Source organism: Gossypium hirsutum, chromosome A13 (assembly GCF_007990345.1).
Source record: "Gossypium hirsutum isolate 1008001.06 chromosome A13, Gossypium_hirsutum_v2.1, whole genome shotgun sequence".
Taxonomy (NCBI): domain Eukaryota; kingdom Viridiplantae; phylum Streptophyta; class Magnoliopsida; order Malvales; family Malvaceae; genus Gossypium; species Gossypium hirsutum.
Genome location: NC_053436.1, coordinates 67,320,301 through 67,392,389, shown reverse-complemented (window position 1 = coordinate 67,392,389; position 72,089 = coordinate 67,320,301). Strand labels below are relative to the sequence as shown.

General features: G+C 35.2%; 1 protein-coding gene, 1 long non-coding RNA gene and 2 other non-coding genes across 7 annotated transcripts; 2 read left to right on the top strand and 2 right to left on the bottom strand.

Moving 5' to 3' along the window:
• The first annotated feature begins 530 nt into the window (after nt 1-530).
• LOC121213281 (small nucleolar RNA R71) lies at nt 531-637 on the top strand. Its single transcript, XR_005908664.1, has one exon. It is a non-coding gene; the product is annotated as a small nucleolar RNA R71 (small nucleolar RNA).
• A 26,471-nt stretch (nt 638-27,108) lies between these two features.
• Nucleotides 27,109-27,215, top strand: LOC121213160 (small nucleolar RNA R71). Its single transcript, XR_005908530.1, has one exon. It is a non-coding gene; the product is annotated as a small nucleolar RNA R71 (small nucleolar RNA).
• Nucleotides 27,216-43,835: 16,620 nt separating this feature from the next.
• On the bottom strand, nt 43,836-53,126 carry LOC107893845 (uncharacterized). Of its 4 annotated transcripts, none has more exons than XR_001683024.2 (3): nt 50,621-53,082; nt 50,489-50,533; nt 43,836-44,582 (listed from the first exon to the last, which is right to left on the bottom strand). XR_001683024.2 is itself a non-coding variant. In XM_016818948.2 (3 exons), the coding sequence occupies exons 1-3, from the start codon at nt 52,659-52,661 to the stop codon at nt 48,801-48,803; spliced, it is 303 nt and encodes a 100-aa protein (XP_016674437.1). In that variant the 5' UTR covers nt 52,662-53,077; the 3' UTR covers nt 48,303-48,800. The 4 variants fall into 4 exon arrangements, 1 of the variants encoding a protein (XP_016674437.1); XR_001683022.2 differs by lacking the exon at nt 43,836-44,582 and adding an exon at nt 48,303-48,885; XM_016818948.2 differs by lacking the exon at nt 43,836-44,582 and adding an exon at nt 48,303-48,885 and having other exon boundaries at nt 52,489-53,077.
• Nucleotides 53,127-58,877: 5,751 nt separating this feature from the next.
• On the bottom strand, nt 58,878-59,547 carry LOC107894884 (uncharacterized). The gene is made up of 2 exons (XR_001683303.2): nt 59,237-59,547; nt 58,878-59,102 (listed from the first exon to the last, which is right to left on the bottom strand). It is a non-coding gene; the product is annotated as an uncharacterized lncRNA (long non-coding RNA).
• Between the last annotated feature and the right edge of the window lie 12,542 nt (nt 59,548-72,089).

Sequence of the window (72,089 nt, the reverse complement as noted above, 5' to 3'; positions counted from 1 at the left end):
TCTTTTCCTATTGATAGGGTGGTTGTTGAAAACCTGGAGGATGTTGTGGTCTTTGATTTCTTTGACCGCCCCACGAGAAATTAGGGTGGTTCCTCCAACCTGCATTGTAAGTGTTACTATATGGGTTATTTTGGGATCGAGAGTTATTGTTACCCATATATTGGACTTGTTCCTCCTCGATGCTAGGGTTGAAGGGTTGATACTCTGTGCTTGATCCTCCTCCATTCGTCTCACACCTTATTACTGGATGTACCTGAGAAGAACCAAGTAAACCATCAATCTTTTTATTTAGAAGTTCTACTTGGTTTGACAGCATAGTAACCGAATCGACGTTATAAACGCCTGCGGTTTTAGTTGGCTTAGTCCTCATGACTTGCCACTGATAGTTATTCAGTGAAATCTCGTCTATAAACTCATAGGCATCTTCAGGTGTTTTATTATTGATGGTTCCGCCAGCAGCTGCGTCAACCATTTGTCGAGTCGAAGGATTCAGGCCATTATTGAACGTTTGAACCTGTAGCCAAAGCAGTAACCCATGGTGAGGGCACCTTCTCAGTAAGTCTTTGTATCTCTCCCATGCATCATAAAGAGTTTCTAAGTCCATCTGCACAAACGAAGAGATATCATTACGTAATTTAGCCGTTTTAGTCGGCAGAAAATATTTCGGTCATTTGTTCCCAAGTAGTGATTGACCCTCGTGGTAATGAGTTCAACCACTGTTTAGCTTTGTTTCTCAATGAAAAAGGGAATAACTGAATACGAATGGAATCATCAGAAACACCATTAATTTTAAATGTATCGCATAGTTCTAAGAAGTTTGCTAAGTGAGCGTTGGGATCCTCATCCTGCAAATCATAAAACTGAACAAATTGCTATATCATTTGAATAGTGTTAGGTTTTAGTTCAAAAGTATTTGCAGCTACAGCAGGTCTAACTATGGTCGATTCAGTTCCTGTTAAAGAAGGTTTAGCAAAATCATACATAGTGCGTTGAGTAGGGTTTTGATTAATCGCCATTATAGGAGGTAGCTGATTGTCTTGGTTTTTAGCCATCTCTTCGGTTGGGGGTTGAGTATCGTTCTCTTGCTCATTCTCTATGTATCTTAAGCTCCGCCTTATTTCTCTTTGATGTCTGCAAACTGTACGATCAATTTCTTCGTCAAAAAGTATTAGTCCTAACGGGTTTCTTCTAGTCATAAACTATAAAAACCTGTCAAGAGAAAGAAAAATAGTAAATTAATAAATAATAATAAATTAAATTAAATTAAATTTCAACAAAAATAAATGGCTAAAGTAATAAAAATTGAGCGTTCCTAATATCTTTGTTCCCCGACAACGGCGCCAAAAACTTGATCCCGTGATTTCGCGATAGGTTTTAAATATTTATAATTAATCATTCTTGAAACTAACTATTATCGATATGTAGGCAAGTGTACCTATCGAACAGTAGTATAATTTTAGCAAGATTGGATTGTCGAACCCAAAGAAACTAAAAGTACTAGTAATGACTGTCTTTTTATTATCTAGCCTAAGAATAAAGAGGTTTTGTTTGAACTAAGTAATTATCTAAACTAAGAACTCACAGAGAATGGAATTGGGGAATTTCTTTTGGGAAAATCGATTGAATTAAGACAATACCTAAGGAAAAATCCTCTTAGACTGTACTTGTTATTCTGGCTCCGAATCGGACGATTTATTCATTTAAGTTGTTCCGTAGAGATCCCTAAGTTATGTTATTATCCCTATTCAAGACTAATAACTTCTAATCTCTAGATTGAATAATTGAGACCTTTCTCTAATTAACACCCTAGGGTTGCATTAACTCGATCTATAGATCCCCTTATTAGGTTTCACCCTAATCTGGGAAAATCTTGTCACCCTATGTCTAGGCGCGCAAATAACTCCGCTTAATTATGACAAATGTACTCTTAGACAGGGTCTATTCCTCCTTTAAATAAGAGCTTATCCTGAATCAGTATCCTGGGATATCAAAACAAGAATTAAGAATAGATAATTAAGAACAAGTTAAATATTTATCATACAATTCAGAAAATAATAACAAGATTCGTCTTAGGTTTCATTCCCCTTAGGTATTTAGGGGTTTTAGTTCATAACTAAATAAGAAAACATATTAGAATAATAAAGAATAAAAAACATAAGGAAAATCTAAAACTCCTGAAGGGGAAATTGAGGAGAGATCTTCAATCTTGATGATGAATCTGGCTTCTGAGATGGATCAATGGGCTTCCTCGGAGTAATTTCTTACTCCTCCCTATGTGTCCCATTTTCTTCCTCCTCTAGGGAGTATTTATAGGATTTGGAATGCCTAAGAGCCCTCAAAGTTAGCCTTTTTCGAATTGGTCTCAACTTGGGCTCGGTAAGGACATGCCCGTGTGCGATTACTTCAGGCCGTGCTCGAGCCTGCCAAATTGACACGGCCGTATGGTCTACCAATGTGAGGAGGTCCAGGCCATGTTGATTTCGTACTTTGGCCCATTTTCTCTGTTTTTGGCCCGTTTCTTGTTCCTTTCGCTCTCCTATGCTCTCCTAAGTATAAAACATGAAATTAAAGTATTAAGAGCATCGAATTCACCAATTCTAATGGTAAATCATCCATAAAATGCGTTAAAAATATGGTAAAATATGTATAAATTACGGTTTATCAGTATAGTTGGTTTTATTATTTTGAATATGACATGTATAGGGCTTAGACTTTTGAGTTTTGTGTCAATGTTATTTTGGCAAATGTGTTGGCTTGGGATAAATCCCTTTATTTTGTATAAGGCCTTGGATAATGGCTAATGTTCATTATTGATATATGCAAATGATGATGTTTTCATGGATAAGTAAATTGCATGAATGACATAATGCCTTGTGTGGCTGATTAGACCTTGTATTTTTGTGTAGATTTGTCATGTTAGAGGTTACGTAGGTTAGTGCAAGTAAGGGTGGCAAAAAGGCTTGGTAAATAGCCTTATTTTGTCCACACGGGTAGACACACGAGCATGTGTCTAGGCCATGTGTGACACACGGTCAGCCCCATGGGCCTGTTGTCCGGCCGTGTGTACCCTGCACGTTAAATTGATAAGTCAGTATGCATGGTAGTAAAGACACGGGCAGAGACACAGCCGTATGTCTCAACCGTGTGAAGGGCACCGCCTAGCACACGGGCATATGCCTTGGCCGTGTGACCCTTAAGGATTGCTGACGTCAGAAACATAATGTCAATGTTTTCGAACACGGGCGTGTGCCAAGCTGTGTGAAAAGCCCTATAAGTTTTGAATTTAGAATTTAATTCACACGGGTATGGGACATGAGCGTGTCCCTAGATGCTTAGGCCGTGTGCTTCACACGGGCCATCAGTATGGCTATGTTATAACGACCACATGGGTGTATTGCCCTTCCACACGGGTGTGTGCCCTGTTTCAAGAGTTATTTTTCTAAAGCTAGTAAATGGACCTGGGTTGGTCCCAAATGATTTCCAATGGATGTTTGGGTCCTCGTAGGCCTATATTAGAGGGTTTAGACAAAGTTTGAAAATTTTTTTAATTTGATCGAGTCTTAATAACATCAAAATGATTGTATGCATGTGATTAAGTATGGTAACGGCTCGTATCCCATCCAGCGTAGGGCTCGGGTGTGTGTTGTTACATTTAGTGGTATCAGAGCCAGGTTTAGTCTATTCTTGGACTAACCTAGCATGAGTATGAGTCTAGCTATACATGCCATAATTGTATATTGATAGTGTGACGGCTTTTGATGAGATAAATTATGTTTTTATTTATATAGTAAATAGATCTTGACGTAGCTATGTCGGATGATGTGGAGAGTAATGCGTCGGCTCCCGCTGAAGGGATCACGCCAGTAGATAGTGGGCCCGTGACAATGAGTTAGGGTGGAGGAGCTAGAGAAGCTTACCTCCATATGATGGACGTTTGGTACATGGAGTTTGTTCATGCGAATCCGAACACTCCACCTCCTCCACCTGCTCCGATTCCTCAGCATGCCCCTGTAGCTCCTCAAGGAGTAGACATGGTTAGGAGAGAGAAACCTCCGGTAGATTTGATTCGTAAATAAGGGGCCGAGAAATTCTAGGCGAATATTGATGATTACCCCGAGAGAGCAGAGTTTTGGCTAGAAAATACCATTAGGGTATTTGATAAGCTATTGTGCACGCCTGAGGAGTGTGTGAAGTGTGCAGTGTCACTCCTATGAGACTCGGCCTACCAATGGTGGAATACTCTCGTGTCTATTGTACTGAGAGAGAGGATAACTTTGGAATTATTCCAGGAAGAGTTCCTAAAGAAGTACATTAGCCAGAGGTTTATAGACCAGAAAAGGAAAGAATTTTTAGAGCTGAAGCAAGGCCATAGAACGGTGATGGAGTACGAGCGTGAGTTTGTAAGACTTAGAAAGTACGCTTGGGAGTGCGTATCTACCGAGGCCATAATGTGTAAGAGGTTTGAGGATGGCTTGAATGAAGATATCCAAGTATTTTTCGACATCCTAGAGCTAAGGGAATTTGTAGTACTGGTTGAGAGGGCTTGCAGAGTAGAAGAGTTAGTTAAAGAGAAGAGAAAGACGGTTATTGAGTCATGTGATTCGAAGAAGAGACAGATTGGGAAGTTACATCAGTCCTCTTCTAAGAGATCAAGGGAATTCACTACCCGATTGAATTCTTCAGGGGGATTCTCGAGTAAAAAAAAGAACAAGCAGTACATGGCGTCTAAAGGCCAAACCATTTCTATCGCAAGTGTTGTTAGTGCTTGGCCAAATAGGCTAGAGTGTTCACAATGTGGCAAACGTCATTTTGGCGAGTGCCGAAGGAACGAGAGGGGTTGTTTCAAATGTGGATCACTAGACCACTCCATCCAGAACTGCTTGGAATTGGATGACAAAGAGAAAAAAGCAAGATATGAGGGCGAATAGTGCTCTTTTGAGGGGTAGACCACAAAATAACCCTAGTAGTACGGTTAGCAATAGAGGTGCTCCTAGAGATTTAGCTGTGAGGTCCAAGGGTCGAGTGCCTGCAAGAACTTATGCCATTCGCGGTCTACTCATTCACTAGATGTGATTACTTTTTCTCTTCACGATATTTCTGTTATTGCTTTGATTGATTCGAGGTCTACTCATTCCTATGTATTCATGAAATTAGTACCCAGTATGAATATGTCTATTGAGTCTATCGAATTTGTGATAAAAGTATCAAACCCGTTAGGCAGGCATGTGATAGTTGATAAAGTGTGTAGAGAATGTCCTTTGATGATTAGAGGTCATTGTTTTCCGGCTAACCTCATGCTATTACCGTTTGATAAATTTGATCTAATTCTTGGAATGGATTGGCTGACTGCTCATGATGTGATAGTGAATTGTGGTAGCAAGTTCATTGAAATGAAACGTGAAAATGGGGATATTATTCGGATTGAATCAGGTAAATCAGATAACTCACCGGTACTGATCTCATCTTTGACTGCCAAGAAATATTTGAGAAAAGGGTATGAGTCCTACCTAGCATTTGTGTTGAACACCAAAGAGTCTGAAGTGAAAATTCAGACAGTGCCTGTGGTATGCGAGTACTCGGATGTATTTCCGGAAGAGTTGCCCGGGTTGCCTCCAACCATAGAAGTTGAGTTTGGTATCGAGTTAGTCTCTAGTACGGAACCTATCTCGATTGCTCGTTATAGAATGGCTCCAATAGAGTTAAAGGATTCGAAGACTCAATTACAAGAGTTAACGGATTAAGGTTTTGCAAGATCAAGCTATTCACTGTGGAGGTGCTCCGTGACTTTTTGTGAGAAAGAAAGACGGGTCGATGAGATTGTACATAGACTACCGACAACTCAACAAGGTGACCGTGAAGAACAAGTATCCCTTGCCAAGAATCAATGATCTGTTCGATTAGTTGAAGGGAGCCACCATGTTTTCTAAGATAGATTTAAGGTTAGGCTACTACCAGTTAAGGGTTAAGGAGCAAGACGTACCGAAAACTACTTTTTGGACGAGGTACGATCATTATGAGTTCCTCGTCATGCCCTTTGGTTTAACGAATGCCCTTGCGGTATTTATAGACTTAATGAATCACATTTTTTAACCATATTTGGATAGGTTCGTCGTCTTTTTTATCGATGACATATTGATTTATTCGCATGATGAGAGCGAGCATGCGGAGCATTTGAGAACGGTTCTACAAACCTTGAGAGATAAGCAATTATACGTCAAGTTCAATAACAGTGAATTTCGGCTACGAGAGGTCAGATTCTTGGGACACATTGTGTTGGGTGATGGGATTAGAGTTTACCCGAGTAAGATCTCTACAATTGTTGAGTGGAAACCGCCGAGGAATGTGATAGAAGTTTGAAGCTTTCTAGGTTTGGCTGGATACTACAGAAAATTTGTGAATGGATTCTCTATGATAGCCGCTCCAATGACAAGGTTGTTACAAAAGGATGTCAAGTTTGAATGGACAGAGAAGTGCCAATAGAGTTTTGAGAAATTAAAGGCTTTGTTGACCAAAGCTCCAGTTTTAGTGCAAACCAGAATCAGGCAAGGAATTTGTGGTGTATAGCGACGCCTCTTTGAAAGGATTAGGGTGCATGCTCATGCAAGAAGGCAAAGTGATAGTATATGCCTTGAGATAACTAAAGCAGCACGAGAAAAATTACCCAACCCACGATTTAGAGCTAGCGGCCATAGTGTTCGCATTAAAGATTTGGAGGCACCATTTGTATGGCGAGAGATGCCGAATATTTACTGACCATAAGAGTCTAAAGTATTTGATGACTCAAAAGGAGTTGAATTTACGGCAACGGTGGTGGTTAGAGTTGATAAAGGATTATGAGTTGAAAGTAATGAATGCCTAATTGGCCTTGTCAGAGGATGGTTCGGTTCTAGAAGAGTTAAAGGCTAGATCGACATTTCTCCAAGAAGTTTGTGAAGCTAAGAATAATGACGATGAATTGCAAGCCAAGAGAACTCAGTGTGAGTCGGGTGTTGAATCATATTTTTGGATTAGTACCAATGGATGCTTGATGTACCGAGACAAAATTTGTGTACCCAAGGATAATGAGCTCATTCAGAAGATTTTACGAGAGGCACGTAGTGGTTGTTTGTCTATCCACCCAGGTAGTGTAGAAATGTATGTATAACGACTTGAAGAAAATGTACTGGTGGTCGAGAATGAAAAGAGAAATTTTTGAGTTTGTTTCTCAGTGTCTAGTTTGTCAACAAGTGAAGGCCGAACACCAAGTACCCTTAGGTTTACTTCAACCTGTGATGGTTCCTGAGTGGAAGTCGGCACATTTTATACCAGTGCGTACTAACTATTCTCTTGAGAAATTACTGATCTATATGTTTCTAAGATCGTGAGACTTTATGGAGTGCCCTTGTCGATTATTTTAGATAGACATCCGAGGTTTACCTCGTGGTTTTAAAGGAACTTGCAAGAGGCATTGGGAACGAAACTGAATTTTAGCACGACTTTTCACCCCCAAATCGAAGGTTAGTCAGAAGGGGTGATTCAAACCTTAGAAGACATGTTGCCGTGTTGTGTTCTTGAGTTCCAAGGCAGTTGGGAAAAGCATTTACCGTTAGTCGAATTCACCTACAACAACAGTTATCAGTCAAGTCTGAAAATGGTGCCTTATAAGGCTTCGTATGGGCGTAGGTGTCGAACACCCTTGTATTGGACCAAACTAAGAGAGAATCAAATACATAGGGTCGACTTAGTTAAAGAGACCGAGGAGAAAGTTAAGGTGATTCGCGACTGTTTGAAGGCCGATTCAGATAGACAAAAATCCTATACAGACTTGAAATGGAAAGAGATCGAGTTTCAAGTCGGGGATAAATTTTTTTGAAAGTATCCCCATGGAAGAAGGTTCTTCGATTCAGAAGGAAAGGCAAATTAAGTCCATGGTTTATTGGACCTTATGAGGTGACTGAGAGAATTGGACCGGTAGCATATCGATTAGCATTGCCATCAGAGTTAGAAAAGATACACAATGAATTTCATGTGTCCATGTTACATCGATATAGATCAGATCCTTCACATGTGATTGCGCCGACTGAAATTGAGATTCAGCCAGATATGACTTATGGCGAAGAGCCGGTTAAGATTTTGGTTCGAGAGATCAAGTAATTGAGGAATAAGAGCATAGAATTTGTTGAAGCATTATGGCATAGACATGTGGTCGAAGAAGCCACATGGGAACCCGAGGAGACCATGAGAGACCAATACCCAAATATATTAATTGGTAAGATTTTCGAGGACGAAAATCCCTAAGGAGGAGAATTGTAACAGCCAGATTTTGGGCCCAGTCGAAACAATGGTTTCTGGACCACTAATTCAAGGATGGAGAAATTATTTTTAATATTATTTTATGTGTTGTGGCATGATTATATGAGAGTATGAAAATTTTGGTGAATTAATTTTAGCGATTTCATACTTAATTGTGAAAAAAGGACTAAACGCATAAAGAGAAAAAGTCTTATTCCATTAGCTAAGGGTGTTAAATAGCTAGATAACTAAAATTTTGGGTCCTTAAAGAGAAATTAGACCCCTAATACATAAGCTGGCCTGCCATAGAGACAAGAATGGTTAAAAAGTCAAAGATTAGGTAGATTTGGTGACTAAATTGGCTTTGAATAAAATAAAACAAAGAGAGAAGTATATCATATTTTCTCTCATCTTTTTCCCACAAAAAATATCAGCCATAAGAGATTTTTGAAGCTTGAAAAATTTCAGCAACTTAATATCTCTACAAGCAAGTGATTTTGATAGTTTTTCTTAATGATTTTTGTACTTTTAGAATCCTTATAGCATAAGCTTTCAAATGAGGGGACTATTTTGCAAAATGGTTGAAAGTCTAGGGTTTTAAAATGAGAGTTTTCATGTTTTTTTCTAAAATTTTATGGAAGAAAATGAATCATTGTTGTGAAATAAACAACTTTTGTGAAGTAGTTTTCATGGAAACCTTAACTAAGGACCATTTTGCATAAGTTATAAAATAGTTGATAAATGTGGGAAATAATGAGAATTGTGGGTTGCTCCTAGTTTATAAAGTATTTGGCTAGGCTTGATTAATGAGAAAATGTGATAAAATTTAATTTTTGGGTCTATGGGTAAAATGGTCATTTTGTGAAAGTCTAAGGGCAAAATGGTCATTTTGCCCAATTATGAATTGTTGAGTACCTAGATCAATAAAATGATTAAATTTGTGAATTTTTATCATTATAGATCAAGAATTACAAAATCTGGGCCTAGACCGGGGAAAAGCAAAACAAGTGGACTAAGCCAAACTAGTCGTCTACATTTTGTAATTCGAGGTAAGTTGTATTATATGTGTTTGAATTGATATAGCATAAATTACTTGTTTGTGTAAATTATTATGTATGATGAATATTGAGATGGTAGAACTCCCTTTTGAACCTTAGGAAATAAAGCAGATATTCATGCCATGACATTCAGGTTATTTTTGTGCTAGTGTAAGACATGTCTGGGACATGCATCAGCCATATTATGAGATCCAGTGTAAGACCATGTCTGGGACATGTATCGACTACGAGATATGTCAGTGTAAGACCATGTCTGGGACATGCATCGACACGTATAGAGGTGTCAGTGTAAGACCATGTCTGAGACATGGCATCGGCACGGATATGTGAGAGCTAGTGTAAGACCATGTTTGGGACATGGCGTTGGCCTCAGTTTCGATAGTTAGTGTAAGACCATGTCTGGGACATGGCATCGGCATTATACCCTATGTTTAAGGCTTAGTGAACATCTGATAGCATTCCAAATGGTTCAATGGTAAGAGTTACAGTTTAAGTTAAACAAGAAAAGTATAACCATGTTGTGAGTGGTACAGGTACCTATTTGAAATGTATGAGATGTGAGCTCAATATATACTATGTGAATTGTATTGGATAGTGATGAGTAAGTTGTGCTTATGCCTACTTTTGTACTATGAGCATGATGATGAATGGTAAAGTTGTTGTTATATTTATTTGCATGCAACTTACTAAGCTTTATGCTTACTCCCTTTCCTTTCCATTTTCTTATAGTGCCGTCTAATTAGCTCGAGGATTATCGGATGTCGGAGGCATCGATCACACTATCAACAGAAGCACTCGGTATAGTTGGTTTTATTATTTTGAATCTGGCATGTATAGGGCTTAGACTTTTGAGTTTTGTGTCAATGTTATTTTGGCAAATGTGTTGGCTTGGGATGAATCCCTTCATTTTGTATAAGGCCTTGGGTAATGGCTAATGTTCATTATTGATATATGCAAATGATGATATTTTCATGGATGGGTAAATTGCATGAATGACATAATGCCTTGTGTGGCTGATTAGACCTTGTATTGTTGTGTAGATTTGTCATGTTAAAGGTTACGTAGGTTAGTGCAAGTAAGGGTGGCAAAAAGGCTTGGTAAATAGCCTTATTTTGTCCACACGGGTAAACACACGGGCATGTGTCTAGGCCGTCTGTGACACATGATCAACCCTATGGGCGTGTTATCCGGCCGTATATCCCCTGCACGTTAAATTGATAAGTCAGTATGCATGGTAGTAAACACATGGGCAGAGACACAGCCGTATGTCTTAGTTGTGTAAAGGGCACCGCCTAGCACACGGGCGTGTGCCTTGGCCGTGTGACCCTTAAGGATTGCCGACGTCAGAAACAGAATGTCAAGGTTTTCGAACACGGGCGTGTGCCAGGCTGTGTGAAAACCCCTATAAGGTTCAAATTTAGAATTTAATTCACATGGGCATGGGACATGAGCGTGTCCCTAGATGCTTAGGCCGTGTGCGTCACACGGGCCATCAGCATGGCTATGTTATAACGACCACACAGGCGTGTTGCCCTTCCACATAGGCGTGTACCCTGTTTCAAGAGTTATTTTTCTAAAGCTAGTCAATAGACATGGGTTGGTCCCAAATGATTTCCAATGGATGTTTGGGTCCTCGTAGGCCCATATTAAAGGGTTTAGACAAAGTTTGAATTTTTTTTAATTTGATCGAGTCTTAATAACATCAAAATGATTGTATTCATGTGATTAAGTGTGGTAACGGCTCGTATCCCATCCAACATAGGGCTCGGGTGTGAGATCTTACATTTAGTGGTATCAAAGCCAGGTTTAGTCTGTTCTAGAACTAACCTAGCATGAGTACGAGTCTAGCTATACATGCCATAATTGTATATTGATAGTGTGACGGCTCTTGACGAGATAAATTATGTTTTTATTTATATAGTAAATGGATCCTGACGTAGCTATGGTGGATGATGTGGAGAGTAATGCGTCGGCTCCCGCTGAAAGGACCGCGCCAGTAGATAGTAGGCCCGTGGCAATGAGTCAAGGTGGAGGAGCTAGAGAAGCTTACCTCCATTTGATGGACATTTGGTACATGGAGTTTGTTCAGGCAAATCTGACCACTCCACCTCCCCCACCTACTCCGATTCCTCGTCATGCCCCTATAGCTCCTCAAGGAGTAAACATGGTTAGGAGGGAGAAACCTCTAGTAGATTTGATTCGTAAACTAGTCGTCTACATTTTGTAATCTGAGGTAAGTTTTATTGTAGTGTTTGAATTGATATATCATAAATTGCTTGTTTTTGGAAATGATTATGTATGATGAATATTGATATGGTAGAACTCCCGTTTGAACCTTAGGAAATAAATCGGATAGTCATGCCATGACATTCGGGTTACTTGTGTGCTAGTGTAAGATATGTTTGGGACATGCATCGGCCACATTATTAGAGCCAGTGTAAGACCATGTCTGGGACATGGAATCGGAATCGAGATGAGAGCTAGTGTAAGACATGTCTGCGACATGCATTGGCCTCAAGATGTAAGCCAGTGTAAGACATGTCTGGGACATGCATCAGCTACGAGATGTGTCAGTGTAAGACCATGTCTGGGACATGGCATCGACACGGATATGTGAGAGCTAGTGTTAGACCATGTCTAGGACATGGCACTGGCCTCGGTTTCGATTGTCAGTGTAAGACCATGTCTGGGACATGGCATCAGCATTATACCCTATGTTTGAGGCTTAGTGAATATGCGATAGCATTCCAAATGGTTCAACGGTGAGAGTTACAGTTTAAGTTAAACGAGAAAAGTATAACCATGTTGTGAGTGGTACAAGTACCTATTTGAAATGTCTGAGATGTGAGCTCAATATATGCTATGTGAATTGTATTGGATAGTGATGAGTAAGTTGTGTTTATGCCTAATTTTGTACTATGAGCATGATAATGAATGGCAAAGTTGTTATATTTATTTGTATGCAACTTACTAAGCTTTATGCTTACTCCTTCTCCTTTCCATTTTCTTATAGTGCCGCCTAATTAGCTCGAGGATCATCAGACGTCGGAGGCATCGATCACACTATCAATAGAAGCACTTGGTATAGTTTATTTTATAATTTCGAATATGGCATGTATAGGGCTTAGACTTTTGAGTTTTGTGTCAATGTTATTTTGGCCAAATGTGTTGGCTTGGGATGAATCCCTTTATTTCGTATAAGGTCTTGGATAATGGCTAATGTTTATTATTGATATATGCAAATGATGATATTTTCATGGATGAGTAAATTGCATGAATAAGATAATGCCTTGTGTGGCTGATTAGACCTTGTATTGTTGTGTGGATTTGTCATGCTAGAGGTTACGTAGGTTAGTGCAAGTAAGGGTGGAAAAAAGGCTTGGTAAATAGCCTTATTTTGTCTACACGGGTAGACACACGGGTGTGTGTCTAGGCCACGGTCAGCCCCATGGGCGCGTTATCTGGCCGTGTGTCCCCTGCACATTAAATTGATAAGTCGGTATGCATGGTAGTAAACACACGTGTAGAGACACGGCCGTGTGTCTCAGCTATGTGAAGGGCACGGCCTAGCACATGGGCGTGTGCCTTGGCCGTGTGACCCTTAAGGATTGCTGACGTCAGAAACAAAATGTCAAGGTTTTCGAACACGAGCTGAGACACGGACGTGTCCATGGCCGTGGCCGTGTGAGGGACACGGCCATGGACATAGGTATCTTCCAGGTTGTGTGGAAACCCCTGTAAGTTTCGAATATATAATTTAATTTACACGGGCATGGGACACAAGCGTGTCCCTAGATGCTTAGGCCGTGTGTGTCACACGGGCCATCAGTACGACCATGTTATAACGACCACATGGGCGTGTTGCCCTTCCATACGGGCGTGTGCCCTGTTTCAAGAGTTATTTTTCTAAAGCTAGTTAAAGGACTTGGGTTGGTCCCAAATGATTTCCAATGGATGTTTGGGGCCTCGTTGGCCTATATTAAGGGGTTTAGACAAAGTTCAAAATTTTTTTACTTTGACCGAGTCTTAATGACATCGAAATGATTGTATGCATATGATTAAGTGTGGTAACGCCTCGTATCCCATCCCGGCATAGGGCTCGGGTGTGGGGTGTTACATTACAGTTCAATACACCTCCTATGTACTACCCGCGTATCTAACAATATTCTAAATGGTTCAACGGGCATAGTTTTGTTACGAGTTTATATGATTTCGATACGAACTAGTACATGTTTACGTGAATTACGTGGAAATGGTTTATATATGATATATGGATACATGGTATAGATGTTACATGTATATGGAATTTAAATGGTTGTTGAACTCATACATGATTCTCAGTTTTTATATGAATTACATGGCTAACTTGGTTGATGAATATGTGTTATGCTTTTGGCCAAATTAAGTTGTGATATGCTTTGGTTTACTTACCTAAATTGTTGTTAAATGGTAAGTTAAATTCTGTGTTTTATGAACTTACTAAGCTTAAATGCTTACTCTGTTTTATTTTCCGTATTTTATAGTGATTCAGAAGCTCGTTCGGGTTAGAAGCTTGTCAGAGCTATATCACACTGTCTATCAGCTCTTTTGGAACTTTTGGTTATCTAATTTTGGTTATAATGGTATGTATAGGTTATTTTGGCTAATGATAGCCTACAATTTTTATCATGTTTTTAGCCATTTGGCTTGGCTTGTGTTTTTATATACTTTGCTATGTATATATAAATGGCTTTATAATGTTTGATGTGTGGTTTAGTATGGTTAACAAGTGAATGATTTATTTTGTGAATTTGTATTTTGGGTACCAAATGGTTCAGCTTGATAAGTGACCTTCTTGTTAAGTGTATTTGGTCATTTAGGTAAGTCTGGATACATAGTTGACATGTTTTTAAGTTGTCATTTGAAGTGCCTACGAGCATATTGGTTGTATGTGATAATATTACATGTTTTAAGATTGAGTTTGGTTTGCTTTGGATGTCTATTTATAACTTGGTTATATGCAAATTGTTGTGTTTAGGTTGGTACCAATTTGGGTGAGAAATATCGCTTGGAAAATGGCCTATTTTCGTCCACACGGGTAGGGACACAAGCGTGTGTCTCAGCCGTGTTTGACACACGGTTAGGTGACACAATCGTGTGTCCCCCTGTATCTTTTAAAATAGCTAATCAGTATGCTCACACGGCCTAGCACACAGGTATGTGGCTTGGCAATGTGGCACAAGTCAGAGAGTTACACGAGCACGGACACAGGTTGGGACATGGCTGTGTGTCCCTATTTTGAATGCCCATACGGCCTGAGACATGGGCGTGTCTCTTGGCCTTGTGAGTCACATAGCCCCTGCAGTTTTGAAAACTATATAAGTTTCTGAAAAATTCTCTGAACTTTCAATTTAGTCTCGATTTGTTTCTAAGGTATACTTTGGACCTCAAAGGCTCGTATTAGGGACCATATGTATGATTTCTATTGGTTTTTGACATGAATGCTAAATTACATAAAATGTTTGAGATTTTTGTCTGTCTGATCTGTAAGTATGGTAATGCTCAGTAACCTTGTTCTGACCATGAATATGGGTTAGGGGTGTTATAGGGACACTTTGGTCTTCAAGCATCAAGGTGAAATGTGAAACATGTCTTTCAGGACAACACTATAGCAGTGGTCAGCAAGCTCTATGGGCGACACCGCGACGGTGAAAAGGTCTTATGGGGTGACACCTCAAACATGAATAGTCTCCTAGGATAGTAAACACTGGTAGTCTACTAAGACAATAAACATAGGGTAGTCTGCTAAGATAGTAAAACATGGGAAACAATTTGTAAGACCATAGCTTGGCCATGAAAACATAGGTAATTCATCGGGACACTAAACATGAGGCAGTCTGCCAAGACATAAAACAAGAGTTAGAAATGGGAAGTCCTCATATCAGTGGACCAGTGGAGATGTCATGGCATAAAGTAGGGTTCATGTTGTAACTGGTGCGGTAAGCCACGAGAAAGAATGAGCTTGGTGTGGCCAGGGAAAATAGACCATCGAGATAATAAGAGAATTGGCCAAAGGCCGTAATAAATAAGGCCAAGGGGATGTTTCAACCCAGATAGGGTGAAAGAGGAAACGACTCCTTAGATAAGGAGGTATATGTATTATACGTAATTCGAGTCTGCTAATGAGTGTATGGATTCCACACTATTTGAGTGGACACGGAATTTGGCTAAAACAGTACATAGACTTCAAAAGTAGAACAACCAAGATTTAGTTGCAAGTTTGGGAGAACCTACTAAAGTCTTCTAAACTTAGACAATCAATGAGCTAACATTTTCTTGTCACAATTTCGCTATGTATGTAAAACATGAAAGACAAAAACACAAAAGATATAATAGTGAAATGTGAAATTAAATACATTGAAAATAGTTACATATTTACTACAATATGGGCACATTTTCCAAGTAGGAGGGACATATTTGATAGCCTATAGGAAAATGAGAATGGTAACGAAATGATATGAGTTTGCATTTCGATTTATTAAATGTGGATTTCATTATATGAATGACATTGAATTGAAATGCTAAATGTTGATTTGCTATATGATATGGTTATATGATGAGCTCACCTTGTTGATATATGGTGTCATGTTTAGGCAAACTTACCAAATTAAATAGTTTGTTATATAAAATTGTAAATGAGGTAAGTATTTGTTTAATGCCTATGAACTTGCTAAGAATTTAATATGCATGTCCCATTTATTTTCCATTTCCCTTGTAAATCCTTTTACGAAACGTATCAAGTCGGATCAACAATCAAAGCTCACACTATATTTTACTAATAGATAGATGTTTAATCATTTTGAACTCTAAGTTGTGTCATGTATAAATAGGTGTTTTTGACGTGTATAAGATTTTGGCATGTACCTTAATGTTTGAAATGTTTGGTAGTTGGTTGAAATGGAAATGTTTGAATAGAATACTCAAGGTATAAATAAATGTTAAGGCTTGAAAGTGATTTTGGTTGATTAGTTTTGAGATAGAAACATGGCTTGAAAAATGTTATTTGTTTTGTTAAATTGGTAGGCTATAACACACTTAACCCGTCTCCATCACCAGATTAGGGTTATAGAGCATTACTGTACAATATAGAATCTTTAACATCAAAACAGAGATCAACATGCAATTTATATATATTAACATATGATAGCATAACTTAATTATAGTATAAATACTTTTACGGGCCTTAAATCAAGCCTAAGAGGCTCTAAAAATAGTTTGGAAACAATCAGGGACATATTCGAAGCAAATAAAAATTTTAGACCAAACTTGAAAATTTGCAAAACAGAGGTCACACGGTCGTGTGGTCAGGCCGTATGACATGGCCCTATACATTTATACCATATAAATTTACAAGCCAAAACACAAAAGGCATTAAACATATTCAAATTTGGCACAACTCAGAACATTATCAAATTGTCATAGTAACAAACAAGCCCAATACCTGTCAAAGCACATATATCAATTAACTATTTCTTTCCTAATTTCAATGGCCATGCACAACCATTAACAAAAGATATTAGGGCATTCACAAAGTTAGTAGGTGAAGCAATGCATATATAGATGTAACGCTCGGGTTTGTGCAAGTGTACACAGTCGTTATCAAGTGATAAGTAAGTATCAAGTTATCGTCTCTACAGGGATTGTATTTGTGCTAAGCCAATTAGTTTGTAAAATTATATAAACAATTTTATAAAAAATATATATAATTGAGATGTGATGATTAAAATAAATTAAACTAAATGCAATGATCCTTGATGTGATTTATCCTAACATGCAACTATATGAATAAAATAGATTTTAGCAGAATTAACACAATAAGCAACAATTATAACATAAATAAGCTAAGACAATTACTTTAATTAAACTCAAATTATTATCAACATGCTTATCAATATTCGAAAAAACATTCCTGGTAACTCGATCTTTCATGAGTTTGGAAACCACAATAGGTCCTTTCGGAATCCTTTACTTAGTAAATACGCATTTTACTGATCCTTATTTACTAAGGGTTTCTTAGTATTCGTGCGAGGTAACAGGGAGGTGTTCGGTTTGAAATAGTTTAATCACACAAATCAAAAAACTATGCAGATAACAGAGCCTAGTTAGGGTTGTTATGTAACCTACAATTTTATCGGGTTAGGATCTAAATTGAGCATGCACATTTCAATTATGTGCCCACTAGCCGTCGTCTGGTTAGGATCGCTCAGCTAATTCAGGTGCATTTCAATCATGTATGAATGAAATATAGACTTGATTTTAATTGAAAACATGATCAATTGACGCAAAAACATTATAAGCATGAATCAAATAAATATTATTCAATCAAAATAATCATCCTAGCTTAAATAAAATTAACCTATCATTGTTGTAAACAAGAACAGTAAACACATAGCAAACATTCTTGAATTAAATTAAAGAAAAGAAAGATTAAACCCAATTTAAAGTGGTTTTCACCCAAGACTCTGACTAACGAGGGCTCCTTCGTTCATTCGCTTTGCTCCTTTGCTGATGGCTCTCCGAGGTGGCCGACCAAGGGCTCTTTAAGAGGCTAATTTTCTAAAAATCTTTATGCAAAGATGATAATAGGTGTGAGGGCTAAGAGATTTGAGAGAGGAGAGAATGATTAATGAGTGAGGGATGATTGAGGGATGAGGGATGATTAGAAAAGTGAGAAATGGGGTCTTATTTATAAGTGAGGCAAGGGAGCTAGTTTGCTAAAAATAGGAGTGTCCATCTTTTGTAAATTCATCCAAGGGTGGTCGGCCATGATTTGTGGAAATGTGGCTGATTTTTGCTTGATTTATGTGCCACAACATTATCAGTATCAGGACTTGATTAATTTCAAATCTCAAAGTAAATCTCTAATTTCTTCAACTCTTCAAGGACCTTGTGTAATTAAACCAAAATTTGATTTATGAACATCCACATGCAGCTGAATTTTGGGTTGACTTGGTTCTCCTTTTGGATGGTTTTGTAATCAACATAAAACTCTTAGACTTGTCCAGCAATAGTAGATAATTTAGAGGACCAAAGAATGTAATTTAACCGCTTTAATTAATCAATTTACTTAATTAATTAAAACCCAATTTATTAATGAAACATATTAAAATAAATTATTAAATATAAATTTATATTTTATTATTTAATTTAATCATGCATGGCCCACTTTATAGTTTGAAAATATAATATGCTCAAATTAATATAAAAGAAGCCATTTTCTGCATGAAAACTATATAATAAAATATAAAATCACATTTTAATAATTTCTAAGTCCCAATTTCATAGTTTCATATATTTCATTAATTTATTAAGCAATTATTTGGTTTTAACAACAAATTTAAGTTAAAAATGTGACAAATTATATAGTGTAAATCCTATATATTTTTCAGTTTACACACCCCCAAACTTAAATCATTGCTCGCCTTGAGTAATGTTCATGCACAGTACAAGGTTTTGCTAAGCAAAATTGCTAAAAGTGTAAGCAGGATCAATCCTTTCCCCATAATCATGTATTAATAAATTCGTGCTCATAGATCTTCTTTATTAACAAGTAAATCATATGCAAAAATTTTGAAAATTTTATACTAAGTTTCAAGATATGCCAACATGAATCATAGTATGTATATATGTCACAACTATAGATAATATTCTTCATTCAACATAATTTCTCCTCAATCAAGCAAAACAATCATAAGGCTTATTTATGATCTTCGTATGTTGAACTTAGAACTCCCTATCCACTAATGTAGGCTACATAATCATCAAATCAATGGGTCTTTTATAAGGTTGTAATGGGGCTCAGTTAAAGGTAAGGATTTTAAGAGATGGGACATTTTGGCTTCAAAATCTGAACCTTTAACTTTGTCTTGGATTTCTCGAAATTCAACCTTTTTCTTTAAGTGATCCTTTGGAATACCCCCAAACTTATTTTGAACTCATGCTCATACATTTTTTCTTTGTGGAAACTGAGCAAACTTTTCTTCTCTCTTTCTTTTTTCTTTTTCTTTTTTTTTTAGCATGAACACGTATATCCTTTGGAAATTTCCTCAAATGTCATTTACCAAGACAACTTTAGTTAAGACGGGTGCACAAAATTAGGTTAACTTCAAAAGATGGAAATATGGCTTGTAATGTAGGTTCATTGCAATAAACAGGCCTTTTAAGCTCAAAATTATAGTTTCAAAGGTCTAATGTCATAAGGTGGGCTTGAAAAGGCTCAAACGATCTAAAGAAATAGTGCCTATATCATTTTAGATTTTTATGTCTCCTAGGATTTTGCCTCAAGAAAGTTACTAAGTCAATTCTAAAGATATAACTTTCATGCATGTCTAATCTCAAAAGAAATTAAGTTTTCATGGCAAACATTACCTAAGACTAAGATCATACAATCATTCCATTCTTCATGATAACATACAATCACTCAGATAAAGTCATCATTCATGCTTGCGTACAAGCTATCTCATTATCAACGAATTTCTCTAAACATTCATTTATTAAAACATAGTCATGAAATAAATGATTGAAACATACTTGAAAATTTTAAAAATTTTGAGCAATTATTTGCCTTACCCCCTTTAAAAAGAAGCAATGTCCTTATTGAAAGAACAAAGTAATGAATGAAAACTAAACACCAGGTAGAGTTAAAAAAAAAAAGAGAGGTGAGTCATTAAGACTTCTTAAATACCAAGTCTTTCCTCATAATCCACACCTAGACATGTTCATTCCCATGACAACATCACTTAGTCTTTTTCTTTTTAAAGAAGCATTTGTTCATGCTTGCTATGTTTTATTTTGTAGAAATTAAATCCTAGTTACTAAAGAATCAAATTCCTAAAGACCTAAAATATATAAATAAAAAGACAAGAATCCCCCATTTTATTTTTCTGACTCATTCCCCTTGTCTTCTTTAGCTCCTTCTCCGCTTGTATAATCATTATCTTTCGTCCATATCTCAAAGATAGCATCTGGGAACTCAGGAACAAAAGTGTTAGAGATATTCTTAAAAGTATTTCGAATCAAATCATCTCTATTTTTTTTTTGCATATTTCCAGTAAGTTTGTTGTTGATTGTGCATGAACTTGCACATATCCATCAACATTGACAACTCTGATTTCCTTGAAGTACTTGCAAAAGTTGGCATGGAGTTGTGTATTCAAGTTCAGCACTTAGCTTGACTGGTTCTTCTTCTGGCTCAACCCTTGGTTCAGGGTTTTCAGATCCTTCAACTGGTTTAGGACTATTTGGTTCCTTATCAGATTCTTCTTCTTCAGTGGCTGTAATTGATTCAATTTCAGTTTCATTTGTTGACTCCTCAGTATCTGGCTCAGTTGTTTCTTCTTGCTCACTTTCATTCAACTCATGCACCTTCTCTACTAACCTTTCAAGATCATGACTTGTAATGCACCCTTGGACATATTGCCCCTTCAAATTCTCTTGTGTTTTAACACGGGCCCTTAAGTAGAGTGAAGTGATTAATGATGGAAATAAGCACTTCCTGTCTTTTTTAGCACAGTCATAAATCTCCTTGAGAATAATTTTCCCAATATTAATGGACTTTTCTGTCAAGATTGCATATGACAAGAGCATTCGTTCCATCGAGATGGTGGAACTATGTGAGATAGGCATAAAACTGTAGCGAACAAAATAAAACAATACATTTGCTATTGGTTTTAGGTTTTCCTTCAGCAAGAATGGCTTCCATACTTTCTTATAATCCATTGGGATCCTGGATTTGTCACAACATCACATACTTGTTGAAGAAAATCCCAATTTATGTTGTTCATCATAGGGTAGTACTCATCTTCTTCAACATCTAGCAAGTTAAACAAATCATTGATGGACTTAGAAGTAAGAGGTACCTTTATATTCTGAACGATGACCTTAGTAGCATCTTGTATGGTCAAACTTGCATAGAACTCTCGAACTAGTTCATCATTGGAAAGCGAATGAGCATCACAAAATCGTTCCCACTTGAGAGCATTGATTGTCCTTCTAATTGGCACAGAGACAACCATCAAATCGTTACTCTTCAAGTTAAAACCTTTTTCCGGCATCATAGCTTGATGTTTGAAAATTGAATCAAATCTCTCTTTCATTTCTTCATCAATCACAATCGAGTTTTTAGGAGTAGTCTTCGACGATCTAGTTCTTTTGCGAGACATGGTATTTGCCCGAAAATTCGGCAAAGTTCTGCTTATAGGGAAAAAGATAAATTGGCAAGTGGGTAGGATCTATTTTGGCCAACCTTGTGACGACGAAGAGGTTGTGGCAACGAAGGCAGCGTGTGGCAGCAATGGTGGTGTGCGACAGCGATAGCAGCTACGTGTGGCAATGATGTTGATGCTCCTGCTATCTCTTTACGATGGTTATAGGAGATTTCGGCAAAAGGGGAGGAGAATTATGGTTTCTTTTGGGATTTGAGGTTGACGGCACAAGAGAAAAGTTTAAGGATTTTTTGGGTTTAAGCAAATAGCTTTGAGGGATATAAAAAATAGTAGATTGAAGAGGGGTTTATATAGGGAAAAATTAGGGCAACATGTTGCAAAAACTTAGCTACATTAAGGTTACTTAGGCGGCAAGCAATGGAAGCGGCGGCAATAGGTGTGGAGTTTTCCCTCTTTTTGCTGTCTTGGGCCTCAAATTCAGACTGTATCTTTTTTAAAAAAATTTATTAGTAGTTGGGCCAAATTTGACCCCCTTTATTAACATAAAAATTTAAAATTTAAACAAAACAAATGAAACTAAAAAATTTTAAATCTTAATTAGAAAATTTCTTCTCAATAAATTACATTAAATTAATTCCCATGAAAGATTGGAGGCGTCACAGTGGTCCCGCTTAAGTTCTAATCTCCTTAGACAGAATTAATTAAATGTAGTAAATTAAGAAAATAAATCCTAATTATTTATTTATTTACAAAACAAGTTTATGAAAAATCAAGGGTCTGTTAATTTGAACGAGGATTCAACTCGCTCAACGTCACCTTCCCAATAATGTTTGAGCGTTTGCAATTGAATTTAAACGTACCTCCATAATTGTCGCATAATTCAACAGCTCCATAAGGATAAACTCAATAGATGGTATAAGGTCCTTTCCATCGGGATTTCAGCTTCCCAAGAAATAACTTCAGCCTTGAATTAAACAACAAAACCTTCTGACTTTCTTTAGACTTGCGAGGTCGTATATGACTATCATGCCATCTTTTTTATCTTTCTTTATACATTTTGGCATTCTCATAGGAAAACAACCTCATCTCTTCCAACTCATCCAATTGTAACATCCTTCTCTCACCGGTTTTCTTAAGATCAAAATTCAACTTCTTCAAAGCCTAGTGAGCTCTATTCTCCAACTCTAATGGCAAATAACATGCCTTCCCAAAAACCAACCGATAAGGAGTCATTCCTAACGGTGTCTTAAATGTTGTTCGATAGGCCAATAATTCATCATCGAGCCTTCGAGACCAATCTTTTTTGCTGGGGCGTACTACCTTTTCAAGGACACCTTTGATTTCACGGTTCACTCTTTCAGCTTGCCCATTCGACTTGGGGTGATAAGCAGTAGCAATCTTGTACTTCACATCATATTTTTCAAGCAACCACTTAAGCCACTTGTTCACAAAATGAGAACCTTCATCACTAATAATAGCTCTTGGTGTCCCAAATCGTGTAAACACATGCTTATGTAGGAATCGCATGACCATCTTAGCATCATTTGTAGGGTACGTTTCAGCTTCAACCCACTTGGATACATAGTCCACAGCAACTAAAATGTATTTGTTCCCATACGAAGAAGGAAATCGGCCTAAAAAGTCAATGCCCAATATGTCAAATAATTCAATCTCCAAAATATTTGTTAAGGGCATTTCATTCCTCCTTGATATGTTTTCGCTCCTTTGGCATCTATCACAGTTCTTTACATAGGCATAAGCATCTTTAAATAGTGTAGGCCAAAAGAAACCTGCTTGCAAAACCTTAGCTGCAATACGTGTACCACCAAAGTGTCCCCCATTTGGAGATGAATGGAAATGATACAAGATCTCAGCAATCTCACTTTCAGCTACACACTTTCGGATTATATTATTTGCACACTATTTAAACAAAAATGGGTCTTCCTAGAAATAATATCGACTATCATGAAGGAATTTCTTCCTTTGTTGGTATGTCATTTCTTGAAGAATTATTCCACATACAAGATAATTGGCAAAATCAGCAAACCAAGGTGTTTCATGAATTCGACTCACCTCAAATAAGTGTTCATCTGGAAAATTCTCATTGATAGGCACATGTGGTCGAGTTACCTCATCTTGCTCCAACCTCGACAGATGATCAACTACTTGATTTTCAACACCTTTTCTGTCTTGGATCTCAAGGTCAAATTCTTGGAGTAAAAGTATCCAATGAATTAGCCTTGGTTTTGCATCTTTTTTCGTGAGCAAGTATTTAATGGCCGCATAGTCAGTAAATACTGTAACTTTGGTACCTAAGATATGAGCAGAACTTGTCAAAAGCAAAGACTATAGCAAATAGTTCCTTTTTAGTTACCTTATAATTGAGTTGGGCTCTTGTCAAGGTTCTACTTGCATAGTAAATGGGGTGGAACACTTTATTTTTTCTTTGACCCATCACAGCTCCAACAGCATAATCACTTACATCGCATATCAACTCAAAAGGTGTGCTCTAATCGGGTGTAATGATTATTGGGGCTAAAATTAACTATTTTTTCAGCTCTTCAAAAGCTTTTAAACATGCTTTGTTAAAATTGAATACTGTATCTTTCTCTAACAACAAACACAATGGTTTAGAAATTTTTGAAAAATCTTTGATAAACCTTCGGTAAAAACTGGCATGGCCTAACAAACTTCTGACTCCTTTCATATTCATTGAGGCCTATAATCTTTCAATTACGTCCACCTTTTCTTTGTTGACTTCAATTCCTTTCTTTGAAATTCTATGCCTTAAAACAATCCATTCCTTAACTATAAAATGGCATTTCTCCCAGTTAAGGACAAGATTCGTCTCTTCGCATCTCTTTAGTACCTTATCCAAATTACTCAAACAAATATCATAAGTGTTACCAAAAACAGAAAAATCATCCATGAAAACCTCAACAAAATTTTCAACCATATCAGTGAATATTGCCATCATGCATCGTTGAAAGGTTGCAGGTGCATTGCATAAACCAAAAGGCATTCGCCTAAAAGCAAACGTACCGTACGGACAAGTAAAGGTTATTTTATGTTGGTCTTCCGAGGCTACAACTATTTGGTTATCTCGAATAACCATCTAAAAAACAATAGAAATCATTACCTACTAGTCGATGTAACATCTGATCCATAAAAGGCAACGAAAAATGGTCCTTCCGAGTGGCTTTATTTAGCTTTCTGTAGTCAACACAAATTCTCCAACCGGTAATAGTTCTTGTTGGGATCAATTCGTTACGCTCATTCTCAACAATCATAATTCCACCTTTCTTCGACACACACTGTACCAAACATACCCACGAACTATCTAAAATAGGGTAGATGGTTCCTGCATCTAACCAGTTGATCACTTCCTTTCTCACAACTTCCTTCATAATAGGATTGAGCCTTCTTTTCCCATCAATTAGAGCTTTTTCAACTTCCTCTAGAATAATTGTGTGCATGCAAATGAAGGGCTTATACCTCGAATATCAGCTATGGTCCAACCAATTGCTTTCTTAAATTTCTTTAGAATAGCAATTAGTTGCTCCTCTTGATCTTTTGTTAGTTCTACTGAAATAATCACAGGCAAAGTGGAACAATCACCTAAATAAACGTATTTCAAATGGGAAGGAAGTACCTTTAGCTCGAGTGCAAGTGGTTCTTCGATTGACAATTTGGGTTGCACAAATTCTCTGACTTCTAACTCCAACGGTTCAAACCGTTTGGATTGAATAAAATTTCTCGGATTGGCTTCCACCAGAACCATGTTTTCTTCACTTTCTTCATCCTCCAAAGGATCAAAACCTAAGGATTTCTCCATTGGATCTTCTTCAAAATTGCTTTCCATAGAAATCAAGGTTTCTAACTCTTCCATAACTGAACACTCTTCTGTTGGATTGGGAAATTTCATCGCTTTAAGAATGTTAAAAGTTACCTGATCATCTTGAACTCGCATGGTGAGTTCGCCTTTCTGTACATCAATTAATGTTCTTCTCATGGCTAAGAAAGGTCTCCCAAGGATAATTAGCACTTCCTTATCTCCTTCAAAATGTAGAATAATGAAATCAATAGGAAAAATAAATTTATTGATTCTTACCAAAACATCCTCGATCTTTCCTTCAGGGTATGCTAAAGATCAATCCCCTAGCTGGAGCATCACAGTTGTAGGTCTTAGTTCTCCTATCCCTAGCATCTTGAAAATAGACTTAGGCATCAAGTTGATACTCACTCCTAAGTCACACAAAGCTTTACCACAGTAAGATTTACCAATGTTACAGGGTATTGTAAAGCTTCCTAGAGCCTTCAATTTCGGGGGCAGTTTGTTCTGCACGAATGCACTGCACTCCTTTGTCAAGGCGACAGTCTCATACTCACTCAGTCGTTTCTTCTTGGATAGTACATCCTTTATAAACTTCACGTAATTTGACATTTTTTCTAAAGCCTCCACCAATAGAATATTGATGTGTAATTGCTTTAGAACATCTAAAAACTTCTTGAATTGCTCATCCTATTTCTGTTTGTGTTGCTGCAATTTTTGCGAATATAGAGGTGATGGAACTTTCGGTTGAACTGGACAACTCTTCTAAGTAGGTAAATCTGCATCCAAAGAAGATGTTAAAGTATCTGAATTCACTAAGTTAGGATTTACCTTGTCAATCTTTGCAGATTCTGATTCCTTTGGTGTAGGAATTTCAATAGTTGGCTGACTTTCCTCCTTTTCAACAGGCTCATCTTCGACCTTAATTAATCAGGGTTCCAGAATTTTACCACTTCGCAATGCTACTACCTTGATATGTTATTTACCCAAGTTTCTTGGATTCCCAGTATCACTCGGCAATGTGCCTTGCGGTCTATTACGAAGCTCCGTAGCTAAATGGCCCATTTGGTTTTCCAAATTTTTTAGTGTTGCTACTTGGCTCTGGATCAAAGTGTCATTATTTGCCATATACGCTTTCAACAAGTTATCCAAACTATTCGATGCCTCAGCTTGAGTTGGTTTTGGAGCTTGCTGATTAAACCTTTGAGATTAGTTGGGCCTATGTTGCATAAAGTTGTTGTTTGGTCCATTTCCTTGGTTGTTCCAAGAAAATTTGGGATGATTATGCCATGAAGGATTATAGAAGTTGGACTGGGGTCCTTGTCCACTCTTATTTTGATGTTGGTTCCCCACATAGTACACTGACTCGGGATTCACTAGGAAATTCTCAAAAAAATGACCTTACTCATAATACACACAGGAAACTACTTCAAATGGACTTGGTGGCTGAGCTATAAAATTATTAGCACTATTAACGGTAAACTACTTTAACATAGAGGAAATAGATGATACTTGAGCTGATAACGAAGTGAGAGCATCAACTGCATGAACTTTAGCTATATGTCTTCCTGAAGCTGTTCGATTTGTTGGCCATTGATAGTTATTACTCGCGATCCTCTCGATGATCTCATAAGCTTCATTATAAGACTTAGACAAAATTGCACCATTCACAGAAGAATCTACCATCAATCTTGTATGTGCATTGAGGCCATTATAAAATGTCTCGAACTGGATACAATGAGGAATCCCATGATGAGGACACTTACGAAGTAACTCCTTGAATCACTCCCAAGCCTCATACAAAGACTCATTATCCAATTGTTGGAAAGTTATGATCTCGTTCCTCAACTTAGCATTCTTGCTAGGCGGGAAATACTTAACCAAAAATTTATCTGTTAATTCTTGCCATATAGATATGGAACTTGGTGGTAATAAATTAAGCCATGCTCACACTTGATCTCTCAACGAGTAGGGAAACAGCTTCAACCTCAGTACGTCTTCAGTTGCACCAGCTATCTTGAATGAATCACTCACCTCTATAAACAATCGAAGGTAGAGATTTGGATCTTCTGTGGGCATACCACTAAATTGGCCCACCGTTTGTAGCATTGAAACATCACTGGTTTCAATTCGAATTGGGTTGCCTCAATATCTAGCCTTCTAATTCCTGGATTTAACTCATTGAAAAGCGGCACATCATATTGTCTAATGCATCGATCCCTATCATCGGCAATGAGGATGGGATTTCATACATGTTCGGCTTCATTACCTTGGTCTTGATTCTGATTTCCAAGGTCCATCTCGACTTGTTTTTGAGCTATTCGTTCATGTCTTCTTTGTCTGAAAGTTCGCTCAATTTCAGGGTCTATAGGGAGTAAAACAATAGTCTGATCTATGTTCATCAACACCTGAAAAGAAAATCACAAAATTAAAAAGAATACATTAGTAATGTTAGAAATAACCAAATTGAAAATAAATAATTTCACAAAAAATGATTATGGCAACAGTTGACAATCCGAGGCAACGGCCCCAAAAACTTGTAACACTCAGGTTTGCGCAAGTGTACACAGTTGTTATCAAGTAATAAGTAAGTATCGAGTTATCGTCTCCACAAGGATTGTATTTGTGCTAAGTCAATTAATTTGTAAAATTATATTAACAATTTGATAAATAAAAAAACAATATAATTGATAAGTGATGATTAAAATATATTAAACTAAATGCAATCATCCTTGATGTGATTTATCCTAACATGCAACAATATGAATGAAATAGATTTTTGCAAAATTAACACAATAAGCAATAATTATAACATAAATAAGCTAGGACAATTACTTTAATTAAACTCAAATTATTATCAACATGCTTATCAATATTCGAAAAAACATTCCATGGCAACTCGATCTTTCATGACTTTGGAAACCACATTAGGTCCTTTCAGAATCCTTTACTTAGTAAATAGGCATTTTACTGATTCTTATTTACTAAGGGTTTCTTAGTATTCGTGCGAGGTAACAGGGAGGTGTTAGGTTTGAAATAGTTTAATCACACAAATCTAAAAACTATGCAGATAACAGAGCCTAGTTAGGGTTGTTATGTAACCTACAATTTTATCGGGTTAGGATCTAAATTGAGCATGCACATTTCAATTATGTGTCCATTAGCCGTCGTCTAGTTTGGATCACTCAGTTAATTCAGGTGCATTTCAATCACATATGAACAAATACAGGTTTGATTTTAATTGAAAACATGATCTGTTGAGGCACAAACATTATAAGCATGAATCAAATAAATATTATTCAATCAAAATAATCATCCTAGCTTAAATAAAATTAAGCTATCATTGTTGTAAACAAGAACAGTAAACACATAGCAAACACTCTTGAATTAAATTAAAGAAAAGAAAGAATAAACCCAATTCAAAGTGGCTGTCACCCAAGACTCTAACTGACGAGGGCTCTTTCGTTCATTCGCTTTGCTCCTTTGTTGATGGCTCTCTGAGGTGGCCGACCAAGGGCTCTTTAAGAGGCTAATTTGATACAAATCTTTATGCAAAGATGATGATAGGTGTGAGGGCTAAGAGAGTTGAGAGAAGAAAGAATGATGAATGAGTGAGGGATGATTGAGGGATAAGGGATGATTAGAAAAGTGAGAAATGGAGTCTTATTTATAGGTGAGGCAAGGGAGCTAGTTTGCTAAAAATAAGAGTGTCCATCTTTTACAAATTCATCCAAGGGTGGCCGACCATGATTTGTGGAAATATGGCTGATTTTGCTTGATTTAAGTGCCACAACATCATCAGTATCAGGACTCGGTCAATTGCAAGTCTCCGGGTAAATCTTTGATTTCTTCAACTCTTCAAGGACCTTGTGTAATTAAACCAAAATTTGATTTATGAACATCCACATGCAGCTGAATTTTGGGTTGACTTGGTTCTCCTTTTGGATGGTTTTGTAATCAACATAAAACTCTTAGACTTGTCCAGCAATAGTAGATAATTTAGAGGACCAAAGAATGTAATTTAACCGCTTTAATTAATCAATTTACTTAATTAATTAAAACCCAATTTATTAATGAAACATATTAAAATAAATTATTAAGTATAACTTTATATTTTATTATTTAATTTAATCATGTATGGACCACTTTATAGGTTGAAAATATAATATTCTCAAATAAATATAAAAGAAGCCATTTTCTGCATGAAAACTATATAATAAAGCATAAAATCACATTTTAATAATTTCTATGTCCCAATTTCATATTTTCATATATTTCATTAATTTATTAAGCAATTACTTGGTTTTAACAACAAGTAAAAAGGTGACTAATTATAGGGAAAATCCTATATATTTCTCAGTTTACAATAGATACAATAGCATAGCTTATATACACCTATCATTTCAACTTTAATTACCCATTCATAACATGGAAAGAATTTCACTATATAAATCATTTATTCAGATAATTCAAATATTACCCTTTCAATCCAAATACTAACATTACATTTTTCATTCCGTTTTCTCAATAACATAGTTATTTATATATGTACCTTTTCATTTTAACCCTTAATTTCCCATTGAACCAAATAGAATAACATCGAATACTCGGAAGCCATGCTAAAAAAGTGTGCCTCTACATATAACTGAAACCTTTTTGTAATACTCACATGAGTTGTGAAAGGGGCCTGCTCACACGAGCTGTGGGTTGGAAGGTAAGCTACAGGATGCTACTCACACGAGCTATGTGATGCGAGCATAGAAATGGACCCAACCAAAACCCTTGATGTCGAACAAGCAACTCATGAAACCTTGCAAGATCCAATCGAGCTTTCAAGAGGACCAATTACTCGCGCACGAGCCAAGAAGTTTAAAGAAGCTGTCACAAGTTTAATTGATCGAGTTTGGCCGTGCACTCCATGCGTTCCATGCAAAACATGCATTTCATACATTCCATGCAACCCATGCATTTCAATCAAACCATACATTCCATGCAATGTGCTGCGTGTAGAACTTTAATATTTATATGTTTAAATTTTGTTGCTTGAAACAAAGATTTTATCCATTTAGTTATTTTAGTTTGAGTTTTAATTATGTCTTAGTTCAGACATCTTAAATGTGTGTCTTAAATACTGCACTTTAATTATGTGTCGTAATTCTTACATCATTAATATTTGTCTAAGTTCATACAAATTAAATGTGTTTTTTGTCTTAAATTGTTGCATTTAAACCTTGTCTTAGTTTTGACCAAATTGTTCACATTACTGCTGCTAGAAAGCTTCCTCCCAAATTGTTTGTGTTGCATAAATTACATTTAAAGAGCCGAACACAACCTCCCATGAACCATTTCATGAAAAGCAAAGCATCAAGTGTTTTCACACTTGACCATTCGGTTGGCTACCAAGTTTACACCTATGGAACCATTCACTTCTTGCTGTTCACACTTTGAGACTTTTCGTGTAACACAATCTGTACTAATGATCTACATATCTCAAGTGACCATTTGGTTATCAAGGCAGCATCAATTCATGTTTACACTATTGAAACCATTCAATTCCATGCACATTCAGATAACTCTCAAGGACCAATATAATTGGCTGGTTGGGAATACAAATTTTACAATGTGAACAAGACTTTTGGCATCATCAACGTCTAGAAACTCTCAAGGGATGCTTTGAATGAATTAATGGACATCAAACACATTTATTCTGATTGTTATCTCATGCCTATTCGACTGGCTTCTTGTACAGCCTATAAATATGAGGCTTGAGACATTTTGCAACAAAATTTTGATGAATTTTAATCTTATTGTGAGTGTTCACTCTCATTGTTCTCATTTGACTTCCTTGTGGTGTTAATCTGATTTCATTCAAACTTATCACTTCTTAGAAGTGTGGCATTCATCCTTTATACCGGTTGGTTCCTATCTTGCTAGATAAAGGGTCATGGTTCTTGTTTTCCTTTTGTATCCATATTTAGTACTAATATAAGGATTGGGTCAGTATTATTCTATAATATTAGTTCATCCTTGAGTCCTTAAACTGATTCAAAGCTTATCCTTCCTTCTTCCTTTATTAACCATCAAACCACCTTTTTTAAAGCCAGCCATTCACGTTTTCAACCTTTACAAAGTGCATTACATTGATACTTCTTAATTTCAGCCGGGAACTCTCGCGACTCTTAAATCATACGAGGACAAGTTCGTATCACTATAGAGAACCTGTAACAAATGCAGGACCTCAACCATCGGTTGGACATTCAAGACTAGCACCCGAAACCATATAATTCCTAATGACATGTTATTTGTATTCTAAGTATTTACAAGGTTCAAATGGGACCATTTAACACATCCAAAACCTTAATTTGCATTTCATTGTATCCTTTTCAAACATACATTTCCTTAATCATAATACCATTTTGAATAGCTCATCCAAACCAAAGCATTATACCGTTCAAATTAATTAACATCATATTTTGATCCATATTACCAAATATTATGCAACTATTAATCTATTTTATCTGTAACATAATATTTATTAACATTACATACAAAATAACACATAATAACTTAGTCCTTATATGAACTTACCTGAATTCATAAACGACTTCTAACACGAACCGACCACTATTCTACTACTTTGACTTTTCCATGATTTGTGTTTGTTCGAGTTGTTTTTTGATCTGGATAAATATTTTTATTTAATTAATCTCATTCTAGCATTTAAAATAATTAATTTAGCTTATAACCCTTAACAATAAAAAATACAAAATTACTCTTAAAGTTTTCCTTTTTTAAAATTTAGTTCCTGAACCCAAAACTTGAAATTTAACCACTTTTAATTAAAATTCATGCTAGGCAATTTTTACCTAGTCTTATAACAACCCATATTTATCATCAATTGACAATATTTTCCTTGAATTTTATTATTTTCATAAATAAGCCCCTAAACCTTAAAATCATAAAAAATTACTTAACAAAATATATCTATTTAATAACTAAGCTTAACAATCTACCATAAAACTTAAAAAACATATCAAACTCATCGATGGCATAATCTATAACATTTAACAGTTTTATAATTTGACCCCTGGATTAGCTAGATTAAGCTAATACGAGCTCAAAAACATAAAAATCATGAAAAACAAGCAAAATTTTACATATCATGCATTAAATCAAAGCTTGGCCGCATGCTAGGTTTTTCTTTCCATGGAGTTTCAGTTTATTCAAGCAACAAAGATGATGAAAATGACTTAGTTCATTTTTATATTATGTTAATTTCATTTGTTTATATAGTTATAAGTTTACGCTTTATTATTTACATAACACATAACAAATTAATGTCCATAGCTATCTACTATATATCTATATGATATATTTACCATTTAAGCTCATTCACATATATTTCCATGCCCAATTAAGCCATAATAATTAATAGTGATTAACTTTTACATCTTTTACGATTTAGTCTTTTTTCTTTAATTATGTAACACCCCTAACCCGTATCCGTTGCCGGATTAGGGTCACGAGGCATCATCAAACAAAAACACATTTCTGAACAACCCACATTTATACAAGTCAAATTCATATATATAAAGCATAAGTTCAATTAAAATAATAATCATGATTTTATTAATCATAATATAATGTACAAATCATATTAAAAACATTTCAATAATATCCCAATACTTAGTAGAAATCAAACAATTTATATCTTATTTTCTTACAAGCACGTTTTAAAACAATTTAAACAATTCACATGGTACTTTATCTGTTAACATATACATATGACATTATCAACTTTACCAAATGGTTATATATACAAGTCATATATTAAGATATAAGTCAATAATAAACCTTAACCAAAACACATCGAACAACCATGTTCATTCACTTAAACCAAATTCATATATTCAATATCATATTTATATACTTACATATATAAAACCGATACATCATATACTTAGATACATAAGTGCAAAAGCCAAATCATCAATCAACATTTTCATTACCTAAATTCACATCTCACCAAACATACTTGTCTACCAAATTAAACTACTACTATTTTTACAAGTCATAACCGAATCATTTTAACCAAGATAACATAACAAACTTAATTTATACTTATATGTATACCATGGCCGAATCACTCAAATCACATCCAAATCACCAATCAACTTCAATGCATAAAACTCATATCACATATACCATTCATCGATAGCACATAATATTATAATAAAAAATGAACTTAAACCATAACCAAAAACAACCGAACTCAACATAAAAGATTTAGCCATTTTCACATGGCTTAAATTATACATAAACCAAAATGCAACATTGCAAAGGTATAATCCAGCCTATACATGCCATAGATTAAAAAAATTCACTTATAAAGATATCGAAGATAGTTGATAGTGTGATAGACTTTGCTGACAATCCCAGAGCTCGTAACTTGACTCCAAAATCTATAAAACAGAGGCAAACACCAACACATACAATAAGCTAACATAGCTTAGTAAGTCATAAGAAAATAAAGAATCCAATAATATAATTAACTCAATTAAACTAAACCAAATTACATTATCATTACCACAATTAATCTCAAACTTACAAATTTCATAAATAATACTTTTTCATACACAAATGCTACCTTGACTGAATGCTCATATAATTAAAATAACAAATTATCATTCAACTTTCAAAACCAAAATATCATTATATAACCAAATGTACATACGCCCATCTGCACAAGCTCAATAATCATAATATAACATCATGTACATATACTACTTATGTGGCCAAATATACATGGTCATATATACACATATTTAAGAATCAATTCCATAATTTTCATATCATTTATTCACAAAGCCGAATACACTTACCATGTTCACATACATTCTTCCTTTACTTCATACAAGACTTACAACAAATATCAAGTAACTTACTTACCTTATTTCAAGTAGGAAATAAACTAATTCATACCTGATCATTTTAGCTCAATTTACACATTCGATCACACTTATCGTTGCCGGATGAACCATTCGGAATTGGATAGGACACTTGGATAATCACACATATCGTACAATGCCAATGTCCCAGACGTGATCCTACATGTAATCACATATCGATGCCACTGTCCCAGGCAGGGTCTTACTTGTACACATATATCGGAGTCACATATCGATGCCAACGTATAAAACTGGTCTTACTCGCACACATAAATCGATGCCATGGTCTTACTCGCACATCACATATCAGAATCCTAAGCCATGACATATGCATCCTAGCTATTCCTAAGGTTCATACGGGGCTTTTGGACATTGTAACTCGGTCGAAACGAATTCATAAACATAGTTGCCAAGCTTATAAACATTCAGCTATTACATATATATGTTCACATATTCCATTTCAAATTATATAGCTTACATACAATTAAAATAAACAACGTCTATTTGCTTATAAACTTACCTTGGATGATGAAAAACGGAACGGGACGGCTAGTTGACAACTTTAGCTTTCCCCCGATCCAAATCTGATTTTCTCTTTTCTTGATCTAAATTAATATAAATTAAACTTATTTAATCAAATATTCAATCAAATTCATCCAAAAACACATAAATGGGAAAATTACACTTTTACCCTTGATATTTCACATTTTTCACAATATAGTCCCTATTGCACAAAACAAAAAATACACAAAATTTCAACACACCTATGTTAGGCCAAATGTTCCTAGTGTCTATACAAGTCCATATATTTCATTTTTTTCACATTTTAGTCCCTCAATTTATTATTTTTGCAATTTAATCCTAATTACTCAAAATCATCAAAAACTCTAATAAAAACATGTTAACCCAAAACATATCTTTCATATTTCATCATCAAACAACAACAATCACAAGCTGTCAACAATGGCATAACTCAAAATATTCATCAAAATCAAGAATTCAATCATGGGTCTTGTAGATAACTTAGCAACGATCTCAAAAATGTAAAAATTATCAAAAACTGAGCTAGAACTCACCTTGAATTAAGCTTCAAAAGTGCTGAACCCTATGTTTCTTTATTTCTTTTTCTTTTCTCTTTATTTCGGTCATAAGAAGAATGAAGAACATGGCTTTAATTATTTTATGTTTTATGATACATTAACATTTTAATAAGTTTACATTTTTAACCTTAATAAATTTATAACAAAACCATATAATATATGCCTAATGCCGTCCATTCATTTAATCAATGGGCTAATTGGAACATAAATCCTCCACATTAAAAGAACAACCACTATTCGGCCCTTCTAAAAATAACCACCAAATTTTCATTTTACGCGATTAAACCCTTTTTATTTGATCGGACACTCAAACGACAAAATTAAAGCACGAAAATTTCACACAAATAAATTCACACATAATAAACACAGAAAATAATTTTAAAATATTTTTCTGACTCGAATTCGTGGTCCCGAAACCACCGCTCCAATTAGGGTCTAAATCGGGCTGTTACAAATTAACTATCTAAACATTAAAATTTCTTAACCATATCTTAATGCGACTGTAACGCCCCTAACCCATATTCGACGCCAGAATAGGGTTACGAGGCATTACCGAATAACATATTCCATTCACATATATTTATACATTCATTATCAAAAACCATTCGCAAACATTCACATTGTCTCTTATAAGGTTCTACGAGACCTTAAAACATGCTTAAGAGTGGTTCGGGACTAAACTGATCACATATAAAAATTTTCGAACACTTAGAAAAATTTTACATTCATAGGTCATATGCTCATGTAAGCAGGCCATGTGTTTGACACGACTACCAGACACACCCGTATCCTAGGCCGTGTGAAAACAGAGCATACATACTGACTTGTACCACACAGCCGGAGACACGCCCATGTGCCTTGGCCATGGGAAAACTGGAGGGTTTACAGACTTGGGTCACACTACCAATCACACGCTCGTGTGTCTAGCCCATGTACCCTTCAAAATGGCCACACACACCTATATGCCAAGGCTGTGTTCCTCACACAGTCATCAGACAAGCCCATGTGTCTAAGCCGTGCTCGAGTCTAACTTAAATTCATAGGGCTACCCCAAAGGACACACAGTAGTGTAACATGACCATTTGTCGCACACGGCTAAGACATACGCCCGTGTCTCTGCCCATGTGGACAAAAATAGGCCATTTGAAAAGCCAATTTGCCACCCTACAATCATGCATACCAATCAACCTATTAAGTACCATTTCAAGTCATTTATAAGCATCCAAAAATAGCCAAATCATACACATAACATCCCATCTATCATCAACCATTTTAGGTAATCAATTCTACATACAAAATTATGCCAAAATCATTACAACTTGCATATATTTCCTATTCACTAATTCATCATATCATCATCTCAAACCAAACCAATTCATAAAGCCTTATACACATCACATATAACACTTACTAAACACATAATTCAAGCCAACTTAAATGGTTATACATACCACAATTACCAAACACTTCTCATGGTAAATATCATGACTCAAAAACATACCAAAATAACACTAGTCTATACATGCCATATACCATATATACAAAGCTTCAAAAGTACCAACGAGATGATTCGATAGTGTAATGATGGTTCTCGATAATCCCTGATGTCTGAGCTAGCTTCAATACTCAATAAAACAAAGACAAATAATGCCTTAGTAAGTTCATACCAAAAAAATTCAACAGTTCATAATATACAAAACACCAATTAATAAACACTTAGTAGTTTTTATAACATCATTTAATTCTAATCCATAACCATTTAACATGTATATACCAATTCATCAAGCTTCATGCACATAGTATCAACTACCACATAGGTATCGTACATACCTGTACTTTACTGTATTTATTTATTTCATTCTCACCTCTTTGTTCAACACATTAATTCATTCGGAAGTCTTTCAATGCTTTAGGAACTCGTACACTTAGTGCATTAGTGATTAGCTGAAGCTAAAACGATCTCGCACACTTAGTGCCATCACCTTAAACCGAAGCTATCTTAGTATTGTACACTTAGTGCCTCATATAATCGAAGCTATTCCAATTCGCACACTAAGTGCAATTTATAGCCGAAGCTATTTTCAAATGCACACTAAATGCCAAACATTGTAGATTTATCGTCATACGCAATCGTATTCACATATATACAATTTATGCATTATTAAAGCATTAAAAACATAATTGTAACAACATTTATCACTACGAACTTACCTTGTACTCAGAATGGACGAATCGGATCGATTACTCGGTAACCTTTGATTTTCCTCAATCTAAATCCAAATTCTTTCTTTCTTGATCTATATGTATTCAAAATTAACCCATTAATCATCAATTCATTCAATTTAATCCACAAACACATATTTAGGCATTTTTTCACTTTAGCCCTTAAAGTTACACAGTTATTCAATTTAGTCTTTATTTCATAAAAACACAATTTACACAAAATTTAATTTCACCCAAGCCTAGCCGAATTTCCTAGGGACCCCTAGCAGCCCAAAACTTTCATTTATTCACAATTTAATCCTTTAATTTACACTTTTCTCAAATTAATCCCTAATTGACATTTTTGTCAAAAATCGCTTTATAAAACATGTATATCAAGCACCAAGCCTTCATAATTCATCATCAAACATCATAAAGCTCAACCATTCATCAATGCCAACTTTGAAAATCATCACCACTTTCAAAAATTGAGACATAGGCTAGCTAGAATACAAAGCAATGATCACAAAAACATAGAAATCATCAAAAATCATACCTCAATCAAGGATTAAAGGTGCCGAATAAACAAGCCCAAAATGCTCTTGTTTTTCTTTGATATAATCAGTTGATGAAGGCATGAATTAATGAACATTTTGTTTTATTTTTAACTAATATTAACTTAATAATCAAATACCAATTCTACCCTTAATTAAAACATTATAAAATCACTTAATAAATACCCATTTATGTCAAATTCCACTACCAAGGGTCAAATTACAATATAAGGACCTTTCATTTAATAAGCCATGACAAATAGACACCTTTATCATATAGAATGCAACTTTTGCATTTTACGCGATTTAGTCTTTTTTTTTCAAATTAAGCTATTAAACGATAAAATCAACTTACGAAATTTTCACACATATAAATTCACATACTGTAAACACCAAAAATAATATTAAAATAATTTTAAGACCTCAGATTTTTGGTCTCAAAACCACTGTTCTGATTTAGCCAAAACCGGGCTGTTACAACTCTCCCACCTTAGGCATTTTTGTCCCTGAAAATCTTACCAGTGAATAGGTTTGGATATTGCTTTCTCATAGCATCCTCAAGTTCCCACATAGCTTCTTCAACCCCATGTCGATGCCACAATATTTTCACTAATGTTATTCTTTTATTTCTCAGCTCTTTGATCTAACGAGCTAAAATCTGTATCGGTTCTTCATCATAAGACATATCAGGCTGAATTTCAACCTCAGTTGGGGAAATGACATGCGAAGGATCTGATCTATATCTTCCTAGCATCGATATATGAAATACGTTATGAATTCATTCTAACTCAGGTGGCAACAACATCCTATAAGCAACCGGTCGAATACGTTCGACAATCTTATATGGCCCGATGAATCTCGGACTTAATTTGCCTTCACAACCCAACCGAAGTATTTTCTTCCATGGAGATACTTTTATAAACACTTTATCTCTGATTTGAAACTCAATATCTTTTCTTTTTAAATCTGCATACAATTTCTAATGATCCGAAGCTATTTTCAGACTATCACAGATTACTTTTACTTTTTCTTCAGTCTCTCTGATCAGATCAACCCCATGAATCTTATTCTAGCTTGACTCAGTCCAGTATAATGGTGTTCGACACTTCCAACCGTATAAAGTTTCATATGGTGCCATTTTAATGCTCGATTGAAAACTATTATTCTATGCGAATTCAATCAACGGCAAATACTTTTCCCGCGTACCTTCAAATTCAAGAATGCAACATCTCAACATATCATCGAGTATCTGAATAACTCGCTCAGATTGACCATCCATCTGCGGGTGAAATGCGGTACTAAAATGTAGCTTTGTACCTAGCGCATCTTGTAGTTTCTTCCAAAACCTCGATGTGAATCTCGGATATTTGTCCGATACAATAGAAATAGGTACCCCGTGTAATCTCACAACTTTGGAGATATATAACTCAGCTAACTTATAAAGTGAGGAATCCATACGTACAGGAATGAAATGAGCTGATTTCATCAATTTGTCAACAACAACCTAGATTACATCTTTCTTACTCGGAGATAGGGGTAAACCCGGAACAAAATCCATAGTCACTCTATTCCATTTCCACTCGGGAATCATAATAGGTTGCAATAAACCTGACGGTACCTGATGTTTAGATTTAATTTGCTGACAAATTAAACACTTAGAAACAAACTCTGAAATGTCACGTTTCATACCATGCCACCAATAAAGCTGTTTCAAATCATTATACATTTCCATACTTCCCGGATGTACAGATAATTGACTATTATGAGCTTTATTTAAAATCATCTGAATCAACTCTGAACTTTTCGGAACACAAATTCGGCATCTGAATCTTAAACAATCATCATCATCAACTCGAAACTCTGAATCAGAATTCAAATGACATTAAGCTCTTTTAGCTAACAATTCATTATCAACTTTCTGAGCTTCAAAAATCTGTTGTAAAAACAATGGTCTCGCTTTCAACTCAGCTACAATCGAGCCATCATCAGAAAGAGTCAATTGAGTATTCATTGCACTTAGAGCAAATAAAGATTTCTGGCTTAAAGCATCAGCAAAAACATTAGCCTTTCCCAGATGATAATCAATTATTAATTCTTAATTTTTTAGTAATTCAAGCCATCTCCATTGTCGTAAGCTCAAATCTTTCTGAGTCATCAAATATTTCAAATTCTTGTGATCTGAGTAAACATGGCATTTCCCATCGAACAAATAATGATGCCAAATCTTCAGCGCAAATACAATGGATGCTAACTCTAAATCGTGTTTCGGATAATTCTTTTCATTCGGCTTCAACTGTCTTGATGCATAAGCTATGACTTTGCTTTCCTGCATCAAAACACAGCCCATACCATTCAACGATGCATCACTATAAATTACGAATTCGTTACCCAATTCTGGCTGAACTAACACCGGAGCTTCGGTCAATAAAGCTTTCAACTAATCAAAACTTTTCTGACAATTCTTGGACCATTCAAACTTTACATCTTTCTAAAGTAATCTTGTCAATGGAGTCGCAATTATCGAAAAGCCTTGTACAAATTGTCGGTAATAGCCAGCTAGTCCCAGAAAACTACAGACTTCGGATACATTTCTCGGAAGCTTCCAATCCATTATTGCAGAAATCTTGCTCGGATCGACTCGAATACCCTATGCATACACAATATGCCTCCGAAAACCAACTTCACTCAACCAAAATTCATATTTACTGAACTTTGCATATAACTGCTTATCTCTCGGAGTCTGCAATACAATTCTCAAATGCTCGGCATGCTCAGTTTCATTTCTCGAATAGATCAAGATATCCTCTATGAACACAACAATAAATTGATCTAGATACAGTCTGACAATCCAGTTTATTAAATCCATAAAGACAGTAGGTGCATTTGTTAGTCTGAAAGGAATAACTAAAAATTCATAATGCTGGTACCTCGTTCTAAAAGCAGTCTTTGGAACATCAGAGTCTTTAAGTCACAACTGATAATAACCAGATCTCAAATCTATCTTTGAAAACACTGTAGCCTCTTTCAATTGATCAAACAAATCATCAATTCTGGGTAGAGGATATTTGTTCTTGATTGTCACTTTATTAAGCTGTCGGTAGTCTATACACATTCTCATCGTGCCATATTTCTTTTTCACAAACAACACAGGAGCACCCCAGTGCAGAAAACTCGATCGTGAAAATCCTCTATCGGTTAATTTTTGCAACTAAGCTTTTAATTCTTTTAACTCTGTTGGAGCCATTCTGTATGGATCTATTGATATCAGTTTTGTACTCGGCATTAACTCAATGCCAAACTCAACCTCTCGAACCAGTGGTAAACCCGGTAACTCTTTAGGGAACACATCTGGATACTCACATACAACTGGCACTAATTCAATGTTCTTTTCCGTCACTTACGTATCAAGCACATAAGCAAAATAAGCTTCACAAGCCTTTCTCACATATTTCTGAGCTAACATCGAAGAAATCACTGCTGGCAAACCATTCAGATCATCTGACCCAATTCGAATAAACTCATTATTCTGACATCTCAAATCTATCATCTTTCTTTTGCAATTCACAATAGCGTCATGCAATGTTAGCCAATCCATACCAAAAATTATATCAAACTCATCAAATGGTAACAACATTAAATCGACCAGAAAATAATTATTCCGAATCATCAATGGACAGTTCTTGCACACTTTATCAACCAAAACACACTTACCTAAGGGGTTCGATACTCTAATTACAAATTTTGTAGACTCTACAGGCAAAGTCTTACTAGATACCAAATTCACACTTACATATGAATGAGTTGATCTTGGATCTATTAATGCAATAACTTTAGTATCATAAAGAGTAAAAGTACCGGTGATGACATCTGGAGATGATGCTTCTTTGCGAGCGTTAATAGCGTAGGCTCAGGCAGGTACTCTAGCATCAGATCTTACTGCAGTGTCTCTTGTCACACCTCTACCACCACACACATTACTCGTGTTTTTGGATGGTCTACCTCTAGCTGCAGTGTTACTCAGCCTTACGTTCTGTACATTATCTTTTTCAGCTAAATCTGGAAAATATTTAATAAAGTGATCTCGTGAACCACAACTGTAACAAGTTCTATTATTACTTTTCCCCCAACAATCTCCAAAATGTTGTCTTCCACATTGTTGACACTCAGGTTTAACATCTTTTACATTGCCAACACTCGATACTGACGTGGCTTGAGCTTTAGAATTGGTATATTGCTTCACGCGATATCTATTCTGATACCCCGCTGAAGCTGTCGATCGGTTAAAACAGTATCTAGATTTCTTCAATAAAGAATGATAAGATTTATTCATCAATCTCTTCCTCGAATCTCTTGCCTCTGAATCAGCTTTTCTCTTTTCTTTGCTGAGATTTTTGGCTTTAAAAGCCCTCTTAACCAATACTACAAATTCTTTCAGTTCAAGTATCCCAACTAACAGCTTTATATCTTCATTCAACCCGTCAACAAATCTTTTACACATGATCTCCTCAGTAAACACATATTCCTGGGCATATTTGCTTAATCGAATGAATTCTCTTTCGTACTCAGTGACAGTCATTCAATCCTGCTTCAATTCTAGAAACTCTTTATGTTTCTGATCGAGGAATCTCTGACTTATGTACTTTTTCTGGAATTCAGTTTGAAAGAATTCCTAAGTAACCCATTCTCTAGAAACTACTTATGTCAATGTTTTCCACCAGTGATATGCATTATTTCTAAGCAAGGATACTATGTATTTGATACATTCATCTGGAGTACAGGACAATTCATTGAATACTCGGATAGTGTTCTCAAGCCAGAACTCAGCTCTCTCAGCATCATCATCAATTGTACCCCAAAACTCTTCAGCCCCGTGTTTACGAATCTTAAAAACAGGTGGTTTCCTCAATTGAATTAGATCTAATATTGGTGGCAAAACCGGGACTTGTTGAGGAACAAGTGGGGGTGGAGGTTGTTGAGCAGCCGGATTCGTTCGTACGAATTCCATGAACCATTCACTCATCATTTGGAAGAAGGCTTGCTTATCCTCTCCCCCTTGGTTACTAGAAATCGATCCAGTTTCAGTTGGCGCTGTCCCTTGAGTGGGAGCAGGCACATTACTTTCTACATTGTCAGCTATTGCTCGATTGGGATCTACTTGCTATATGAAAAACACATTTTAACTATCAGGAACCATCACACTATCGCAGTTTATATATGTGGCATGTATAGCTAGACTCTTATTTGCTGCGTTAGTCCTAGAACCGACTAAATCGTAGCTCTGATACCAATAAATGTAACACCCCTAACCCATATCCAACACCAGAATAGGGTTACGAGGCATTACTGAATAATATATCCCATTCACATACATTTAAACATTCATTATCAAAAACCATTCGCAAACATTCACACTTCCCTTATAAGGTTCTACAAGACCTTAGAACATGCTTAAGAGTGGTTGGGACAAAACCGATCACATATAAAAATTTTCGAACACTTAGAAAAATTTTACATTCATAGGTCACAAGCCTGTGTAAGAAGGCTGTGTGCCTCAAACGGCTACCGGACACACCCATATCATAGGCCGTGTGGAAACAGAGTGTACATACTGACTTGTACCACAAGGCCGGTGACACGCCCGTGGGAAAACTAGAAGGGTTACTGACTTGGGCACACGGCCAACCACACACCTGTGTGTCTAGCCTGTGTACCTTTCGAAATGGCCACACACGCCCATATGCGAAGGTTGTGTGCCTCACCACGGTCGTCAGACAACCCGTGTGTCAATGCCGTACTCAAGACTGACTTAAATTCGTAGTGCTACCTCAAGGGACACACGGCTATGTAACATGACCATGTGTTGCACACGGCTGAGACACACATTCGTGTCTCTACCTGTGTGGACAAAAATAGGCCATTTGAAAAGTGAATTTTCCACCCTACAATCATGCATACAAATCAACCTATTTGGTACCATTTCAAGTCATTTATAAGCAACCAAAACCATCCAAATCATACACATAACATCCCATCTATCATCAACCATTTTAACTAATCAATTCCACATACAAAATAAACCAAATCATTATGCCAAAATCATCACAACTTGCATATATTTCCTATTGACTAATTCATCATATCATCATCTCAAACCAAACCAATTCATAAAGCATTATACACATCACATATAACACTTACTAAACATATAATTCAAGCCAACTTAAATGGCTATACATACCATAATTACCAACCAATTCTCATGGCAAATATCATGACTCAAAAACATACCAAAATAACACTAGCCTATACATGCCATTTACCATATATACAAAGCTTCAAAAGTACCAACAAGATGATTTGATAGTGTGATGATGGTTCGTGATGATCCCTGATGTCCGAACTAGCTTCGATACTCTATAAAACAAAGACAAATAACACACAGAGTAAGTTTCATAGCTTAGCTAGTTCATACCAAAAATATTCAATAGTTCATAATATATAAAACATCATTTAATTCTAATCCATAACCATTTAACATGTATATACCAATTCATCAAGCTTCATACACATAGTATCAACTACCATATAGGTATCGTACATACCTGTACTTTGCTGTATTTATTTATTTCATTCTCACCTCTTTGTTCAACATATTAATTCATTCGAAAGTCTTTCAATACTTTAAGAACTCACGCACTTAGTGTATTAGTGATTAGCTGAAGCTAAAATGATCTCGCACACTTAGTGCCATCACCTTAAACCAAAGCTATCTCAGTATTGCACACTTAATGCCTCATATAACTGAAGCTATTCCAATTCACACACTAAATGCTATTTATAGCCGAAGCTATTTTCAAACGCACGCTAAGTGCCAAACATCATAGATTTATCGTTATACGCAATCGTATCCACATATATACAATTTATGCATTATTAAAGCATTAAAAACATAATTGTAACATTTATCACTACGAACTTACCTTGTACTCAGAATGGATGAATCGGATCGATTACTCGATAACCTTTAATTTTCCTCGATCTAAATCCAAATTCTTTCTTTCTTGATCTATATGTATTCAAAATTAACCCATTTAAACACCAATTCATTCAATTTAATCCACAAACACATATTTTGTCATTTTTTCACTTTATCCCCTAAAGTTACACATTTATTCCTTTTAGTCCCTATTTCACAAAAAACACAATTTACACAAAATTTAATTTCACCCAAGCCTAACCGAACTTCCTAGGGACCCCTAGTAGCCCAAAAATTTCATTTATTTCACGATTTAACCCCTCAATTTACACTTTTCTCAAATTAATCCCTAATTGACATTTTTGTCAAAAACCTTTACAAAACATGTATATCAAGCACCAGGCTTTCATAATTCATCATCAAACATCATAAAGCTCAATCATTCATCATTAAAAACTTTGAAAATCATCAACACTTTCAAAAATTGAGACATGGGCTAGCTAGAATACAAAGCAACGATCACAAAAAAAAATCATCAAAAATCATACCTTAATCAAGGATTAAAGGTGCCGAATAAACAAGCCCAAAATGCTCTTCTTTTTCTTTTATATAATATTTTGATGAAGGCATGAATTAATGAGCATTTTGTTTTATTTTTAACTAATATTAACTTAATAATCAAATACCAATTCTACCATTAATTAAAACATTATAAAATCACTTAATATATACCCATTTATGTCAAATTCCACTATCAAGGGTCAAATTACAACATAAGGACCATCCATTTAATAAGCCATGACAAATAGACACCTTTATCATATAGAATGCAACGTTTGCATTTTACGCAATTTAGTCATTTTTCTCAAATTGAGCTATTAAACGATAAAATTAACTCACTAAATTTTCACACATATAAATTCACATACTGTAAACACCAAAAACAATATTAAAATAATTTTACGATCTCAGAATTATGGTCTCAAAACCAGTTCCGATTTAGCTAAAACCGGGCTGTTACAACAACCCTAATAACACATCATAAATATTGCTTGATTTATAGAAATAGGGTCCCGAAACCTTTTATTCTAAAACCACTTGACTTTAAGGGTTTACCACTTGGTCCTAAGTATTCATTCAAATAACATAAATTATCAAATCAAATTTTATTATAATATTATATTAAACTCGTAAATATCAAATGGTAATATTTACAAACTCGCTTTTTGGATTTGTGGCATCAAAATCACTATTTTCAAATTCCACTAAAAAATAGGTTGTTACATAGGCTTTGGCAAATTATTTGAGTTTTGCTTGTGGCAAATGAATTGGCATAATTGGATATGAATTTGACGTAGGTAAGTTGGTATTTTGTTGGTTTAGATGACACTTAGACAAAATTGGCCATAGTTGAACTCATATTAATTTAATCTTGTTTTGACTTGGTAATGATATGATTGGTAGGAAATATTAAGTGTTTGGCTTGTCCTTGATGTTGTTTTAAGTTATGGAAGATTGGTATTGAATCGTATCATTGATCGATTTGGTTAATGGTACGAGACAAGTATTATTTTATGTATTTTTTACTAAAACAATATGTTACGTCACAACGTCAAACGATGGTCATCAGATGAGCTCTAGACTTCAGGCCACTACGTGACGAGAAACCCCATCGTTAGAATGAAGCCAAGTCAGTATGCCACGTTGCGACGAGGAATTCATTCACGTCGTGACATCAACCTTAAAATTTGAAAATGTTGCAACTTGATCCTTGTTTGGTCTCAGGTTAACTTTAGAGCATTCAATGTTCATATAAGACCCGAGAAAGGTTGTTCATGATATCCAATGTTTGTAATATTGTTATTTCCATGAATGCTTATTTGTAATGATTATTTTATTCTAAATTTGATGGAAGTTGCTTTGGAAAAGACTATAGCATCCTGTAGCTTGAACTCGGTGATTTGGTTAGGCGAAAGGTGTTACAGTAATGGTTGGGGAAGTTGGCACTTCTGCAAGCACTACAAAAAAAAATAGGGGACAACAAATTGATTATGCAGTTTAATTTCCTTACGTCTATGAAACCTAACTTAGTGAGATGAATCCACTATTTTTGAAACAAATATAACCACTGGACCTATTTCTAACACATCCTAGTAAAAAATCCTTACTCTTGTATCTCAAAGGCTAAAACTCTCACCATTAAATCCTCTCTTTAAGAACTTAGTTTGTAATCTCAAATGCATTTACAAAACGATGTTCCTCTATGAACTGATGAGTACTCTCTCTACATAGTTCTAACTTAAACAAGCCTTAAATATATAAGAGTTAAGGGCTTTCTAAGATAAAGATAAATTACAATCAATATCCCATTAAAATAACCTCATAAAAAGACTTTACAAATATCCTAATAGAGTCTAGAACAAATAAGAGATCATCAAGATAAGTATTCTAATCTATCCCGATTCAATTTCCATATTTCACAAGATTCGATTGCTTGATCCAATCTGATCGAATCTTAAAATATTTGTTGGACCACAAGATGGATAATCAAATAAGAGCCAACACACGTGCACAGGATCATTTAAGTCAATGCCTAACTGATTTGGTTGAAAATATTTTCAGCACCAAATAAGGCAAGTTACTTGTCGATGTGCTAGCGGAAGTGGCCAATTTCTTTGGCACTTCGATAGCCACTTAAAAAAAAAAGCACTTGTCTTCACTATTTAGAGCAAGTTAACCTTTAATCCATCATGATCTGCCAAATCTCATCAAAGCAATTATCTTTAATGTAAGGATACAAAAGATGATTAACTCAACTCATATCTTTATGGATTTCATATCTTAATATAATAGGTAAGTAGACCACATAAGAATCTTTGAAAAATAATCTTGATTGATTCAATCTTTTCCCTAATGATAAACATGAGATTGGCTACACAAGATCCTAAAAAAGATGCAACCAAATCATCAAAATATTTTGGTCAAACATGCTAACAAATAAGTCTAGTTATGTGCCTGGCGTAGTGATTGAGGAAGTGGGCACTTCCCTTGGCACATAAACAACCACTTTAAAAGTTTAGGTCAGCAATCTTCCTCTTTGTTATTTTTGACCTAAAGCAATACAACCAATTCTTCAACTAATAAATTTAACACAAATATCAACAACAAGTTCCAAGTTCCCCTCAAACTCAATTTATTCTATCACCCTGTTTTGGACAAAAATCCAAAGGAACATTAGGCAATTGCAATTGAATAACCATCTCCATAAGTTGAAGTTTTATCAACCATAAAAAGTGATAACATGTAAGCAACATCAAGAATATACAAAACAAATAATAACAATAAGAATGGAAAAGAGAAATTCCCCTGTAGTAATACCATTAGCACACTCCCCCTTAGTTGTAGCATCAAGACACTCCCCTCAATAAGATGTTTCAGTAAGTAGTGCAATGGATACTAACTCATCATCAATTTCGTATGTGGGAGATGTAAGTCGTGGAACAATAAAGTTCTTTATCATGAGATCTTAAGAGAGTAGAAACATCTTCATGTTGATTTTCAAAAGTTGTTGCATAAGTTGTCACTTCACATTTCACTTGTGCATCTATCAACCATTGATTTTTCATCGTCCATATTTGTTTTTGGTTGTATCTTGGCTAAGTTAAAACTTGTCTTCTAACATTTCCCCATCTCAAATCTTTCAGCATCTTATAACAATGTGGTCTAGTATGACTAACCATGCTACAATAGATAAAATTAGTTGATTATAAGAGTCTTCTATGAAAAAAATCTGTATAATAATTTGACGTCACTTGATATATTCAACTTTATCAAAATTATTTAAAAATACTAAGAAAAAAATAACAAAAAATAAAGAAGTACTAAAAATGTAACAAAAAGCATTGATAGACATAAAGTATATAATTCCAATAAAAATAAAAGAAAATAAAAAAATAATAGAAATAATTAATAATTAACTAAAATATTTTAAAGTATTCAAATTACTCTTATTACTTTCAAAAGAATCAAAAGAGAGTATATTATATTTCTAAGATTAAATTTTGATATTAGTCTCTGGACTATGTAGGTGTAGTCCATGTACTTTAATTTGATCATTTTAGTTTTTATATTTTTCAAAATTTCAAATTTTAGTCTTTAGAAACTACAGCTACTAAATTTATTGAATTGAGTTATGTTATTTCCAAATCTTATGCAGCAATATGTAATGAAGTTTGCTATTTTAAATATTACTAAAAAAGTAATTAATGAATTTAGCAGTTGTCGTTTGTGTCAAGTCAATATTTTTAAACTTAAAATAAAATAAGGACTAAAAATTATCAACTTGAAGAATAAACACTAAATCTACCCCTTTATAGTCAGTACATAACTAATTGTAGAATTTAACCAAATCAATTTAATTGCTACCAATTAGGTTAAGACAAAAATTTAAAATTCAAAAGGTACAAGAACTAAACTTGATAAAATTAAAATACACAGATTAGTTTTACAATTGAAAAATAATATAGGGATTAATAGCAAAATTTGACCAATTTCGAAAAATAAATACATTATTAAACTGTTCATAAATGTGTAATATAAAAATAAGTGATAATAAAGACAGACAAAAATTAAAATATATAAATTAAGTAGAATATATATAGTATATATATAGTATGCATAATACTTTAAGTCTTAACACAAAAATATTACAATTTTTTTAAAAAAAAATACAATACATAACATCGAGCCATTTAAAATTTGGAATATGTGAAGCAAGAAGTGCAGACTTATTAGAACTTAAACTCATAATTTGAAATCAAAATGCAAATAAAGTAAATAATTTCTATAGCTTTACTGATTTATTCATCTTCACATTTGATTCGAATCAAATTTCATTTCACTTAATTTGATTTAAAAAAAAATTAAATTGAATTACAATGATAAAATAAGATTCATCAACTTGACTAACTCGAAATTTTTCGCTCGGTTAAATAACACACTCATCCTTAATTATAGGTGCAATCAATGTATAAATCCCCACCATTTTTTTTCTTTATATTTAATTACAAAAAAGGGAAACAAAAACCATATTGCAAGTTTTTTTTTTTTATGAAATTTCTGAAATTTTAGTATTTTCCCCTTTCCCAATCAACATGTCCATTATAGTGCCACCTTAATATTCCCTTGTTTGTGAGGAATTGCAAGAAGTTAGTATATGATATTAGCTTCTCAAAGAGGGAAAATCAATATTAAAGAAAAACTAATAATAGGTAACTTGAATGTTAAGTAAAAATGACAAGAAAAAAGAAGTTTGTCATATTTATGGCAGTAAATAAAAGCTCACCACTTATTATTTTGAGTAGAAGCAACCTCCAAATCATGTATATACCTGATAACATTTTCAATTAAATCTCGGCTTTTTAAAGAAAGTAAAGAAAAGGCTTGTACATACAGAAATTAAAGTATGGCTGCATACCTCAAATTTTATTTGAATAGTCAATCTCTTAAACAGTCGTTTTTAAGCCATCCCTGCCAATCTAAACTCCCATTTATATAGTATCTGTTACTCAACTCCGTACACCCGTAAAGTATTAGATGCGAAAGTCCGGGGAGGCATTTCATTTTTTTGGATAGACATTCAAAATTGTCACAATCAACCAACACCAAGCATTGAAGTGAAGTCCAATTTCTTAATCGACTTCCTTTCAATTTCTTATCTTTAATAGTTATTTCTAGATATCTAAGCTCAATCAAGCTTTCCATGCTCACAGGCAATTGCATCAAAGGAGCACCCCTCATTCTTAATGACTGTAACCTTCGAAGCTTATAGAAAGAACTTGGAAGTTTCTTTATATTGCAACAGTTGGTCAAGTCAAGTTCTCGTAAGTGTTTTAAGGCACCAATGGAATTCGGTAAAGTTGCCAATGGTGAATCCTGTAGACAAAGTGCCCGTATGTACTTAAAATTGGAGACACAGAGACTTACAAGAGATTCATGAATAGCCTTTGATTCCTTTGAAACCTCTTGGACCATTACTGTTCGAACATTTTTCAATTTAGTAAAAACTTAGAGCAACGTTTATCTGCTTGTCATCACAAAATGATAAATGTCGAACATTTTCGTCAATGGTTTTTGTTTGGCAATTCACTATTTTACACTCTTTTTGGGACACTTCTAATGCAAGATCATGTATTAGATCGTGCATTTTGAAGGTAAACACATCGCCATAATCTTGGTTCATTTGGGTGAGGCACCTTGATATCAATTCATTCAAATATTGATCACCAACGTCCTCCCAGTCTTGCTTTGGCTTTGGGTGCTCAAGCAGTCCATTTGCCATTCAAAGATAGACGACTTGATCACTATAATAGATCTCATCCTTTTTGTACAATGACAAAAAGGCAAGACATTGTTGCAAATGGGATGGCAAATGATTGTAACTCAACTTTAACACTGGTAAAATATCATTTTCACTTTATTCAAGCATCCATATTTCACTGTCTCTTATAGAGATCCAATAAGATTCATCAGTTTTCAGAAACAAATAGGCTTCCCAGTGTTCTCACTGCCAAAGGAACCCCTTTTCACTTTTGTACAATTTCTTTCCGGATTTTCATTAGATTTGGATATTGTTTCTCATCCTTATTATTAAATGCTCATTTTGTAAACAAAGTCAAGCAATCTTTAAAAGGGAGACGTTTCAATTCGTAAGGGTGAATTGAACTCATTATAAAGGCAACCTTCAAACTTCGAGTGGTCACAATGATTTTGCTTCCACACAAATAATCCATTGATCCCAATATATCTCTCGACTTCGCACGGTTTCATCATCGAGAACCAGCAAAAACTTCTTATCATTCAAAAGACTTCTCAAACAAATTTGCAAAGCTTCAACCGTTAAATTATCACATTTCTGTCCCTTATTTATGGAGTGAATAATGAGCTTGAGCAGTCTAGAAAGATCAAATTCATCTGAGACACAGATCCATATCTTTAATGGAAAACATCTGGTAACCGATCATCATTGTATACCAATTGAGTGAGAGTGGTTTTTCCTAAACCCCCAATTCCAACAATGGGAATGACAGGGATGTTTGGATCCTCACTTGGTTTCATCAAGAGATCAATAATATTCTCTTTATCTACATCTCTACCAATGAAATCAGAATAATTCACACAAGAGTGAGTTTCTCTGTGAAAAACATACCGGTTATCGGTACCTAGTCCTAGATTAAAGTTGTTCACAGTGGCAAGTTCGTTTAGCCTCTGATTGATGGATTTGATTTTATGACCCATTTTAAAAGAGAAGAAAAGAGGCAGAGAGCATGAAGCTAAAAATCGAACCTTGAAGCTGATGTTGGGATGATTGCCTGTTTGCGGAGAGCTTCACACTTGAAATCATCAACATCTTCAGCATCGTAAAAGATGTCTCTGAGCTTCCACATACAGAGGCGCAACTTCTTATTCTGGTGCTGTTGCCGCTCAGCATCCAGCAGCACAGCTTTAATGCTGCTCATGGTTCCTTGAGCTTTCTCAAGTCGCTTTCAACATTAAAGGCCAAGGCAACTTCTTCCATGGAGAGATGGGCTATTTTCTCCACAACCCTTTGTGCAATATCTAACAGAAACGTTTCTGCCATAATTGAACTCTAAGAGCAAAGCAAGAAATGCAAATGTTCTAGGTAGTTAAGCAGTAAAAAAAAAAGGAAGTATTTTGAGGGATATATCCAAGTTCTTGGATTGTGAATGAATGGATGTATTGTGCTCGTGAATTCCATATCAATAATTCATGAATGAGACGCGCACATTGAAAAAAGTAATCTTTCTTACAAAATCATATATTAATGGTTTTAACATATTTTACAAACTACAAGTCATGGAATCAAAACTCTATATCAAAAAACTAGGGTATGATTCTATATATTAATTAAAATATTATATATATTAGTTTTTTTTACTCTTGTAATAATAAATTATTTGATATTTTTTAAATTTAATTAATAATGTGAAAATAAATTTAAACATTATTTAATGAAATGTTTTTATTTTTAAATAATATTTTTACATATGGTAAAAATAGTGTAAAAAATTGTATTCTGATACTGTATATTACAAAATTTTAAAATAATTTATGAATAGTAATGATATCAATATATTAACAAAAATATGTTAATTTAATTGTTTACGAGAATAAAACTTGAAAGAAAAAAATATGGTTTTTTTTTAATTTTATTTTATCATTTTTTTTGTGATAATAGCAATACTTACAAATTTATGATTATTTTATTTTTATAATTATTGTCCTTTTTAATTTTAAATTCATTATTTTTAAGTGTATTAAAATAATTTTAACAATATTGTTTAAAAAATTATAGTTCATTGTATTACGTTAGTAATAATATTCTTTTTTTATATCTTTTTTAATTTTTTTTAAAAATTTAACCTAATTATTTCGAAAGTTGAAATAACTAGAAGCACTTAAAATACTCTTATATATTTCAGGATTCCCATTTTTAACCTATTTATTCTGGAAGTAAATTTAATTGCTAACGGGATGATGGTGTGATTTATAAAAATGTAAATATGTGATTATAAAATAACAGTGGGAATTCCAATTAGAATATATTTAATTAGCAAAAACTTAATTTCTCCTGTGCATATTAATTAATTAAAATTATTTATAACAGTAAATATTTTTAATTTACAATTACTTAATTTCTCCCGTGCATGCTAATTATTTATTTGATAAACAATAGTGGAAATTCCAATTATAATATATTTATTTGAGGAATAAATTATTGAAATTCAAAATATATATTTGGTTTGATGGTTTCATATTTTGGTTATTTGGAAGAAATAGAGAGGTGGTGGATGGAATTGCGATTGGAGAAGCGCATGTGATAATCTCAACAATTCTCCGTATTTTAAAGGAAATATTCATATGTTATCATTTTGTTTATTTAAATAGAATATAAATTTATATATCTTTTTTATTTATAATCTGAATAATTATTCATATGTCATCTACTACTTGCATTTTACCATAGATAATTATATTTTTTTTTAAATATAATGGTAATATATTTCTATATGCAACTTGACTTGCATGGGTTGATTATTACTGACAGTTGAAATAATTAGTAATTATTTATTTGATTCACAGTTAAATAGTTCGAGTAAATTTTTGAAAAATGTCAATTTTAAAAAAAAATCAAATTAGCTATTTTTTAAAAAGTTACAATATTAGGTTCATTTTACGAAAATGCTTCTAGTTTTTTTTACGAAAAAATATAAATTTTTACGAAAAAATAACAGTAGATAGCAGTACGTCAACTCCACAGCAATTAGCTGTCTAATTTTGTCTTTTTTCATGACCATAATCGCTATTGCGGTCACAATCGTGCCCACGACCTGTGCGTAGTAATGCTTAAAAATAAAAATGGGGGGTTTAAATTTATAAATATAATAAAATAAGGAAGTGTAATAAAATGAAAATAAAACAGATTCGAAAATGTAAAAAATAAATTTAAGAAAATAAAATAAATGGATAAATAAAATATTTTTAAGCTTAGCTTTAGCTTCGATGTACTCCAATCTTGAATCCATCCCTAAAATAGATTTTCCCTTCCAAGCAATAAGCTGGTTATAGCGACAAAGAATGTCCCGATCATCAACTTTTCCTTATGTAGTCGATCCCGATGTGACTTGCAAACCAACTCTTGTCAAATTTCTAACTGCAATACACGTGTTCACAATTTAAGATTTCGACAACCTTCCGATCTGAAAAGCCCAACTCGAATCAACGGCCTCAACCGCGTGGGTATTTTAAATCCGACCTCTATCTCCCTTACAGAATCCAACTGGTTTTTTTCACCTAGACACACCAATTTGTTTGCAGGAATTCAAACACAGCACGGCTGATTTGACTCCCAAACTGTGCGCCAAACAACTCCAACCCAAAAGGTTTAGTTAATCATGGAAAAAATCATGCTTTGAAAATAGTGTGGAATTGTGGATGATGGAAAGGGGAAGAGCCTTGGAAGGTAATTAAACCAAAAAAGGTTGAAAGGAAAAGAAAAGGAAACAGAATAGATGTTGCAGAATGAAAATGGCATGGGAAAGGGGAGAAAAGAAAAGAATTTATTAAATGCCAATGCAAAGTGTGTGTTTACTTGGCTGTAACCACTAGGTATTTTTCCTAAACATTATCACTAAATAGTCTTAAATACTATCACTAAATAATTTAAATTTTAAAAATCAAAATTAAACTATTTATAGAATGGTAACAATATCAAAAACTTTCTAATCTTTATCTAGTCACTTTTTGAAAAAAAAGACTTCAACCCTTCAATTTTTATCTAGCCATCTTTGTATCTTCAATCTTTCAATCAAGTCATTTTCTTTGCTTTTTGTTCCAATTTAACCCTTCTTTGTAAGAGTTTGAATTCAACACACCAACTTTATTCCTAATAAGAAAATTCCAAATTTAATAGCATTTTATCCGATAATTAGCCAAAAATAAATATATTAAAAATACAAATTTATCTTGTTATCACCCTTAATATTTTTTTTGTGCCACCTCTTGTGAGAATAAAACTTACAAAATAGGTCTGTATATAGATCTCAAGTCTCATTTCCCTTGTTTTCTTAAACGACGTGGGATATCGTTCTCGCATTGTCTAGAAACAAACTACAAATGGATTGTGAGTCTATATAAACCTATATGTCACATCGCTTAAGAAAACAAGGGAAATGAGACTTGAGATCTATATACAGACCTATTTTGTAAGTTTTATTCTCACAAGAGGTGGCACAAAAAAATATAAAATAAAAAACAGAACACGCTTCCAGGTAAAAGCATTTTTTGCAAATATGTTGAAGCGTTCTTTTTTTTTTTTGCAAATTAGTTGAAAACGCTTTCTATTGGAAGCATTTTCGTAAAATTGGCTTAATCCTGTAATTTTTTAAAAAATGGCTTAATCTGATAATTTTTCTTAAAAATCGGCATTTTTAAGAAATTTAGTCTAATAGTTCAATAATATTATTTTAATATATTTATTTTTGTGAAACTATTAATATTTATGATATTGTGAATAAATTGATCATGTTTCAATTTCATCCCTTTATAATATATTTAAAACTAAATATTTCAATGACATGAGTAGTCTTGGGCTTTTTACCTTCATAATATAAAAAAGAATTATTTGTGAAAATGAGATATGTTATAGATTATTTACAAGAATGATATATTTTTTACAATAAAATTAGGTGTCGTCAACCTGATAGACAACACCACCTATAAAAAATAAATTTAAAATATAATATTTTAATTTAAAAAAGGGTGATGCCAAAATGTCACTTTTACCCTTTTTTAAATTTGAAATGGTTGTGGTATAATTTTGAATTTCATATTTCTATTTTAAATGGTTGTGGTATAATTTTGAATTTCATATTTCTATTTTATGGAAATTAGAAGTTAGTTCACTTATTTTAATTTATCATAATTTGATCTTTTATGTTTTCAAATATAAAAGTTAGTCAAATTATTTAATATTATTAAACTCAATAATCAAATTACTTACTTCAAGATCAACCATTTATCAAATTCATTTGCAAAGAATTAATAAAATCATTAATTCAACAATTTATATGTGGCAAATTAGAAAATTTTGATAAGTTTATTTTTTTTAAGTTTTCTCATGTTTTAATTATTTTTTCTGTATCATATATGTTTTCTATAATCATACAATGTGTAGCATTGCTAAGTTTGTTTTAAAGGTCTAATTATAAATATTTACCTCTTTACTTTATAAAAAAACTAAGAAAATAATCCATTTATTTTAATTTGTTAAAATTTAAAGAAAATAATCCATTTACTTTAATTTGTTAAAATTTAATCCTCATACATTATAAAAAACTAATCCTTTAAATATTGATAAGTGTTAAAAGTAATATATTTTAACCTCATTCTTAATGCGTTTTTAGGTGATTATTCAATGTTGATTGTGAATTTTATACTTCTAATTCTTTAAATTCATGTTTTAATGTTTAATATAGCACTTGGGAGCAAAAAGAGCGAAAACTGGAATATCAGAGCAAGTTGTAGGAGCCACTGGACCATTCCATATGGCTTGGCCACACAATTGTGTGACCCACACGGGCGTGTGGTAGGTTGTGTCAATTTCATGGGATTTCACACCGAACAATAAAAAATCACGATTTTTAGGTTTTTGGGGGCTTTCTAAGACGTATATATGAAAAAAAAAAAGAAGAAGATAGGAGTGAGTCATCATTGAATATTCAAGAAAACAACTCGAAAAATAACACTGAAGCCGATTGTGAAGTAGATTTCAGTCAAGATTGAAGATTCTTAATTGATTTCTTAGGAAGCCATCATAAGTTTCTTTGTTTCTTTCGATTATTCTTTGTCTTGAATATTTTTATATTCATGCATAAACTAATTTTTTACCTAGGGAGATAAACCATATGATGGATTCTGTCTCAATTATGTATGCATAATTCTTGGTTTGATAGTTTCTTGTTCTCAATTATGTATGCATAATTCTTGGTTTGATATTTCTAAATTATTGATTCATGTTTGATGTGCTTAAATCGGAGGTTGAATAGACCTGGTAAGAGTAGATCTTGCGTAATTGAGTGGAGTTGCATGCAATCCTAGAAATAGGACGACATAAATCTATCGGATTAGAGTCAAACTAATAAGGGAATCCAAAACACAAGTTAATGTGATAATAGGGGTTTTAATTAGAAATAAATTTTATTAATCAACCTAGAGTCAGTTGCTCTTATGCTCAAAATAGATATTATAATAATTTATGAATTTCTACGGATCAAGTTACTAAGTAATGAAATTGCGTGATTTAGATTGATAATGACAAATGAAATCTAGGTGAATTCTTTCTTAGGTATTGTTTCGCTTCTTGGTTATTAATTAATTATTTTCCTATTTTGTTCTTTGTCGTGTTTATTAATAATTAATTTAGTTAATTTTCGTTTTTAATCAATTACTCGAATTATTCAATTAAATAATAGAAAGACGGTAATTACTAGTACTTTTAGTATTCATGGGAACAATATATTTACTCACCATAGTTCACTACAAGAAAACAGACTTTTAGCGGCGTTTTTTTAGCCTTTAGCGGCGTTTTTAAGCGCCACTAAAACTATTTACAGCGTTTTTACAAGCGCCACAAAAAACACCGCTATAGGAAATGCAGCAAATATTTGTGACGTTTATCCAAAAAAACGCCGCTAAAAGTCATGACTTTTAGCGGCGTTTGTTGGGAAAGCGTCGCTAAAAGTCATGATTTTTAGCGACGTTTGTAAAAACACCGCTAAAAATAGTACTTTTAGCGGCTTTTGTAGGAAAAGCGCCGCTAAAGGTTATGACTTTTAGCGGCGCTTTTCCTACAAACGCCGCTATAAAATAAACCTTTAGTGACGCTTTTCTCACAAACGCCGCTAAAAACATGACCTTTAAAAAAATTTTATTTTAATTAAAAGATATTTATTTCTATGATAAATATTATATTATGTTTAATTTTTAAAATTTGAACTTTAAACTATATACTTTAAGGATAAATAAAAAATATTAATTAAATTAAATTTTCTATTAAAATTTAAACTTCAAAACTAAATATAAAAATTAATGAATTTAAATTAACGAAACAAGAACATTGATCAAGTTAAAAAAAAAAAAAGACAATGAAGAAATTAAGAGTCAAACATTAGCTCCAATAAATGTTCAAAATATAAGACAACTACATTCAAATAGAAACTAAATAACAACTAAAGCATCCAATAGAACATAATTTCACTTTTCATCACTAAATGTTTCCTCATAAACATGGCTTCATACAAAACAAAACCTCATACCATTACAATTTGCCTTTTAAGCAGAAGCTGCTGCAACCTTCTTTCTTGGTGCTGCTTCGGTACCTATACATCACCCCTAATAAAAAATAAGAACATTTTGAAAGAAAAAAAAAACCCAAAATTTCTTACAAGAAAAGAAATACGCAATGGAACTAAAATCAGAAAGCAATGAGCCAAGGACATTAGCATTTTCCTACCTTCCCTGAAACCTGTCTTGAACCTGAAGAAAAGAAATTTGCAATGGAACTAAAATCAGAAAGCAATGAGCCAAGGACATTAGCATTTTCCTACCTTCCCTGAAACCTGTCTTGAACCTGCGAGGAAATACACCGGCAATGGAGATGTTAGCCTCATCTAATTGAAACCAATAGCTAGAAACACAAATAATCACACAAGTTAAAAAACCCAAAATAAGTACTTAAACACTTCAATTTGCAACATTTAAGCACTTCAATTTGCAGCATTCAAACACTTCAATTTGCAGCATTCAAACACTTCAATTTGCAACACTTTAACATCTCAATTAATAACATTTATATACCTCAATTACAGCGATAAAACATCTCAATGTCCAGCAACTAAACACTTCAATTTGCAGTACTTAAACACTTCAATTTGCAACATTTAAGCACTTCAATTTACAGCATTTAAATACTTCAATTTACAACATTCAAAACACTTCAATTTGCAGCACTTTAACACTTCAATTTACAACATTCAAACACTTCAATTTACAGCATTCAAACACTTCAATTTGCAGCACTTTAACACTTCAATTTACAGCATTAAAACACTTCAATTTGCAGCACTTTAACATTTCAATTAACAACATTTAAACACTTCAATTTACAGCATTCAAACACTTCAATTTGCAGCACTTTAACACTTCAATTTAGAGCATTAAAACACTTCAATTTGCACACGGACATAATCTCCACACGAAGTTATCGGGTCTTACCCGGACAAAATCCCCACGCGTAGTCATCGGGTCTGTAGAGCTCGGATATAGTACGAGCACGAAGCTTACGGACATTAATCAGTGATAATATTCTCGCATAAAGCCTACGGGGTTTTAACCCGGATATAGTACTGACACAAATGCCCTTCGGGACTTATCACATTTATACACTTTCACATCCATTACGTTGGCCACTCGGCCCTGTCACATATATACACTTTCACATTCATCACATCGGCCATTAGGCCTTATCACATATATACACTTTCACATTCATCACATCGGCCATTAGGCTGTAACACCCCGAACCCGAAACCGACACCGGAGTCGAACACGAGGTGTTAACTGACTTTAACCCCTTATAAAATTTATTTTCCAGACACTGCCCAATCTGTGTACTAGTCGTTTTAAAAATCATATCTTGAGTTTCGTAACTCGAAAATCAGTTTTGTAATTTTTCCCAGAAACTAGACTCATGTGCCCATCTATGAATTTTTTTCTAGAATTTTTGGTCAGGCCAATTAGTACAGTTTATTAGTCAAAGTCTCCCATGTTGCAGGGGTCGACTACACTGACCTTTTCCCATTACGACTTGAATATCTCCCTGCACGGGGCTTCAATACTGATGCCGTTTGTTTCTATGAAAACTAGACTCAGAGAGGAATCTATACATGTATGGTACGACCCCTAATTATCTCTGGTTAATTTATAATGAATTTCCAAAGTCGGAGCAGGGAATCCAGAAACCGTTCTGGCCCTGTCCCACAAAAATCTGATTATCTCTTAATATACTGCCCATATGATCTTTTCGTTACTTCCTCATGAAAACAGACTCATCGAGCTTCGATTAAAAAATTTATTCATCAATTAATTCCACTCCTACTATTTTTAGTGATTTTTCAATCTCATGACACTGCTGCTGCCAGCATCTGTTACGAAAGTAACTAGGTCCATTTCATGCCTACCCTTGATCCAACTCAATCGAACATTCGTGCCATTTTCGCATGGCTTAAAGTTTACATGCCAAAGTTCAAACACAACGTAGTAGCTTATACATGCCAAAATGTTCTTCTAAGCCAACTAAGAAGAAAGTACCAAAACTTGCTATTCGGTGTGATGACTTCGATGACGACCTGACCCCGCAAAAAATAGATGAGTCCAAGCAACCTATAATGGGTGACAAGGAAACACCGAGTGAGTTTATAACTCAGTAAGTCATAAGCAATGTACTACCATCCATCAATAACATTATCACAAGAAAAAACAAAATGGAACGCGACAATTTACTCCATCCATACCGAACCATACCATAGTTCCTCCCACCTATCGATTCAATTTCATATCAATTCATGCATTCACATTCCATATACTCATCAATAGGACATTGAAGCATTTTCATAAATCAATTTATTTTCGTTACAATCAAACGACTAAACGGCCTTTCACCCATCCTACGATAAATTTTATGTACGTGACTTCAAGTATATTTGTCACATAGGTTCAAACTTACCGGGCTCAACACCAAGTATAAGCATAGCACCTATTAGCCATGTACTCAGGACACTTACCCGATCCGCTGTCCGCGATCGACTCAATGGTGTCGCACACATAGTGTCCATAATGATTCACGAATGTATATTGAGTCCGCACACTCAGTGCTATATAATCAACTCGCACACTTAGTGCTACGTAATGAAATCGCACACTTAGTGCTACATAGTCAAACTCGCACACTTAGTGCCGCATGGTCAATTCGCACACTTAGTGCATCATATTCGTTTCGCACACTTAGTGCAACATAGTCAAATCGCACACTTAGTGCTGTACAATTTAATCCCGCGCACTTAGCGCCAATCTCATGGTCATAAATGGTTATACCCGCACGTTTAGTGCCGAGATCAACAACTCAGTACATCTTACCTCTTCTCTTTTCATTCAACAATTTCATCATCACATACGTACATGCATATATATATATGTATATTTATTCATTCCATCCAGCATCAATACATAAACATTATGACCATTTGAAATAATACCAACTACATGCTTAACGACTTACCTCGTGTTGGGTAAGACGGTTCCAACTCGGCTACTCGATGACCTTTTCTTTGCCTTTGCTCGATTCACCTCCTTTAACTCCTTAAGCTAAATCAATAATTTAACTAGTTTAACCACTACGATTATCACCAAATAAATCACATTCAACTAACACTACCCATTTACATATACATCAACTATCAAATTCTCACTCCTTAGCTAATGCCGAATGCTTATATAAGCCCTAAGTCATATTTACACATTTATCAACTTTCCAATTCAACTTAATACCAAAAATTAATGTCATTTAAATAGCCAACTCAATTCCATCCTTAATATTTCTTATAACAAAATTTATCAAAATTCAATAAGAAATACATTAAATTCCATGACCGAATTTGCATTTCACCATAATAGCCACTTGCCCTAAAACAATTAAGCCACAATCATTTACTTTACCTAGCTTAGACTTAGATTAATAATTATCTAAATTATTTACACATTCAACACAAACTCTTCTTTAATTAAGCACATATTCGGCAAGGAAAAATGGTAATTTAGCAAACCTTAGTTTAACATATAATTTGTTTATAACACATTTTAAGCCTTCTTTTCATGCCGTCAACTCAAAACACATACATTACTCAAATATAACCAAGTTCATATTCGGCAATAGCATCCAACATGATAGCCGATTCTTTCTACTTAGCATCTAATGCATACATATGATCATTTGTTTGGCTCAAACGCCCATCCACCATGATTCGTCCAAATTAATATGAAACAACAGCCATATTCTTCATCGACTACTATGGCCGAAAGCTTTATTCATTCCCAAAATCAAATTTTAACATAAACTTTTTACCTTAGTTTAAGCCTAGGATGACCGAGTGGTGTTTCTCCCCTATTCTTCCTTCACATTCGGCTTAGAAGAAACAAAGATGAACACTTAGTTTTCTTCACCCATCCCCCCCTTCTCAAGCTTCAAGTGACCGAATGTTTTTGCCCCAATTCTTTCTTTCAATCCGGCCAAGAAGAACCAAAAAAAACACAACTTGTTTTTCTTTCTTCCTTAGAACATTCGGCCAAGGGGAAATGAAGAAAGATGGACACTTTTTTTTGTTTTTCCTTCTTACTTTCACGGCAATGGGGAGGGGAAGAAACAATTACACACATCCTTTCCTTTTTCCATTTCTTTATTTCCCCATACTTCTTATTATATTTTATCCTACATACCTCACTAGGCCAACATGTTCCCAACATGTTTCCACCCATAGCATGGCCGGCCACTACTTATTAGGAGGGGGAATTTGACATGCAAGTCCCCCCCTTTTTCCCACATGCACTAATAGGTCCTTACGCATTGACCTATCACATTTTAAAATTTTCTCACATAAGTCCTATTGACTTAATTCACATGCAATCGACTAAATCGAAGCTTGAAATTTTCACACATTCATAGTTACATATTCTAGACAATAAATATCACATTCAAACATTTCGGTGACTCGGTTTAACGGTCCCGAAACCACTTCCCGACTAGGGTCAATTTTGGGCTGTCACAACTCTCCCCCACTTAAGAAATTTTCGTCCTCGAAAATCTTACCGGTAAATAGGTTTGGATATCATTCTTTCATCGAGCTCTCGGGTTCCCAGGTTGCTTCCTCGATCCCGTGTTTGAGCCACAACACCTTAACCAATGGAACCCTTTTATTTCGCAACTCTTTCACTTCACGAGCTAGGATACGAATCGGTTCTTCTTCATAGCTCAAGTCAGATTGAATTTCAACTTCTGAGGGATTAATCAGATGTGACGGATCGGATCTATAACGTCGAAGCATTGAAACATGAAAGACATCGTGAATCTTTTCAAGTTCATGGGGTAAAATCAATCGATACGCAACTGGACCGACTCGTTCGGATATTTCGTATGGCCCAATGAATCTCGGACTCAACTTGCCCTTTCGGCCAAATCTGAGTACCTTTTTCCAAGGCGAAACTTTAAGAAACACTTTATCTCCTGCCTGATATTCAATGTCTTTTCGTTTCAAATCCGCATACGATTTCTGACGATCCGTGGCTGCCTTTAGACTTTCGCGGATTACCTTTACTTTTTGTTCGGCATCTTTAATCAAATCAACTCCGAAAATTTTACTTTCACCAAGCTCGGTCCAAAACAATGGCGTACGGCATTTACGACCGTACAAAGCCTCATAAGGTGCCATCTTAATACTTGATTGAAAACTATTGTTGTAAGCGAATTCAATCAAAGGTACATACCGTTCCCATGAACCACTAAACTCAAGGATGCAGCATCTTAGCATATCCTCGAGTATCTGAATTATCCGCTCGGATTGTCCAAGCTTCTTGCAATTTCTTCCAAAATCGTGAGGTGAATCTCGGATCTCTATCCGACACGATAGAAATAGGTACTCCATGTAATCTCACAATCTGAGAGACATACAATTCGGCTAGTTTATCCAATGAAAGATCCGTACGCACGGGGATAAAGTGAGCCGACTTAGTCAGCCTATCAACAACAACCCAAATCGCATCCTTCTTACTTGCGGACAATGGCAGTCCGGACACAAAGTCCATTGTGACTCGGTCCCATTTCCACTCGGGTATCATGATCGGCTGAAGTAACCCTGAAGGCACTTGATGTTCCGCTTTCGCTTGTTGACATATTAAACATCTCGAAACAAAGTCGGAGATGTCTCGTTTCATACCACGCCACCAAAACCGACGTTTCAAGTCGTTGTACATTTTCGTGCTCCCGGGGTGAATTGACATTCGGCTACAATGGGCTTCGTTCAGAATCATCGGAATGAGTTCCGAATTCCTTGGAACACACAAACGACTTCTAAACCTCAAACAACCATCATCATCAATCTGAAACTCCGATTCCTTGTTCGGAACACACTCAGCTCGTTTTGCAACCAATTCATCATCGACCTTCTGAGCTTCACGAATTTGATGAGTCAATAATGGTTTGGCTTTTAATTCAGCTACTAACACATTGTCAGGTAGAACAGACAAGTGTACATTCATCGCTCGCAAAGCAAACAGTGATTTTCGGCTTAAGGCGTCCGCAACCACATTAGCCTTTCCCGGGTGGTAATCAATGACAAGCTCGTAATCTTTCAACAACTCAAGCCAACGTCTTTGTCGCAGATTCAAGTCTCGTTGAGTCATCAAATATTTGAGACTTTTGTGATCCGAAAACACATGGCACTTCTCACCAAACAAATAATGTCGCCATATTTTCAATGCAAACACAATGGCGGCTAGTTCGAGATCATGGGTCGGATAATTTCTCTCGTGTGGCTTCAATTGTCTCGACGCATAGGCCACAACTCGACCTTCTTGCATCAATACGCAACCCAACCCAAGTAGGGATGCGTCACTATAAATGACAAACTCTTTACCCGATTCGGGTTGCACCAAAATTGGAGCTTCAGTCAGATGAGTTTTCAGTTGATCGAAGCTTTTCTGACATTTCTCCGTCCATTCGAACTTAACATCCTTCTGAAGTAGCTTCGTCATTGGTGTGGCTATCATCGAGAAACCTTTGACAAATCGTCGGTAATAACCGGCGAGCCCTAGAAAGCTCCGGACTTCGGTAACATTTCTCGGAGGCTTCCAGTTAAGTATGGCTGAAATTTTGCTCGGGTCAACTCGAATACCCGATGCGGATACCACATGACCCAAGAAGCTAACCTCTCTTAACCAGAACTCACACTTACTGAACTTAGCATATAACTGCTTATCCCGCAAAATTTGCAACACTAGCCTCAGATGCTCAGCATGTTCGGTCTCATCTCTTGAATAGACCAAGATGTCATCAATAAACACAACTACGAACCGATCCAAATACGGCCTGAAGATCCGATTCATCAAATCCATAAACACCGCAGGGGCATTAGTGAGCCCAAACGGCATCACTAAGAACTCGTAGTGACCGTACCTCGTTCTGAAAGCAGTTTTGGGTATGTCCGAATCTCGAATCCGCAACTGATAATAACCCGATCTCAAATCTATCTTTGAAAACACCGATGCTCCCTTTAATTGATCGAACAGATCATCAATACGCGGTAACGGATACTTATTCTTTATCGTCACTTTATTCAGTTGACGATAGTCAATGCACAACCTCATGGTTCCGTCCTTCTTTTTCACGAACAATACTGGTGCACCCCAAGGTGAGAAACTCGGTCGAGCGAAACCTCTATCCGTCAATTCTTGCAACTGAGCTTTCAACTCTTTTAACTCGGTTAGTGCCATACGATACGGAGTGATTGAAATTGGCGTAGTTCCAGGTACAAGCTCAATACCAAACTCTACCTCCCGAACAGGTGGCAAACCCGGTAACTCTTCAGGAAAAACATCCGGGTATTCACAAACCACCGGCACCGATTCGGGTTTCTTTTCTAACTCCTTGTCATCAAGTACATACGCGAGGTATGCTTCGCACCCTTTCCTTACATATTTCTGGGCCAACATTGCTGATATTACAGCTGGCAACCCCCTTAAGTCCGCAGACTCAACTCAGATTATTTCGTTATTTGCGCACCTCAAATCGATAGTCTTGCTTTTGCAATTCACAACCGCATCATGCGCGGTTAACCAATCCAAACCAAGAATAACATCAAACTCGTCGAACGGCAAAAGCATCAAATCGGCCGAAAAACAGGATTCTCGGATTATTAGAGGGCATCTCTTATACACTTTATCAACAAGTACGCATTGACCCAAAAGGTTTGATACTCGAATTACGAGCTCAGTAGACTCAACAGGTAGAGTCTTACTGGTTGCTAAGGTTTCGCATACATATGAATGAGTAGAACCAGGGTCAATCAATGCAATCACATTAGTATCAAAGAGAGTGAAGGTACCAGTGATGACGTCGGGGGAGGATGCCTCCTCTCGTGCGCGAATGGCATATGCTCTAGCAGGAGTACGGTTCTCGGCGCGATCGGCCGTATCAGAGGCCCCCCTCTGACTACCACCCCTGCCTCCTAAAATTCTCGGTGGTCTACCTCTAGATGTCACTCCACTAGGTCTTACACCTTGAATCTTATTCTTCTCATCCAGCTCCGTGCAATCCCTAATGAAGTGGTCCTTCGAACCGCATCCATAACAGACCCTGCTAGTAGACTTGCCCCAACATTCACCTAGGTGTCGTCTTCCACATTGGGGACATTCAGGTTTCTCATGACGATTATTGCCCACACTAGCTACCGAAGTAGCTCGGGAGCCCATCGATGGTCTTGCCCTGATGGAAATTCCCGCAGTCGCCCTCGACTTATTAATGTCCTCCCTGAACTTCTTTACAGCTGAGAACGGAGCTTTACCCGTCGATCTTTTACGATAATCTCTAGCTTCAAATTCAGCCTTCCTCTTCTCCTTTCCAAGTTCTTCCGCCTTGCAGGCTCGTTCGACTAGTGTTACGAATTCTTTTATTTCCAAAATACCCATTAGTAGCTTTAAATCTTCATTCAATCCTTCCTCGAACCTTTTGCACATAGCAACCTCATCAGCTACACACTCCCGGGCATACCTACTGAGTCTTACGAATTCATGTTCGTATTCAGATACAGTCATACGGCCTTGCTTGAGTTCCAAGAACTCCTTACGCTTCTGATCAATGAACCGTTGGCTAATAAATTTCTTTCAGAATTCCGTTTGAAAGAAGTCCCAAGTTACTCGCTCGTTCGGGACTATGGAAATCAAGGTCCTCCACCAATAGTAGGCTGAGTCTCGCAACAGAGATACAGCACATTTTAGACATTCGTCAGGTGTGCATGACAATTTATCGAACACCCGAATGGTGTTATCAAGCCAGAACTCGGCCCTTTCGGCATCATCAGTTACTATGGCCTTGAACTCCTCGGCCCCACGCTTCCTAATCAAGTCTACAGGTGGCTTACTCAGCCTCACAGGATCAGCGACCGATGGCATTACAGGCTCTTGGGGTGGATTATTCAAATTTGGGAATTGTTGGACAGCCGGGTTGGTTCGGGCATATTGCGCGACCCACTCATTCATCATGGTAAAGAAGGCTTGTTTAGCCCCCTCACCTTGATTATTCGCAGATGACTGAGGTTCAACAGGCGGCGTCCCTTGTGCAGGAGCAGCCGCTACGCTCTCAACGTCATCCGCTAGGGTTCTTTCTACACCGGGATCCATTTACTAATCAAAACAAAAACATTTCAACCGTCAGAAGTCATCACCCTTTTAAACATTAACATTAAGGCATGTATAGCTAGACTCATACGTGCTATGGTAGTCCTAGAACCGACTAAACCATAGCTCTGATACCAATCAATGTAACACCCCGAACCCGAAACCGACACCGGAGTCGAACACGAGGTGTTAACTGACTTTAACCCCTTATAAAATTTATTTTCCAGACACTGCCCAATCTGTGTACTAGTCGTTTTAAAAATCATATCTTGAGTTTTGTAACTCGAAAATCAGTTTTGTAATTTTTCCCAGAAACTAGACTCATGTGCCCATCTATGTATTTTTTTCTAGAATTTTTGGTCGGGCCAATTAATACAGTTTATTAGTCAAAGGCTCCCATGTTGCAGGGGTCGACTACACTGACCTTTGCCCATTACGACTTGAATATCTCCCTGCACGGGGCTTCAATACTGATGCCGTTTGTTTCTATGAAAACTAGACTCAGAGAGGAATCTATACATATATGGTACGACCCCTAATTATCTCTGGTTAATTTATAATGAATTTCCAAAGTCGGAGCAGGGAATCCAGAAACCGTTCTGGCCCTGTCCCACAAAAATCTGATTATCTCTTAATATACTGCCCATATGATCTTTTCGTTACTTCCTCATGAAAACAGACTCATCGAGCTTCGATTACATAATTTATTCATCAATTAATTCCACTCCTACTATTTTTAGTGATTTTTCAATCTCATGACACTGCTGCTGCCAGCATCTGTTACGAAAGTAACTAGGTCCATTTCATGCCTACCCTTGATCCAACTCAATCGAACATTCGTGCCATTTTCGCATGGCTTAAAGTTTACATGCCAAAGTTCAAACACAACGTAGTAGCTTATACATGACAAAATGTTCTTCTAAGCCAACTAAGAAGAAAGTACCAAAACTTGCTATCCGGTGTGATGACTTCGATGACGACCTGACCCCGCAAAAATAGATGAGTCCAAGCAACCTATAATGGGTGACAAGGAAACACCGAGTGAGTTTATAACTCAGTAAGTCATAAGCAATGTACTACCATCCATCAATAACATTATCACAAGAGGAAACAAAATGGAACGCGACAATTTACTCCATCCATACCGAACCATACCATAGTTCCTCCCACCTATCGATTCAATTTCATATCAATTCATGCATTCACATTCCATATACTCATCAATAGGACATTGAAGCATTTTCATAAATCAATTTATTTTCGTTACAATCAAACGACTAAACGGCCTTTCACCCATCCTACGATAAATTTTATGTACGTGACTTCAAGTATATTTGTCACATAGGTTCAAACTTACCGGGCTCAACACCAAGTATAAGCATAGCACCTATTAGCCATGTACTCAGGACACTTACCCGATCCGCTGTCCGCGATCGACTCAATGGTGTCGCACACATAGTGTCCATAATGATTCACGAATGTATATTGAGTCCGCACACTCAGTGCTATATAATCAACTCGCACACTTAGTGCTACGTAATCAAATCGCACACTTAGTGCTACATAGTCAAACTCGCACACTTAGTGCCGCATGGTCAATTCGCACACTTAGTGCATCATATTCGTTTCGCACACTTAGTGTAACATAGTCAAATCGCACACTTAGTGCTGTACAATTTAATCCCGCGCACTTAGCGCCAATCTCATGGTCATAAATGGTTATACCCGCACGTTTAGTGCCGAGATCAACAACTCAGTACATCTTACCTCTTCTCTTTTCATTCAACAATTTCATCATCACATACGTACATGCATATATATATATGTATATTTATTCATTCCATTCAGCATCAATACATAAACATTATGACCATTTGAAATAATACCAACTACATGCTTAACGACTTACCTCGTGTTGGGTAAGACGGTTCCAACTCGGCTACTCGATGACCTTTTCTTTGCCTTTGCTCGATTCACCTCCTTTAACTCCTTGAGCTAAATCAATAATTTAACTAGTTTAACCACTACGATTATCACCAAATAAATCACATTCAACTAACACTACCCATTTACATATACATCAACTATCAAATTCTCACTCCTTAGCTAATGCCGAATGCTTATATAAGCCCTAAGTCATATTTACACATTTATCAACTTTCCAATTCAACTTAATACCAAAAATTAATGTCATTTAAATAGCCAACTCAATTCCATCCTTAATATTTCTTATAACAAAATTTATCAAAATTCAATAAGAAATACATTAAATTCCATGACCGAATTTGTGACAGCCCAAACTGACCCTAGTCGGGAAGTGGTTTCGGGACTGCTAAACCGAGTCTTATAAATGATTAAAAGTTATATTCTGTGTTTATGATGTGAGTAAATGCATGTGTGAAAGTCTCATGCATTAATTTGATCATCTTTATGTGAATTTTTTTTTATTGGACTTATATGAAACTTTGTTGGAAAGTGAGAGGCTAATTTACAATGGTCTAATAGTACATGCATTGAGAGGAGTGGTTTTGCATGTCAATTTACCCAAGTTAAATAGGGTGGCCGGCCATGTTATGGATTAAATAATATTATAACTATTTTATGCTAATAGTTTATGTTACAAAATGAATAATGAATAAGGTTAATAAAATACAAGTTAGTGGGAGGAGAAACCAAAGTTAGCCTATGTTTTCTCCTCCATTGCCGTAACTAGAGAAAGAAGAGGAAGAAAAGCCTTTGGGGAAGAAAATTCGGCTAAGGTGGATACCTAAAGTAAGGTAAGTTCAATGTCATTCTTGGAAACTTATGCACCATTTGGATGATTAGTTTAACTTCTACCTATTTTATGGTTTGAAGATAGGTTTTGTATGAGTTAAGTTTCGGTTAAGGTGGATTGATTAATTGGGTTTTATAAGGAAATTATGCCATAGCCGAATGTGTCTTGAAGAAGATGTTATATGTGCTTATTATATGTATATGTATATTCGGCTAATGAGTTTGAATTGAAGTTTCGATAGGTTGTGGGTTGAGTGGCCGAGTGAACTATAGGCTTTGCAAGGATGGAACAATGGGAGAGTGACTAGAATGGGGTAAAGATTTTGGATGAGTGGCTTAGAGGAGCCTAGTACATTCGGTCAAAGATTGAGCCTATTTAGAATGTAAATTTCTTCCTCTATGATAGGTTCCTTGCATGTTAATTGGTTCTTGTTAGGACCAAAGGATCGATCAATAGGCATTAAAGGCTAAATGTGTGAATTTAAGGTATAAGAACCTATAGGTAATTACCTAGGTAATGTTGGAAATTAATGTAGTGTATTCGGCCATGTAGAGTATATCCTAGAGATATTATGTTTAATTCTCTATAATCGGCTAAATGAGTGATAATGGGTTATAATGTTGAATGGAATTATATGTATAAGTGGTTAGTAAGTGATTAACTACGAATTTAATTAGTAAATGTGTTCTAAGCTTGATGAATTTTGAGATGCGATTGGGAGTAAATTTGTCATGAGCATACTTTGTTAATAATAATATGATAAATGTATATATATAGCTGAATGTGATATGTGTGAATTATATGTTAAATCAAGACTTGGTAAGCTAGCTATTAAGGTGAAATGCTAATGTTAGTATTTGATTTGGTGATAATCTGTTTGGGGACAGCAGCAGTAAGGTGATTTTGGAAAATCGCCATAAATTATAGGAGTTGAATTAGAAGCTGAGTGAATTATGTCATTAAAGCTTGAAGAGTCTATTTTCTTACAAAAGAAACTATAAAAACAAAAGAGTTACCGATCTTGAGATATTTGAAGCATTGTGGGGCTGAGTCATAATGACTGCTGGATTCCCTGTTCTGTTTTTAGAAA

Excerpts from the sequence above, each read along its gene's own strand:
- LOC107893845 (XM_016818948.2), bottom strand. The coding sequence starts at position 52,661 with ATGAGCAGCATTAAAGCTGTGCTGCTGGATGCTGAGCGGCAACAGCAC. Across the intron at positions 50,534-52,488 it reads ATCCCAACATCAGCTTCAAG|GTATATACATGATTTGGAGG; the intron begins GTTCGATTTTTA and ends AAATGTTATCAG. Across the intron at positions 48,886-50,488 it reads TCTACTCAAAATAATAAGTG|CATGGTTAGTCATACTAGAC; the intron begins GTGAGCTTTTAT and ends TATCTATTGTAG.